This window comes from Rutidosis leptorrhynchoides, chromosome 11 (genome assembly GCF_046630445.1).
Source record: "Rutidosis leptorrhynchoides isolate AG116_Rl617_1_P2 chromosome 11, CSIRO_AGI_Rlap_v1, whole genome shotgun sequence".
NCBI lineage: Eukaryota > Viridiplantae > Streptophyta > Magnoliopsida > Asterales > Asteraceae > Rutidosis > Rutidosis leptorrhynchoides.
In genome coordinates this window covers 275,408,211-275,480,299 of record NC_092343.1, presented here as the reverse complement: position 1 = coordinate 275,480,299, position 72,089 = coordinate 275,408,211, and the positions used below count along the sequence as shown (strand labels likewise).

The following is a 72,089-nucleotide window of genomic DNA, read 5'->3' as shown; positions in this document are numbered from 1 at the left end:
CAAGGTACATATTTAGGACGTATGTAGTCAAAATGGAATTTGTCCCTCTTATTCGTTGAGAGTCAGATGTCTAAGGCCTGATAAAGTTAAATCTAAAAGAGAGTGATCGCTCTGTGTCTCTTGGATTTAACATGACATCTAGGATGAAAGGATATAATGAAAGATTCACCTATTCATATTCGAGATGGGAACTCGAAAGGGATGATGTTATTGAATGGCACTAAGTCATAACATATTGGGGGTGATGGACGGTCGTTAGGTGGTATCCATCACTTGCATTAATTTCTTATGTTTCTCGTGCAAGTGGGAGATTGAAGGTATTTCGTATGTCCGAGCGACATATTAAATTAATGTGGCTAGTATGTTATGATCCAAGTCGGGTCATACCCAATAACAAACTTACCGACACCTTAAAACGTATTTAGTCTTGACGATTGGGTCATTAAATAAATACGCGACACTTGGACTTTAGAAAATCGGTTTTCTAAAATATGATCACTTGAGATAAATTATTTGGATAATTTATATATAATTGTTTATAGGTTTAAATGATTATGTTGTGTTATATTTTATAAAAATATTTATAAAATGTGAAAGTAACAAAATAAATACATGTTTATATATATATATATATATATATATATATATATATATATATATATATATATATATATATATATATATATGTATCAAGTTTATGTATATTATATAACATTATTTATAAAAAGAGTGTGCAGAATTTTTTGGTCTTCAAGACAATATCCCATGCTCATTTGTTACTTCCAACTCACACACAACTTTAGAGGTGCATGCTATTTACTTGAACCAAAGCTTGACCACTTCACTCAAGTGTTTCTTGATATTTTTAACTTGTAAAAAAACTGGACAGCTCCTTTCTGCCTTGCTGCTGCCGTGAGCTTTCTTGAGGGAAAGAGAGTTCATTCCTTTTTTTTTTTGCAAGCTAATTCTAGTGTCATAAAATCCTAACTATTGCATAAGGTGTTGGTGAAGAGTTTTGTAGTGACCCGAACTTTTCCATGTATATATATATTAATTGAGATTGATATTTACATGATTAAATATTTCCAACATGTTAAGCAATCAAACTTGTTAAGACTTGATTAATTGAAATATGTTTCATATAGACAATTGACCACCCAAGTTGACCGGTGATTCACGAACGTTAAAACTTTTAAAAACTATATGATGACATATATATGGATATATATATAGTTAACATGATACTATGATAAGTAAACATATCATTAAGTATATTAACAATGAACTACATATGTAAAAACAAGACTACTAACTTAATGATTTTTAAACGAGACATATATGTAACGATTATCGTTGTAAAGACATTTAATGATATTCATACATGATAATTTCATGATAATATAATAATTTAAAATCGCATTTGATATTATAAACATTGGGTTAACAACATTTAACAAGATCGTTAACCTAAAGGTTTCAAAACAACACTTACATGTAACGACTAACGATGACTTAACGACTCAGTTAAAATGTATATACATGTAGTGTTTTAATATGTATTTATACACTTTTGAAAGAATTCAATACACTTATCAAAATACTTCTACTTAACAAAAATGCTTACAATTACATCCTCGTTCAGTTTCATCAACAATTCTACTCGTATGCACCCGTATTCGTACTCGTACAATACACAGCTTTTAGATGTAGGTACTATTGGTATATACACTCCAATGATTAGCTCTTAGCAGCCCATGTGAGTCACCTAACACATGTGGGAACCATCATTTGGCAACTAGCATGAAATATCTCATAAAATTACAAAAATATGAGTAATCATTCATGACTTATTTACATGAAAACAAAATTACATATCCTTTATATCTAATCCATACACCAACGACCAAAAACACCTACAAACACTTTCATTCTTCAATTTTCTTCATCTAATTGATCTCTCTCAAGTTCTATCTTCAAGTTCTAAGTGTTCTTCATTTATTCTACAAGTTCTAGTTACATAAAATCAAGAATACTTTCAAGTTTGCTAGCTCACTTCCAATCTTGTAAGGTGATCATCCAACCTCAAGAAATCTTTGTTTCTTACAGTAGGTTATCATTCTAATACAAGGTAATAATCATATTCAAACTTTGGTTCAATTTCTATAACTATAACAATCTTATTTCAAGTGATGATCTTACTTGAACTTGTTTTCGTGTCATGATTCTGCTTCAAGAACTTCGAGCCTTCCAAGGATCCGTTGAAGCTAGATCCATTTTTTTATTTTCCAGTAGGTTTATCCAAGGAACTTAAGGTAGTAATGATGTTCATAACATCATTCAATTCATACATATAAAGCTATCTTATTCGAAGGTTTAAACTTGTAATCACTAGAACATAGTTTAGTTAATTCTAAACTTGTTCGCAAACAAAAGTTAATCCTTCTAACTTGACTTTTAAAATCAACTAAACACATGTTCTATATCTATATGATATGCTAACTTAATGATTTAAAACCTGGAAACACGAAAAACACCGTAAAACCGGATTTACGCCGTCGTAGTAACACCGCGGGCTGTTTTGGGTTAGTTAATTAAAAACTATGATAAACTTTGATTTAAAAGTTGTTATTCTGAGAAAATGATTTTTATTATGAACATGAAACTATATCCAAAAATTATGGTTAAACTCAAAGTGGAAGTATGTTTTCTAAAATGGTCATCTAGACGTCGTTCTTTCGACTGAAATGACTACCTTTACAAAAACGACTTGTAACTTATTTTTCCGACTATAAACCTATACTTTTTCTGTTTAGATTCATAAAATAGAGTTCAATATGAAACCATAGCAATTTGATTCACTCAAAACGGATTTAAAATGAAGAAGTTATGGGTAAAACAAGATTGGATAATTTTTCTCATTTTAGCTACGTGAAAATTGGTAACAAATCTATTCCAACCATAACTTAATCAACTTGTATTATATATTATGTAATCTTGAGATACCATAGACACGTATACAATGTTTCAACCTATCATGTCGACACATCTATATATATTTCAGAACAACCATAGACACTCTATATGTGAATGTTGGAGTTAGCTATACAGGGTTGAGGTTGATTCCAAAATATATATAATTTGAGTTGTGATCAATACTGAGATACGTATACACTGGGTCGTGGATTGATTCAAGATAATATTTATCGATTTATTTCTGTACATCTAACTGTGGACAACTAGTTGTAGGTTACTAACGAGGACATCTGACTTAATAAACTTAAAACATCAAAATATATTAAAAGTGTTGTAAATATATTTTGAACATACTTTGATATATATGTATATATTGTTATAGGTTCGTGAATCAACCAGTGGCCAAGTCTTACTTCCCCACGAAGTAAAAATCTGTGAAAGTGAGTTATAGTCCCACTTTTAAAATCTAATATTTTTGGGATGAGAATACATGCAGGTTTTATAAATGATTTACAAAATAGACACAAATACGTGAAACTACATTCTATGGTTGAATTATCGAAATCGAATATGCCCCTTTTTATTAAGTCTGGTAATCTAAGAATTAGGGAACAGACACCCTAATTGACGCGAATCCTAAAGATAGATCTATTGGGCCTAACAAACCCCATCCAAAGTACCGGATGCTTTAGTACTTCGAAATTTATATCATATCCGAAGGGTGTCCCGGAATGATGGGGATATTCTTATATATGCATCTTGTTAATGTCGGTTACCAGGTGTTCACCATATGAATGATTTTTATCTCTATGTATGGGATGTGTATTGAAATATGAAATCTTGTGGTCTATTATTATGATTTGATATATATAGGTTAAACCTATAACTCACCAACATTTTTGTTGACGTTTTAAGCATGTTTATTCTCAGGTGATTATTAAGAGCTTCCGTTGTCGCATACTTAAATAAGGACGAGATTTGCAGTCCATGCTTGTATGATATTGTGTAAAAACTGCATTCAAGAAACTTATTTTGTTGTAACATATTTGTATTGTAAACCATTATGTAATGGTCGTGTGTAAACAGGATATTTTAGATTATCATTATTTGATAATCTACGTAAAGCTTTTTAAACCTTTATTGATGAAATAAAGGTTATGGTTTGTTTTAAAATGAATGCAGTCTTTAAAAAACGTCTCATATAGAGGTCAAAACCTCGCAACGAAATCAATTAATATGGAACGTTTTTAATCAATAAGAACGGGACATTTCAGTTGGTATCCGAGCGTTGGTCTTAGAGAACCAGAATTTTGCATTAGTGTTTCTTATCGAGTTTGTTAGGATGCATTAGTGAGTCTGGACTTCGACCGTGTTTACTTGAAAAATGATTGCTTAACAAATTTTGTTGGAAACTATATATTTTTAACATGTGAATATTATGTGATATATTAATCTCTTAACGCGTTTGATATTATGTGATAGATGTCTACCTCTAGAACAAGTCCCATTGACTCACCTAATAATAATGAAGAGTCAAATGTAAATTGGAATGATTCGTGGACTGATTCACAAGTTCCCGAAGAGGAACCGGAAGAAGAGTCGGAACCGGAAGAAGAATCGGAACCGGAAGAAGAATCGGAACCGGATGAAGAAATAGAACCGGTGGGGGAAATAATAAAACGGTTAAGTAAAAGAAAATCCTCAACCAACCGACCAAGGTTAATTATGGTCAATGGTGTTTCCGCCAAGGAAGCAAAATATTGGGAGGATTACCAATTCTCCGATGAATCAGATTCCGACGAGAATTCCGATGATGTTATAGAAATTACCCCAACTGAATTTAAAAAGGCGAAAGAAAATAATAAGGGAAAGGGCATAAAAATAGAGAAATCTACTTCCAACCCCGATGAACTTTATATGTATCGTCAACCCCCGAAGTCCTTAAGTTGTAACAATGACCCGGGAACCTCTAAACCACCAGGTTTTTCTAAACCAATGTGGGAAACGACGGTTCGTATTAGGGGAACATCATATATCCCTAGAAACTTGGCAAAACGAACCAAAACCGAAGAAGAAGAAACAAGCGAGTCGGAATAAGATAGTTGTATTCGTGTGGTGTAATATATGTAATATAGTGTGCTTATGCTTTATGATATATGTAAAAATTGCTTGTATTAATAAGTATTTTTTTTATGAATCTAACTCTTGTCTATTTTACAGTATAAAAACACAAAATGGATAGACAACCCAATATTTTAAGAGACCTACCCGGAGACAAGATTGATGAAATCTTGTCTAGAGTCGGTCAGAATTCTTCGGCACAACTATTTAAGGCGAGATCAGTTTGTAAGACATTCGAAGAACGTTCCAAGAATGCCTTGGTTTATAAAAGGCTTTCGTTCGAAAGATGGGGGATATCACATTGGGAAATCCATAAGTTACGATGTGTTTACTTTGACGCATATATTGCGGGGAACCCAAATGCTATTTTACACAATGGGTTAAGAAATTATTTTGACTCAATATATCTGAATATTGGACTTCGTGATTTAGAAAAAGCGGCTAACATGCAACATAAAGAAGCATGTTATGCTTACGGATTAGTAATGTTCGCTTCGCACCAAAGTGAGAACAAGAACATCGAGCTACAACTATTAAACAAAACGTTTCCACAAGTGACGGAGTCGGTAATTGGGGTAAGAAATGAGGTTTTTAGATTGTTACGGGACTGTTGGACATTACGTAACCCTCGTCCCTTTGACGACGTTACAACACGCTGTCTTATCAACAGCCATAACGGTTATGTTCCACAAGACCAAGGATGGGAAGTAATCCTAGTAAAACCAGAATGCATGACTTGTTTCTGGACGTATGAATTACGTGTCTTTATTACCTTTGCTGAACGACTTGTGTACTAGCTAGAATTATCTTCACAACCATCTTGTATCAAATTTATTGTGTGCTATATTTCATGATATATGTAAAATAAGCGGTATTGTAAGTTTGTAAAATATTGTGTAAAAGTTTGAACGCGAAATATTATTATAACCAGTTTTTCATATAGAATTGTAGTAGTTGAATTGTATATTAGCTACTAAGTATGAACTTAACGGGTAGGTACTACCCGAATTTAAACTTATAAAACGCTAATATGAAGAAAAAGCTTTTATAAATGAATTCATAATATGCTACGAAATACTATTAACTACTCTTAATATTATGTATGATTAACTTGTTCCATTTGACTATTTTGAAGGAAATGGCACCGACTACTCGACACACCGTGAATATGAATGAAGAAGAATTCCGTACTTTTCTAGCTTTAAACATAGCCGCAGTACAGGCTGCGCTACATACCAACAATAACCTTGGATCTAGCAGTACAGGAAATCGTGTAGGATGCACCTACAAAGAATTCACTGCCTGCAAACCTTTGGAATTTGATGGAACCGAAGGACCGATCGGATTGAAACGGTGGACCGAGAAGGTCGAATCGGTGTTTGCCATAAGTAAGTGTACTGAAGAGGACAAAGTGAAGTACGCTACGCATACCTTCACAGGTTCTGCGTTAACATGGTGGAATACCTATCTAGAGCAAGTGGGACAAGACGATGCGTACGCACTACCGTGGTCAGCATTCAAGCACTTGATGAACGAGAAGTACCGTCCCAGAACCGAGGTCAATAAGCTCAAGACAGAACTTAGAGGGTTACGAACCCAAGGATTTGATATTACCACGTACGAAAGACGATTCACAGAATTGTGCTTATTGTGTCCGGGAGCGTTCGAAGATGAGGAAGAGAAGATCGACGCGTTTGTGAAAGGATTACCGGAAAGAATCCAAGAAGATATAAGTTCACACGAGCCCGCCTCCATACAACAGGCATGTAGAATGGCTCACAAACTAGTGAACCAGATTGAAGAAAGAATTAAAGAACAGACTGCTGAAGAGGCCAATGTGAAGCAAGTCAAAAGAAAGTGGGAGGAAAATGGTGATAAGAATCACCAATACAACAACAACAGCAATTACAACAATAATCGCAACAATTATCCCAACAATCGCAACATCAATCGCAACTACAACAAACGGCCCAACAACAACAAAAACAACAACAACAACAACAACAACAGCAACTACAACAATCATCCCAACAACAATAATAACCGCAACAACAACAACAATCAGAAGCAGCTATGCCAAAGGTGTGAAAAGTATCACTCGGGGTTCTGCACCAAATTTTGCAACAAGTGTAAAAGAAATGGTCATAGCGCGACGAAGTGTGAGGTCTAAGGACCAGGGGTTAATAGAACGAAAGGAACAAATGGTGTCGGAACGAGTAATGGCGGAGCAAGTAGTGTCGGAGCAAGTTATGCCAATGTAGTTTGTTATAAATGTGGAAAACCGGGCCACATTATTAGAAATTTCCCGAACCAGGAGAACACGAATGGACAAGGCCGCGGAAGAGTTTTCAATATTAATGCGGCAGAGGCACAGGAAGACCCGGAGCTTGTTACGGGTACGTTTCTTATTGACAATAAATCTGCTTACGTTTTATTTGATTCGGGTGCGGATAGAAGCTATATGAGTAGAGATTTTTGTGCTAAATTAAGTTGTCCATTGACGCCTTTGGATAGTAAATTTTTACTCGAATTAGCAAATGGTAAATTAATTTCAGCAGATAATATATGTCGGAATCGAGAAATTAAACTGGTTAGCGAAACATTTAAGATTGATTTGATACCAGTAGAGTTAGAAAGTTTTGATGTGATAATCGGTATGGACTGGTTGAAAGAAGTGAAAGCAGAGATTGTTTGTTACAAAAATGCAATTCGCATTATACGAGAAAAAGGAAAACCCTTAATGGTGTACGGAGAAAAAGGCAACACGAAGCTACATCTTATTAGTAATTTGAAGGCACAAAAACTAATAAGAAAAGGTTGCTATGCTGTTCTAGCACACGTCGAGAAAGTACAAACTGAAGAAAAGAGCATCAATGATGTTCCCATTGCAAAAGAATTTCCCGATGTATTTCCGAAAGAATTACCGGGATTACCCCCACATCGATCCGTTGAATTTCAAATAGATCTTGTACCAGGAGCTGCACCAATAGCTCGTGCTCCTTACAGACTCGCACCCAGCGAGATGAAAGAACTGCAAAGCCAATTACAAGAACTTTTAGAGCGTGGTTTCATTCGACCAAGTACATCACCGTGGGGAGCTCCTGTTTTGTTTGTCAAGAAGAAAGATGGTACATTCAGGTTGTGTATCGACTACCGAGAGTTGAACAAACTTACCATCAAGAACCGCTACCCACTACCGAGAATCGACGACTTATTTGATCAACTACAAGGCTCGTCTGTTTATTCAAAGATTGACTTACGTTCCGGGTATCATCAAATGCGGGTGAAAGAAGATGATATTCCAAAGACTGCTTTCAGAACACGTTACGGTCATTACGAGTTTATGGTCATGCCGTTTGGTTTAACTAATGCACCAGCTGTGTTCATGGACCTTATGAACCGAGTGTGTGGACCATACCTTGACAAGTTTGTCATTGTTTTCATTGATGACATACTTATTTACTCAAAGAATGACCAAGAACACGGTGAACATTTGAAAAAGGTGTTAGAAGTATTAAGGAAGGAAGAATTGTACGCTAAATTTTCAAAGTGTGCATTTTGGTTGGAAGAAGTTCAATTCCTCGGTCACATAGTGAACAAAGAAGGTATTAAGGTGGATCCGGCAAAGATAGAAACTGTTAAAAAGTGGGAAACCCCGAAAACTCCGAAACACATACGCCAGTTTTTAGGACTAGCTGGTTACTACAGAAGGTTCATCCAAGACTTTTCCAGAATAGCAAAACCCTTGACTGCATTAACGCATAAAGGGAAGAAATTTGAATGGAATGATGAACAAGAGAAAGCGTTTCAGTTATTAAAGAAAAAGCTAACTACGGCACCTATATTGTCATTGCCTGAAGGGAATGACGATTTTGTGATTTATTGTGACACATCAAAGCAAGGTCTCGGTTGTGTATTAATGCAACGGACGAAGGTGATTGCTTATGCGTCTAGATAATTGAAGATTCACGAACAAAATTATACGACGCATGATTTAGAATTAGGCGCGGTTGTTTTTGCATTAAAGACTTAGAGGCACTACTTATATGGGGTCAAAAGTATTATATATACCGACCACAAAAGTCTTCAACACATATTTAATCAGAAACAACTGAATATGAGGCAGCGTAGGTGGATTGAATTATTGAATGATTACGACTTTGAGATTCGTTACCACCCGGGGAAGGCAAATGTGGTAGCCGATGCCTTGAGCAGGAAGGACAGAGAACCCATTCGAGTAAAATCTATGAATATAATGATTCATAATAACCTTACTACTCAAATAAAGGAGGCGCAACAAGGAGTTTTAAAAGAGGGAAATTTAAAGGATGAAATACCCAAAGGATCGGAGAAGCATCTTAATATTCGGGAAGACGGAACCCGGTATAGGGCTGAAAGGATTTGGGTACCAAAATTTGGAGATATGAGAGAAATGGTACTTAGAGAAGCTCATAAAACCAGATACTCAATACATCCTGGAACGGGGAAGATGTACAAGGATCTCAAGAAACATTTTTGGTGGCCGGGTATGAAAGCCGATGTTGCTAAATACGTAGGAGAATGTTTGACATGTTCTAAGGTCAAAGCTGAGCATCAGAAACCATCAGGTCTACTTCAACAACCCGAAATCCCGGAATGGAAATGGGAAAACATTACCATGGATTTCATCACTAAATTGCCAAAGACTGCAAGTGGTTTTGATACTATTTGGGTAATAGTTGATCGTCTCACCAAATCAGCACACTTCCTGCCAATAAGAGAAGATGACAAGATGGAGAAGTTAGCACGACTGTATTTGAAGGAAGTCGTCTCCAGACATGGAATACCAATCTCTATTATCTGTGATAGGGATGGCAGATTTATTTCAAGATTCTGGCAGACATGACAGCAAGCATTAGGAACTCGTCTAGACATGAGTACTGCCTATCATCCACAAACTGATGGGCAGAGCGAAAGGACGATACAAACGCTTGAAGACATGCTACGAGCATGTGTTATTGATTTCGAAAACAGTTGGGATCGACATCTACCGTTAGCAGAATTTTCCTACAACAACAGCTACCATTCAAGCATTGAGATGGCGCCGTTTGAAGCACTTTATGGTAGAAAGTGCAGGTCTCCGATTTGTTGGAGTGAAGTGGGGGATAGACAGATTACGGGTCCGGGGATTATACAAGAAACTACCGAGAAGATCTTCCAAATTCAACAACGGTTGAAAACCGCCCAAAGTCGACAAAAGAGCTACGCTGACATTAAAAGAAAAGATATAGAATTTGAAATTGGAGAGATGGTCATGCTTAAAGTTACACCTTGGAAAGGCGTTGTTCGATTTGGTAAACGAGGGAAATTAAATCCAAGGTATATTGGACCATTCAAGATTATTGATCGTGTCGGACCAGTAGCTTACCGACTTGAGTTACCTCAACAACTCGCGGCTGTACATAACACTTTCCACATCTCGAATTTGAAGAAATGTTTTGCTAAAGAAGATCTCACTATTCCGTTAGATGAAATCCAAATCAACGAAAAACTTCAATTTATCGAAGAACCCGTCAAAATAATGGATCGTGAGGTTAAAAGACTTAAGCAAAACAAGATACCAATTGTTAAGGTTCGATGGAATGCTCGTAGAGGACCCGAGTTCACCTGGGAGTGTGAAGATCAGATGAAGAAGAAATACCCGCATCTATTTCCAGAAGATTCGTCAACACCTTCAACAGCTTAAAATTTCGGGATGAAATTTATTTAACGGGTAGGTACTGTAGTGACCCGAACTTTTCCATGTATATATATATTAATTGAGATTGATATTTACATGATTAAATGTTTCCAACATGTTAAGCAATCAAACTTGTTAAGACTTGATTAATTGAAATATGTTTCATATAGACAATTGACCACCCAAGTTGACCTGTGATTCACGAACGTTAAAACTTTTAAAAACTATATGATGACATATATATGGATATATATATAGTTAACATGATACTATGATAAGTAAACATATCATTAAGTATATTAACAATGAACTACATATGTAAAAACAAGACTACTAACTTAATGATTTTTAAACGAGACATATATGTAACGATTATCGTTGTAAAGATATTTAATGATATTCATACATGATAATTTCATGATAATATAATAATTTAAAATCTCATTTTATATTATAAACATTGGGTTAACAACATTTAACAAGATCGTTAACCTAAAGGTTTCAAAACAACACTTACATGTAACGACTAACGATGACTTAACGACTCAGTTAAAATGTATATACATGTAGTGTTTTAATATGTATTTATACACTTTTGAAAGACTTCAATACACTTATCAAAATACTTCTACTTAACAAAAATGCTTACAATTACATCCTCGTTCAGTTTCATCAACAATTCTACTCGTATGCACCCGTATTCGTACTCGTACAATACACAGCTTTTAGATGTATGTACTATTGGTATATACACTCCAATGATTAGCTCTTAGCAGCCCATGTGAGTCACCTAACACATGTGGGAACCATCATTTGGCAACTAGCATGAAATATCTCATTAAATTACAAAAATATGAGTAATCATTCATGACTTATTTACATGAAAACAAAATTACATATCCTTTATATCTATTCCATACACCAACGACCAAAAACACCTACAAACACTTTCATTCTTCAATTTTCTTCATCTAATTGATCTCTCTCAAGTTCTATCTTCGATTTCTAAGTGTTCTTCATTTATTCTACAAGTTCTAGTTACATAAAATCAAGAATACTTTCAAGTTTGCTAGCTCACTTCCAATCTTGTAAGGTGATCATCCAACCTCAAGAAATCTTTGTTTCTTACAGTAGGTTATCATTCTAATACAAGGTAATAATCATATTCAAACTTTGGTTCAATTTCTATAACTATAACAATCTTATTTCAAGTGATGATCTTACTTGAACTTGTTTTCGTGTCATAATTCTGCTTCAAGAACTTCGAGCCATCCAAGGATCCGTTGAAGCTAGATCCATTTTTTTATTTTCCAGTAGGTTTATCCAAGGAACTTAAGGTAGTAATGATGTTCATAACATCATTCAATTCATACATATAAAGCTATCTTATTCGAAGGTTTAAACTTGTAATCACTAGAACATAGTTTAGTTAATTCTAAACTTGTTCGCAAACAAAAGTTAATCCTTCTAACTTGACTTTTAAAATCAACTAAACACATGTTCTATATCTATATGATATGCTAACTTAATGATTTAAAACCTGTAAACACGAAAAATACCGTAAAACCGGATTTACGCCGTCGTAGTAACACCGCGGGCTGTTTTGGGTTAGTTAATTAAAAACTATGATAAACTTTGATTTAAAAGTTGTTATTCTGAGAAAATGATTTTTATTATGAACATGAAACTATATCCAAAAATTATGGTTAAACTCAAAGTGGAAGTATGTTTTCTAAAATGGTCATCTAGACGTCGTTCTTTCGACTGAAATGACTACCTTTACAAAAACGACTTGTAACTTATTTTTCTGACTATAAACCTATACTTTTTCTGTTTAGATTCATAAAATAGAGTTCAATATGAAACCATAGCAATTTGATTCACTCAAAACGGATTTAAAATGAAGAAGTTATGGGTAAAACAAGATTGGATAATTTTTCTCATTTTAGCTACGTGAAAATTGGTAACAAATCTATTCCAACCATAACTTAATCAACTTGTATTATATATTATGTAATCTTGAGATACCATAGACACGTATACAATGTTTCGACCTATCATGTCGACACATCTATATATATTTCAGAACAACCATAGACACTCTATATGTGAATGTTGGAGTTAGCTATACAGGGTTGAGGTTGATTCCAAAATATATATAATTTGAGTTGTGATCAATACTGAGATACGTATACACTGGGTTGTGGATTGATTCAAGATAATATTTATCGATTTATTTCTGTACATCTAACTGTGGACAACTAGTTGTAGGTTACTAACGAGGACAGCTGACTTTGATATATATCAAAATATATTAAAAGTGTTGTAAATATATTAAAAGGATTAACTTTTGTTTGCGAACAAGTTTAGAATTAACTAAACTATGTTCTAGTGATTACAAGTTTAAACCTTCGAATAAGATAGCTTTATATGTATGAATCGAATGATGTTATGAACATCATTACTACCTTAAGTTCCTTGGATAACCCAATGTTTATAATATCAAAAGAGATTTTAAATTATTATATTATCATGATATTATGATGTACGAATATCTCTTAATATGATATATATACATTAAATGTCGTTACAACGATAATCGTTACATATATGTCTCGTTTCAAAATCATTAAGTTAGTAGTCTTGTTTTTACATATGTAGTTCATTGTTAATATACTTAATGATATGTTTACTTATCATAATATCATGTTAACTATATATATAACCATATATATGTCATCATATAGTTTTTACAAGTTTTAACGTTCGTGAATCACCGGTCAACTTGGGTGGTCAATTGTCTACATGAAACCTATTTCAATTAATTAAGTCTTAACAAGTTTGATTGCTTAACATGTTGGAAACATTTAATCATGTAAATATCAATCTCAATTAATATATATAAACATGGAAAAGTTCGGGTCACTACAGTACCTACCCGTTAAATAAATTTCGTCCCGAAATTTTAAGCTGTTGAAGGTGTTGACGAATCTTCTGGAAATAGATGCGGGTATTTCTTCTTCATCTGATCTTCACGCTCCCAGGTGAACTCAGGTCCTCTACGAGCATTCCATCGAACCTTAACAATTGGTATCTTGTTTTGCTTAAGTCTTTTAACCTCACGATCCATTATTTCGACGGGTTCTTCGATGAATTGAAGTTTTTCGTTGATTTGGATTTCATCTAACGGAATAGTGACATCTTCTTTAGCAAAACATTTCTTCAAATTCGAGACGTGGAAAGTGTTATGTACAGCCGCGAGTTGTTGAGGTAACTCAAGTCGGTAAGCTACTGGTCCGACACGATCAATAATCTTGAATGGTCCAATATACCTTGGATTTAATTTCCCTCGTTTACCAAATCGAACAATGCCTTTCCAAGGTGCAACTTTAAGCATGACCATCTCTCCAATTTCAAATTCTATATCTTTTTTTTAATGTCAGCGTAGCTCTTTTGTCGACTTTGGGCGGTTTTCAACCGTTGTTGAATTTGGATGATCTTCTCGGTAGTTTCTTGTATAATCTCCGGACCCGTAATCTGTCTATCCCCCACTTCACTCCAACAAATCGGAGACCTGCACTTTCTTCCATAAAGTGCTTCAAACGGCGCCATCTCAATGCTTGAATGGTAGCTGTTGTTGTAGGAAAATTCTGCTAACGGTAGATGTCGATCCCAACTGTTTCTGAAATCAATAACACATGCTCGTAGCATGTCTTCAAGCGTTTGTATCGTCCTTTCGCTCTGCCCATCAGTTTGTGGATGATAGGCAGTACTCATGTCTAGACGAGTTCCTAATGCTTGCTGTAATGTCTGCCAGAATCTTGAAATAAATCTGCCATCCCTATCAGAGATAATAGAGATTGGTATTCCATGTCTGGAGACGACTTCCTTCAAATACAGTCGTGCTAACTTCTCCATCTTGTCATCTTCTCTTATTGGCAGGAAGTGTGCTGATTTGGTGAGACGATCAACTATTACCCAAATAGTATCAAAACCACTTGCAGTCCTTGGCAATTTAGTGATGAAATCCATGGTAATGTTTTCCCATTTCCATTCCGGGATTTCGGGTTGTTGAAGTAGACCTGATGGTTTCTGATGCTCAACTTTGACCTTAGAACACGTCAAACATTCTCCTACGTATTTAGCAACATCGGCTTTCATACCCGGCCACCAAAAATATTTCCTGAGATCCTTGTACATCTTCCCCGTTCCAGGATGTATTGAGTATCTAGTTTTATGAGCTTCTCTAAGTACCATTTCTCTCATATCTCCAAATTTTGGTACCCAAATCCTTTCAGCCCTATACCGGGTTCCGTCTTCCCGAATATTAAGATGCTTCTCCGATCCTTTGGGTATTTCATCCTTTAAATTTCCCTCTTTTAAAAATCCTTGTTGCGCCTCCTTTATTTGAGTAGTAAGGTTATTATGAATCATTATATTCATAGATTTTACTCGAATGGGTTCTCTGTCCTTCCTGGTCAAGGCATCGGCTACCACATTTGCCTTCCCCGAGTGGTAACGAATCTCAAAGTCGTAATCATTCAACAATTCAATCCACCTACGCTGCCTCATATTCAGTTGTTTCTGATTAAATATGTGTTGAAGACTTTTGTGGTCGGTATATATAATACTTTTGACCCCATATAAGTAGTGCCTCCAAGTCTTTAATGCAAAAACAACCGCGCCTAATTCCAAATCATGCGTCGTATAATTTTGTTCGTGAATCTTCAATTGTCTAGACGCATAAGCAATCACCTTCGTTCGTTGCATTAATACACAACCGAGACCTTGCTTTGATGCGTCATAATAAATCACAAAATCATCATTCCCTTCAGGCAATGACAATATAGGTGCCGTAGTTAGCTTTTTCTTCAATAACTGAAACGCTTTCTCTTGTTCATCATTCCATTCAAATTTCTTCCCTTTATGCGTTAATGCAGTCAAGGGTTTTGCTATTCTGGAAAAGTCTTGGATGAACCTTCTGTAGTAACCAGCTAGTCCTAAAAACTGGCGTATGTGTTTCGGAGTTTTCGGGGTTTCCCACTTTTCAACAGTTTCTATCTTTGCCGGATCCACCTTAATACCTTCTTTGTTCACTATGTGACCGAGGAATTGAACTTCTTCCAACCAAAATGCATACTTTGAAAACTTAGCGTACAATTCTTCCTTCCTCAATACTTCTAACACCTTTCTCAAATGTTCACCGTGTTCTTGGTCATTCTTTGAGTAAATAAGTATGTCATCAATGAAAACAATGACGAACTTGTCAAGGTATGGTCCACACACTCGGTTCATAAGGTCCATGAACACAGCTGGTGCATTAGTTAAACCAAACGGCATGACCATAAACTCGTAATGACCGTAACGTGTTCTGAAAGCAGTCTTTGGAATATCATCTTCTTTCACCCGCATTTGATGATACCCGGAACGTAAGTCAATCTTTGAATAAACAGATGAGCCTTGTAGTTGATCAAATAAGTCGTCGATTCTCGGTAGTGGGTAGCGGTTCTTGATGGTAAGTTTGTTCAACTCTCGGTAGTCGATACACAACCTGAATGTACCATCTTTCTTCTTGACAAACAAAACAGGAGCTCCCCACGGTGATGTGCTTGGTCGAATGAAACCACGCTCTAAAAGTTCTTGTAATTGGCTTTGCAGTTCTTTCATCTCGCTGGGTGCGAGTCTGTAAGGAGCACGAGCTATTGGTGCAGCTCCTGGTACAAGATCTATTTGAAATTCAACGGATCGATGTGGGGGTAATCCCGGTAATTCTTTCGGAAATACATCGGGAAATTCTTTTGCAATGGGAACATCATTGATGCTCTTTTCTTCAGTTTGTACTTTCTCGACGTGTGCTAGAACAGCATAGCAACCTTTTCTTATTAGTTTTTGTGCCTTCAAATTACTAATAAGATGTAGCTTCGTGTTGCCCTTTTCTCCGTACACCATTAAGGGTTTTCCTTTTTCTCGTATAATGCGAATTGCATTTTTGTAACAGACAATCTCTGCTTTCACTTCTTTCAACCAGTCCATACCGATTATCACATCAAAACTCCCTAACTCTACTGGTATCAAATCAATCTTAAATGTTTCGCTAACCAGTTTAATTTCTCGATTCCGACATATATTATCTGCTGAAATTAATTTACCATTTGCTAATTCGAGTAAAAAGTTACTATCCAAAGGCGTCAATGGGCAACTTAATTTAGCACAAAAATCTCTACTCATATAGCTTCTATCCGCACCCGAATCAAATAAAACGTAAGCAGATTTATTGTCAATAAGAAACGTACCCGTAACAAGCTCCGGGTCTTCCTGTGCCTCTGCCGCATTAATATTGAAAACTCTTCCGCGGCCTTGTCCATTCGTGTTCTCCTGGTTCGGGCAATTTCTAATAATGTGGCCCGGTTTTCCACATTTATAACAAACTACATTGGCATAGCTTGCTCCGACACTACTTGCTCCGCCATTACTCATTCCAACACCATTTGTTCCTTTCGTTCTATTAACCCCTGGTCCGTAGACCTCACACTTCGCCGCGCTATGACCATTTCTTTTACACTTGTTGCAAAATTTGGTGCAGAACCCCGAGTGATACTTTTCACACCTTTGGCATAGCTGCTTCTGATTGTTGTTGTTGTTGTTGCGGTTATTATTGTTGTTGGAATGATTGTTGTAGTTGCTGTTGTTGTTGTTGTTGTTGTTGTTGTTGGGCCGTTTGTTGTAGTTGCGATTGATGTTGCGATTGTTGGGATAATTGTTGCGATTGCTGTTGTTGTTGTATTGGTGATTCTTATCACCATTTTCCTCCCACTTTCTTTTGACTTGCTTCACATTGGCCTCTTCAGCAGTCTGTTCTTTAATTCTTTCTTCAATCTGGTTCACTAGTTTGTGAGCCATTCTACATGCCTGTTGTATGGAGGCGGGCTCGTGTGAACTTATATCTTCTTGGATTCTTTCCGGTAATCCTTTCACAAACGCGTCGATCTTCTCTTCCTCATCTTCGAATGCTCCCGGACACAATAGGCACAATTCTGTGAATCGTCTTTCGTACGTGGTAATATCAAATCCTTGGGTTCGTAACCCTCTAAGTTCTGTCTTGAGCTTATTGACCTCGGTTCTGGGACGGTACTTCTCGTTCATCAAGTGCTTGAATGCTGACCACGGTAGTGCGTACGCATCATCTTGTCCCACTTGCTCTAGATAGGTATTCCACCATGTTAACGCAGAACCTGTGAAGGTATGCGTAGCGTACTTCACTTTGTCCTCTTCAGTACACTTACTTATGGCAAACACCGATTCGACCTTCTCGGTCCACCGTTTCAATCCGATCGGTCCTTCGGTTCCATCAAATTCCAAAGGTTTGCAGGCAGTGAATTCTTTGTAGGTGCATCCTACACGATTTCCTATACTGCTAGATCCAAGGTTATTGTTGGTATGTAGCGCAGCCTGTACTGCGGCTATGTTTGAAGCAAGAAAGGCACGAAATTCCTCTTGGCTCATATTCAAGGTGTGTCGAGTAGTCGGTGCCATTTCCTTCAAAATAGTCAAATGAACAAGTTAATCATACAGAATATTAAGAGTAGTCAATAGTATTTCGTAGCATAATATGAACTCATTTATAAAAGCTTTTTCTTCATATTAGCGTTTTATAAGTTTAAATTCGGGTAGTACCTACCCGTTAAGTTCATACTTAGTAGCTAATATACAATTCAACTACTACAATTCTATATGAAAAACTGATTATAATAATATTTCGCGTTCAAACTTTTACACAATATTTTACAAACTTACAATACCGCTTATTTTACATATAGCATGAAATATAGCACACAATAAATTTGATACAAGATGGTTGTGAAGATAATTCTAGCTAGTACACAAGTCGTTCAGCAAAGGCAATAAAGACACGTAATTCATACGTCCAGAAACAAGTCATGCATTCTGGTTTTACTAGGATTACTTCCCATCCTTGGTCTTGTGGAACATAACCGTTATGGCCGTTGATAAGACAGCGTGTTGTAACGTCGTCAAAGGGACGAGGGTTACGTAATGTCCAATAGTCCCGTAACAATCTAAAAACCTCATTTCTTACCCCAATTACCGACTCCGTCACTTTTGGAAACGTTTTGTTTAATAGTTGTAGCCCGATGTTCTTGTTCTCACTTTGGTGAGAACCGAACATTACTAATCCGTAAGCATAACATGCTTCTTTATGTTGCATGTTAGCCGCTTTTTCTAAATCACGAAGTCCAATATTCGGATATATTGAGTCAAAATAATTTCTTAACCCGTTGCGTAAAATAGCATTTGGGTTCCCCGCAATATATGCGTCAAAGTAAACACATCGTAACTTATGGGTTTCCCAATGTGATATCCCCCATATTTCAAACGAAAGTCTCTTATAAACCAAGACATTCTTGGAACGTTCTTCGAATGTCTTACAAACTGATCTCGCCTTAAATAGTTGTGCCGAGGAATTCTTGCCGACTCTAGACAAGATTTCATCAATCATGTCTCCGGGTAGGCCTCTTAAAATATTGGGTTGTCTATCCATTTTGTGTTTTTAAACTGTAAAATAGACAAGAGTTAGATTCATAAAAAAAAATACTTATTAATACAAGCAATTTTTACATATATCATAAAGCATAAGAACACTATATTACATATATTACACCACACGAATACAACTATCTTATTCCGACTCGCTCGTTTCTTCTTCTTCGGTTTTGGTTCGTTTTGCCAAGTTTCTAGGGATATATGATGTTCCCCTAATACGAGCCGTCGTTGTCCACATTGGTTTAGAAAAACCTGGTGGTTTAGAGGTTCCCGGGTCATTGTTACAACTTAAGGACTTCGGGGGTTGACGATACATATAAAGTTCATCGGGGTTAGAATTAGATTTCTCTATTTTTATGCCCTTTCCCTTATTATTTTCTTTTGCCTTTTTAAATTCAGTTGGGGTAATTTCTATAACATCATTGGAATTCTCGTCGGAATCCGATTCATCGGAGAATTGGTAATCCTCCCAATATTTTGCTTCCTTGGCGGAAACACCATTGACCATAATTAACCTTGGTCGGTTGGTTGAGGATTCTCTTTTACTTAACCGTTTTATTATTTCCCCCACCGGTTCCGATTCTTCTTCCGGTTCCGATTCTTCTTCCGGTTCCGATTCTTCTTCCGGTACCGACTCTTCTTCCGGTTCCTCTTCGGGAACTTGTGAATCAGTCCACGAATCATTCCAATTTACATTTGACTCTTCATTATTATTAGGTGAGTCAATGGGACTTGTTCTAGAGGTAGACATCTATCACATAATATCAAACACATTAAGAGATTAATATATCACATAATATTCATATGTTAAAAATATATAGTTTCCAACAAAAATGTTAAGCAATCATTTTTAAAGAAAACACGGTCGAAGTCCAGAATCACTAATGCATCCTAACAAACTCGATAAGACACACTAATGCAAATTTTCTGGTTCTCTAAGACCAACGCTCGGATACCAACTGAAATGTCCCGTTCTTATTGATTAAAAACGTTCCATATTAATTGATTTCGTTGCGAGGTTTTGACCTCTATATGAGACGTTTTTCAAAGACTGCATTCATTTTTAAAACAAACCATAACCTTTATTTCATAGATAAAGGTTTTAAAAAGCTTTACGTAGATTATCAAATAATGATAATCTAAAATATCCTGTTTACACACGACCATTACATAATGGTTTACAATACAAATATGTTACAACAAAATAAGTTTCTTGAATGCAGTTTTTACACAATATCATACAAGCATGGACTCCAAATCTCGTCCTTATTTAAGTATGCGACAGCGGAAGCTCTTAATAATCACCTGAGAATAAACATGCTTAAAACGTCAACAAAAATGTTGGTGAGTTATAGGTTTAACCTATATATATCAAATCATAATAATAGACCACAAGATTTCATATTTCAATACACATCCCATACATAGAGATAAAAATCATTCATATGGTGAACACCTGGTAACCGACATTAACAAGATGCATATATAAGAATATCCCCATCATTCCGGGACACCCTTCGGATATGATATAAATTTCGAAGTACTAAAGCATCCGGTTCTTTGGATGGGGTTTGTTAGGCCCAATAGATCTATCTTTAGGATTCGCGTCAATTAGGGTGTCTGTTCCCTAATTCTTAGATTACCAGACTTAACAAAAAGGGGCATATTCGATTTCGATAATTCAACCATAGAATGTAGTTTCACATACTTGTGTCTATTTTGTAAATCATTTATAAAACCTGCATGTATTCTCATCCCAAAAATATTAGATTTTAAAAGTGGGACTATAACTCACTTTCACAGATTTTTACTTCGTCGGGAAGTAAGACTTGGCCACTGGTTGATTCACGAACCTATAACAATATATACATATATATCAAAGTATGTTCAAAATATATTTACAACACTTTTAATATATTTTGATGTTTTAAGTTTATTAAGTCAGCTGTCCTCGTTAGTAACCTACAACTAGTTGTCCACAGTTAGATGTACAGAAATAAATCGATAAATATTATCTTGAATCAATCCACGACCCAGTGTATACGTATCTCAGTATTGATCACAACTCAAACTATATATATTTTGGAATCAACCTCAACCCTGTATAGCTAACTCCAACATTCACATATAGAGTGTCTATGGTTGTTCCGAAATATATATAGATGTGTCGACATGATAGGTCAAAACATTGTATACGTGTCTATGGTATCTCAAGATTACATAATATACAATACAAGTTGATTAAGTTATGGTTGGAATAGATTTGTTACCAATTTTCACGTAGCTAAAATGAGAAAAATTATCCAATCTTGTTTTACCCATAACTTCTTCATTTTAAATCCGTTTTGAGTGAATCAAATTGCTATGGTTTCATATTGAACTCTATTTTATGAATCTAAACAGAAAAAGTATATGTTTATAGTCGGAAAAATAAGTTACAAGTCGTTTTTGTAAAGGTAGTCATTTCAGTCGAAAGAACGACGTCTAGATGACCATTTTAGAAAACATACTTCCACTTTGAGTTTAACCATAATTTTTGGATATAGTTTCATGTTCATAATAAAAATCATTTTCTCAGAATAACAACTTTTAAATCAAAGTTTATCATAGTTTTTAATTAACTAACCCAAAACAGCCCGCGGTGTTACTACGACGGCGTAAATCCGGTTTTACGGTGTTTTTCGTGTTTCCAGGTTTTAAATCATTAAGTTAGCATATCATATAGATATAGAACATGTGTTTAGTTGATTTTAAAAGTCAAGTTAGAAGGATTAACTTTTGTTTGCGAACAAGTTTAGAATTAACTAAACTATGTTCTAGTGATTACAAGTTTAAACCTTCGAATAAGATAGCTTTATATGTATGAATCGAATGATGTTATGAACATCATTACTACCTTAAGTTCCTTGGATAAACCTACTGGAAAAGAGAAAAATGGATCTAGCTTCAATGGATCCTTTGATGGCTCGAAGTTCTTGAAGCAAAATCATGACACGAAAACAAGTTCAAGTAAGATCATCACTTGAAATAAGATTGTTATAGTTATATAAATTGAACCAAAGTTTGAATATGATTATTACCTTGTATTAGAATTATAACCTACTGTAAGAAACAAAGATTTCTTGAGGTTGAATGATCACCTTACAAGATTGGAAGTGAGCTAGCAAACTTGAAAGTATTCTTGATTTTATGAAACTAGAACTTTTGGAATTTATGAAGAACACTTAGAACTTGAAGATAGAACTTGAGAGAGATCAATTAGATGAAGAAAATTGAAGAATGAAAGTGTTTGTAGGTGTTTTTGGTCGTTGGTGTATGGATTAGATATAAAGGATATGTAATTTTGTTTTCATGTAAATAAGTCATGAATGATTACTCATATTTTTGTAATTTTATGATATATTTCATGCTAGTTGCCAAATGATGGTTCCCACATGTGTTAGGTGACTCACATGGGCTGCTAAGAGCTGATCATTGGAGTGTATATACCAATAGTACATACATCTAAAAGCTGTGTATTGTACGAGTACGAATACGGGTGCATACGAGTAGAATTGTTGATGAAACTGAACGAGGATGTAATTGTAAGCATTTTTGTTAAGTAGAAGTATTTTGATAAGTGTCTTGAAGTCTTTCAAAAGTGTATGAATACATATTAAAACACTACATGTATATACATTTTAACTGAGTCGTTAAGTCATCGTTAGTCGTTACATGTAAATGTTGTTTTGAAACCTTTAGGTTAACGATCTTGTTAAATGTTGTTAACCCAATGTTTATAATATCAAAAGAGATTTTAAATTATTATATTATCATGATATTATGATTTACGAATATCTCTTAATATGATATATATACATTAAATGTCGTTACAACGATAATCGTTACATATATGTCTCGTTTCAAAATCATTAAGTTAGTAGTCTTGTTTTTACATATGTAGTTCATTGTTAATATACTTAATGATATGTTTACTTATCATAATATCATGTTAACTATATATATAACCATATATATGTCATCATATAGGTTTTACAAGTTTTAACGTTCGTGAATCACCGGTCATCTTGGGTGGTCAATTGTCTACATGAAACCTATTTCAATTAATTAAGTCTTAACAAGTTTGATTGCTTAACATGTTGGAAACATTTAATCATGTAAATATCAATCTCAATTAATATATATAAACATGGAAAAGTTCGGGTCACTACAATTCTGTCATAGGAACGTCATTCCACATTTAGGAACGTCGTCCCTCCCTTCGTAATCCTAGAACGTCGTTCCGAATGCCAAAACGTCGTTCCTCAAACGTCCTCAAACTTGTTCCGTTCAATTTTACACAATCCTCCTATACACAACGTCGTTCTTGAATTTGGAACTTCATTCCAGCATATGGAACGTCGTTCTTAACTTATTTTGATGTTAATTCTGAAAATGCATAAGTATAAGTAGACTTTTCCTTACAGTTTTTGAGGACACTCTCTGGTGACACTTTCTGGTATATAAAATTTAGGGTCTTACAGAATATTTGTATTTAAGATATATATCATATCCTAAAATAGAGGATTCTTGTTAGCTAAGTCATAGGTAGAAACCGTGTATGTAATCGCGTAATAATTACCATCGTGATCAATGAATAAATCAGGAATCATTCTCTATCACTAATCTTTGCATGGAATCGAACCCTTAACCTCTATATTGAAAAGCCAAAAATCTTACCACTAACTATAGAGAATAGAATGGATACACCGCTAAACTAAGAACCGTACGGATGGATGCCGGTTTAACAACCGGACTAAAAGTCTCACCACAAGCAATGCCAACCTGTTGGCTTCGACTGTTAGTAACGAGTCGAGCCTTATACATTCTCAAATTACCGTCTGCATTATATTTGTGCTTGAATAGCCACATGGAGCGAACTATGTTCTTGTCCGATGGGTGAGGCACAAGTTTCTAGTACTGTTGTTAATTAAAGCATTATATTAATCAGACATAGCTTGCTTCTAGTTAGAGTCGTGAATAAATTCAGAGTAAGTGCGGGGAATGGGAGATATGGCGGTTGTATGAAGGTTGAGACGTTGGACAGGCTTGGTGGTACCAAGGCTGGTGCGGGTGATTATAGGGTGAGTGGAGAGAGAAGTAGAGGTAGATGTAGCCTCAGTAGGAGGAGGCCGTGGCTCCGAAATAGGATGAGGTGGAGGTGTGGGGACAGTCATAGGATGGTGGTTGAGCGGGTGTCATGGAACCAAAAGGGAAACAGGTCTCATCGAAGGTAACATGTCGAGAGAGGATGATTTTGTTAGTTGTAAGATCCAGACAGCGGTAACCCCGATGATTGGAGGGGTAATCAAGAAAAATACATGGAGTGGAGCGAGGTGCAAGTTTGTGTGTGGTGGGAAGGTGAGGGTAGCAGAGGCAGCCGAAGACTCGGAGAGTGACGTAGTTAGGTTTTTGTTTGTATAGACGGGAGTGCGGTATGTCATGATTGATGGCGGAAGAGGGAAGAATGTTAAGTAGATAGGCTGCCATGTGGAGAGCTTCCGCCCAGTAAGTTGGCGGGAGATGAGCTTGAAAGATTAGGGTGCGAATTAGATTGTTAATGGTGCGGAGCATACGTTCGGACTTTCCGTTTTGTTGAGAGGTGTGAGGGCAAGAGAATCGGAATTGAATACATTTAGTTTGAAGAAGTTGATGGATGCAGTGTTATCGAATTCACCTCCATTATCACATTGAAAAGCTTTGATTGCTTGGTTAAATTGACTGCGAACAAATGTACGAAATTTGATGAATGTTTACGTAACAGAAAAACCGATACATAATGCGAAAAATGATCAAGAAATATAATATAATATTTTAAACCACTAAGACTAGAAACAGGATATGTCCATAAATCCGAATGGATAATATCAAAAGGAGCATTAACATTAGAACTAGAAACAGAAAAAGGGAGTCACACGTGTTTGCCAAGCTGACAGGCATGGCAAAGAACGGGGGACGACGATTTATTACAAATAATATCTTTATTAGAAAAAAGTCTACGAAAAATATCATGTTCGGGATGTCCGAGACGTTGATGCCATGTAACTGCACTGGTGAGAAGAGCATGCTGAGAGGTGGGTGATGTAAGTGGGTAGAGATCTCCGGTGCTATCACATCGGAGAAGCAGACGACGCGTCAGATAATCTTTCACAGAAAAACCAAAGGGATCAAACTCAACAGAAACTAGATTATCACGAGTAAATTGACGAACATATATGAGGTTTTTAACGATGTTAGGGGTTACAAATACATTATTTAAATGTAACGGTCGGTAGACATTTGGTAACAAACTATGACCGGTGTTAGTGACGAGAATGGTGTTCCCGTTACCAATGGTTACTGATGAATATTTGCAATTATCAAAAACAGTACTAAGATTATTAATACGGGAGGTCAGATGTGAAAACGCACCCGTATCCATGTGCCACCTGGCACTATCGTAATCGAGCTGGGCTGTGTAAAAGCATTGGGCCTGTTGTTGAACCGGATGTTGAGATTGCTGTTGGGCCTGAGTAATTCCTAACTGTGCTATAATTTTTTGATTGTTTTGAATGATGTTCTAGAATTGGATGAAGCATCTTTCATGATTAAAATATAAAATAAAATATCAACAGAAAGATAAACGTTTTATTTATGACAGATGAGATGATCGGAATTGATGACCAAGATATTGAGTATTTAATATAATTTTTTCTTAAGAGGAATATTTAAATGAATCCAACTTTTAAGTTAAGATCCAAGAGACCAATCAGAGTGTGACATGTGACGCGACAATCAAATGTGATTGAAAAAAAATTAAAAAAAAAGAATTTTTTTAAATTTTTTTTTGAAATTTTTTTCCGAAAATTTTTTTTTCGAAATTTTTTTTTTCAATCACATGTGATTGGATTTGACATGCGGTAAATCACAAGTGATTCTGCATGTCAATCACATGTGATTGTAAAACCCAATCACATGTGATTCTGCATGTCAAATCTATCTAATTACATATGATTGAAAACAAAAAAATTTTTGAGGAAAAAAATTTTTGAGAAAAAAAATTTTGAAGAAAAAAATATTTTATAAACTTTTTTTTCAATCACATGTGATTGGATTTAACATGCTAAATTTAAAAAAAAAAAAATTAAGAAAAAATTTTCCAAAAAAAAAAATTTCGAAAAAAAAATATTTTTTTGGATTTTTTTTCCAATCACATGTGATTATCGCGCCACATGTTGCGCTCTGATTTGTCATTTGGATTTTAATCAAATTATTGAATTCAAGGAATTACAACTTTTTTTCTTAAAAATGAAAATTGACAAATCTCACAAAAGCAAAATTCGTTCTTTGAAAAAGAAATATAGATGTATGTTGCAGTAGGAGATCAAGAAAGATAACTATTATATCTCTTTTTTTTTTTTCTTTTTTTTTTGTGAGTGGATAAAGACTACACAAAATTAACAAATGAAAAGAAGAGGGTATAGGAATAGGTGTCGGCTATGGCAAAATAAAGGATATTGACGGTGGCTGAAAAGGTAACAACCACCAATCAAATCGATTACTTATTAATTTGTAGCAACCAATTACACAAGCGACCAAATAGAAAAAGAGAACGAAAGGAGGTGTCCGTAAAAAAATATGAAAATTTCTAATGACAACCTAAGGGCTGTCTTTAAGCTATTCAGACATGTATCAAACAATTGTACACTCAATATAACTATCCACTTTCTGTAGAGAGAGAGACCACCTCCATGTACTACTTATTTATGCATATAATTATTTCTTAATGACAACCCTTAGGGTTGTCGTTAGAAAAATTCAAAAAATATATATATAAATAATTCTTGGTCAGTAGCCGAATGATTGATGGAATTGAGAAATTTGTGGAGTAAAGAATGAAATAGGTCCAGAGATTATTTCAATATTCTGATATCATGTTGAGAATAGAATGAATTGATATTATTTTATTAATGTCATTACATAATATAATAGAGACCTTATATAGACTAAAACCCTAACAATGGTAAAACGGCTAAACCCAATAAAAATAATAAGTAGTACATGGACTAATAATAACATAGTCTAACACTAACAACCTCATAGTTATAGAACTATAGTTAAAAAATATTTTTTTTTTTTAACGAAAGGAGTTGTACGTATAAAATAAGAATCCGGGCCGGTTGAAGGGTGTACGGGAGGGTCTGAACCACTTTGGAGCATAAAACCGTACCTTTTCTGTCCACGTTCTTTTGTTGCTCGTGGGAATTATTATTATTATTATTTCCTTCTCTATGAATGAATGAATGAATATGTTTGCCACGTACGCATACGTTGGTTTCGTTCTTTGTGGGTTTCAGTTTTCAGCCCACCAAAACAATTAATTAACTTAAATTAAATAATTTATAATAATAAGTCCACCACCACCAAAAAACACAACACTTATCACTATCAATCAATCTTCAACTTGCAATCTTTAATCCCTTCTTTCTTGTAGTTATCTGTAAGTCTTGTTCTTTCTCATACTTTTTTCTTTCTTTTTCCCTTGTTTTTTGATTACAAAGAACTTAATATTGTTTAATTTAGTACCGTACCTGAATCAATAAATTATATAAGCTGTGCTTGATTCTTGAACTGTGAATATCATAATTTGTTCTTGATTATTAAACTTATAAAATCTTGTAGAAATACTTATGTACTTTTATCCTTTTACCATAACAAAAACTTAGTTTGTGATTGAATTGGATTTTATTTTATCTTGTGTTTGATCATTATTTTTGATCATATACATCTAACTAACTATCATCATAGTGTTCAAAAGATAGCTCAAATATCAGAGAATGGTTTTTGCAGTTCTGTCCTATTTGTTGATAATTTTTATTTTATTTTTAAGTTTTCAACTTTAAATTAGGATTTTTTTTAAGCTTGTTCTGTTTTACTAGTAGTTTTTTATAAGTTTAATGGTTGAATAAAAAAAGATGCAAAGGGTCCGTGTTTCATCACAACAAGTACCAATACAGAAACTAGGCGATTCACAGTTGACAGTATCTCCGAAATTTAAGTTAACTGCAAATCAATCATGTTTACTTGATCCGTTTATGGAATCGGATTCAAGTCTTAATGGGGATCCACTTATACCTGGGCTGCCTGATGATATAGCTTTAAGTTGTCTTCTAAGGCTACCTGTCTCTAGTCACTTAAGTAGCAAATCGGTTTGCAGACGTTGGTATCAGTTATTTAGGAGCAAAGAACGGTTTTTTACACAACGAAAACAAATGGGGTTTAAAGATCCATGGTTATATGTATTCGCGTTTCATAAATGTACAGGAAAGGTTCAATGGCATGTTCTTGATCTTACTAATTTTTTATGGCATACGATTCCACAAATGCCTTGTATCGATAAGGTCTGTCCACATGGATTTAGATGTGTTTCGTTACCATTTGAAGGGTCACTTTTTGTTTGTGGGGGTGTTGTTTTTGACGCCGATTGCCCGTTAAATTTAGTAATGAAATTCAATGTTCAAAAGAATTCGTGGACCGTTATGAAGAAAATGATCACTCCAAGGTCGTTTTTCGCGAGTGGGGTTATAAATGGGAAGATTTATGTAGCGGGTGGGAATAGTACGGATCTTTTGGAGCTAAATTCGGTTGAGGTTATGGACCCACAAAAGGGGATATGGCACCCAGTTGCTAATATGCGCACAAACATGGCGTCTTATGATTCAGCGGTTGTTAATGGGAAGCTTTTTGTGACAGAAGGGTGGTTTTGGCCGTTTTATGTTGTACCGAGGGGTCAAGTTTATGATCCGAAAACGGATAATTGGGAAAATTTGTCTGATGGGCTTAGAGAAGGATGGACGGGTACTAGTGTAGTTATTTACGATCAGTTATTTGTGGTAACTGAACACGAGAGGACTAAACTTAAGGTTTATGATATGAAGAACGATTCATGGAAAACAGTTGACGGGCCAGCGTTACCTGAACAAATATGTAAGCCATTTTCAGTAAATTGCTGTAATAATAGAATTTGTGTTGTGGGGAAAAATCTTAACGTTGCTGTGGGTTGTATTTTGAGAGTAAAGGAATGTGATAATCGTTCGTCGAGGTTTTCGGTTCGATGGAAAGTTGTTGAAGCGCCTGCGAAGTTTTGTAACTTGACGCCTTCGAGTGCACAGGTTCTGTTTGGGTAGTCAAGTTGTTTGGTTTGATGTTTGTTTGCTTCTTTGTTATTGTTTCTGTTTCTGTGATTAAATTGTGTATGTTCTGTTTTTTTATTTAATGTATATATACATTGGTTTACTTATATATTACAGCTTTTGTTAAACTAGAGCCAGAGTTTGTAGTTTCACCACTTGTGATTATTAGTATTGGGTTTGTTTAGTCTTAAATGGGTCTAATAGATAAAGTAATGAAGATCTGTGTGTTTCTTTCACATAGATAAATGGGTACTATAGGCTTATCTATAGTTTGAGTAGTTCATCTTAAAAAAGTTGTAAGGTTGTCCTGTACGGGCTATTCGGGAAGGGCGAGTAATCTGACCTCATACTTTCGTGTACGCAGCCCATCAGGAATACTCCCTGAATGTTTTCAACCCTTCTTGACCAACCCAAGATTCGAACCTGAGACCTCTTCCAAGAATGTCAGAGGCCCCAACCACTGGGCTACCTTGGGATAGTTTAAACTTTTAAAGGGATGCAACACGTGGATTTCTCAAGGGTCACCCATCCTAATACTACTCTCGCCCAAGCACGCTTAACTGCAGAGTTCTGATGGGATCCGGTGGAATACTAAAATATTTGGTTACATTAAAAAAAAAATTTAAATAGATAAGAATTTTTTATTCATGGATCAACTAGATTAAGGCTCTCCATACATTCTTCAGTCAGCCATTTTACTTGTTTGCTTTTAACTTAATATTTAACTTAACCGACCCATGAACTTTATCAGTCATTTCAAAAAGCTTATTTGTTCAACAACACGGAGTTGACATAGTGGTAGTGACTTGTCTTCTCATATGAGAGGTCAAGATTCGACTATGATAAAGAACAACTCAACACCAGCTTCCAGCCTAATAATGAAGCCCAACCCATTGACTTGTAGCCCAACAAACCAACTGTTTGGAAAGCCCACAAAGAAAGGACCACATATACGTGCAGAGGCGGAACATTATAGGGACAAAAGGGGTATTCGCATCCACTCGATTTCGAAAAAAAAATTACACCAAAAAAAAAAAAAAAATACGGAAATATAAGGGATTTTTTAGTGTTTACCCACCTTCGATTAGTTTCGCCCCCTCTCGAGTCGGGGTCAAGTTCCGCCACTGTATACGTGAATACTACGAATTGAGCATTTAGAATAAATAGGAGTATGGTGTATTGTCAATGGCATTCAAATATTATTTTGTATGTATTTTGTTATTTCAGCTATAGTATAGCTTGGGCATGGAAGTTTGCACCTGGTGTATCTTCATTGAATATTGCAGGAAGTTTCCATTCAATGGATATTCTCTGATTATGTATTTTCTTTTGATCATTTAATAAAAGGTTCCATATCTATTTCACTATTAATTCATCTTGTTCTTGATTCTACTACAAAGCTACATCATATAAACTATTACATATCAAATATCTATTATTGGTTCCATTGCCCAACAACCCAAGTCTTCACCATGGTGAATCTAGAACCATTGATTACCACACAATTGGAAGCACGTCTTGATTCTCAATATGTAAAACTTAAGATCCTAACATCGCAAATGAAAGATCTCAGTTTCACAATTTCATCTATGAAAGAAACACTTACCGGGTTACCAAAATTGATCGAGCAAATGGTTGCTGTAACAACCCGAGTTTTTTCGTTAAAACTTTCATTAAATTCTAGACGACCCTTAGTTAAATCATACGATCTCCTACGCCGAATTTTTTTTAAATACATTTAGGAATATTTAAACTGTGACTACTTGAACTCTACGTATTGAATTATGTGAACTCATACTCAGTCTCTAGAGCATTACTAGAATTAATATGAATGATATATTTATTGAATAACATGTTACGGATGATGATATACAAAGAAAACGGGGCGGTTAAGTTAACAGCAGAAGATGTCTTTCAAGACTGCGATTCACACGACTATTACATGAATGATTATTTTAATAGTTATTTGCTTTAGAAAAATAATATTTAGTAGTTTTCATTTAAACGCTTCGGTAGAAGTACACTGAAATACGAACGGTTAGTGAAAACCGGAAAAACGTCTTTTAAACAACGAAACGAATAATAACTTGCTTATAATAATTATTTTATATAATTATTATGTTTTTAAATATAATTAATTTATTAGTTGTTTTAATTAATTAAACTTTGTGGATTTGTTTAAGCTTCCGGTTAATGTTCCGGAAATTCGATTTCGGTTAACGAAAACTAGAATAATAAATTCACGATACAAAGAAACTTAAGAAGAATAACTCACTACTCACAAAGAATGTAAACCAAGAATAATAAATTCCTACAAAGAAAGTAAAACAAGAAATGAGAGGAGAATCAAACGCTCCAATTTTTTCTTGATGTTAGAAGAGTTGATGCTTTGGGTTAAAGAATCTATCTATATTTATCATATAAATTTGTAAATTGATAATGTAAATTATGCTTACTTGACATAATCTTATATAATGTCTTGACAATTGTCTCAAAATAAAGTTATGTGATGATTGTTATAAAATATCTAGATTGTGTTATAAAATATCTAGATTGGATGTTAATTTTATTATTATTATATTTCTTGCATAGTAATATTTTATACTATAAATAGACATGTATGGTAACCATTTAAGGTGTACCATTTCTCTTGAAATATCAATATCAATATTTCTTCTCTCCTTCTTCTCTCTTTTTCTCTCTTTGTTCTTATAACCATTAAAGGTAGTTATAAGCCTACTGAATTATAACACGTTATCAGCACGAAGAGCTTAGTGTAATCAAAGGATATCTCAAACGATCACAAGTCAGTGATCAAGGTATGAAATTATTAATAATTTTCAGACTCGAATATATCAAACTTCTACTAACATTTTGAACTACTAATTTTTATTAAGTTCTTAGTGCATTTGTATTGTTCTTATTATATGGTTGGCTCTGCCACCTAAATTATATATGGTCAACACTGTCGCCTAACTATCATTTATGTTTACTAACTCTTATTAACTTCACTAACATTTATATTTATGTTATTTAAGTTATATATGGTCGGTTATACCGCCTGAATTATATTTTCTGTAATCTAACTCTTATTAACTTCACTAACATTTATATTTATGTTAATAAGACCTCATGATTGTACGCAACACGTCATTTGACAACACGGTACTTTATGTACGCAACACGTCATTTGACAACATGGTACCGTGGGTCGAAATTAATTCCGATCAATACGAATCCGATGAGGTCTTTATATGTTATCTAACATTTATGATTACTTATGCAATTAATCATTATTTATTTCATGCATACTAATGTTTATTCTTAAATTTATAATCTTAAAAGTTAAAATAAGAAAAAGTAGTTTGTATTTTTATTAAAAGTAAATCTTAAAAGTTAAAATAAAAAAAAAGGAATGGTAAAATGGAGTAGTTTTTTTTGTCAAAAATGAAGTATTGAAAATGAAGTGGTATCCTTCTATAATTAAAAAAAAAAAAATTGTACCTAATTGCTATTATCTGCCCTCGTATTTTTTTTTCCTTCTTTTCCTTACTTTATCTCAAAAACCGAAATTCCTTTTGATAAGTCTTGGGCCGAGACAACTACTCATCAGATGGAATTTAATCATACACGTTTAAGAGGGTGTTTGGGGTAGCGTTTTGAGAAAGATTTTTTGATTATTACGTTTTATAAACGTAAAAAAATTGATTTTTAGTGTTTGGCAATTAATCTTTGAAAAGTGATTATGTACGTTTAGGAAGCATCAAAACGCGGTTATGAAACAGTAGCACTCAGCATACTGCACCAAAACGCAATAAAATTCTAGAGTCAAAATTACTTAAATATCCTAAAAAGAATTAGTCATGTTTTTTTTAATGGGTACAACAAGGGTATTATTAGGCACTAAGAAAGAGAGCAAACATGATGGCTAATGAATTCAAACTTGATTACCCTTCGGTGGTAGTATATATAATTTGATTTATTACGGTATTGTCATGTCTTTAAAATATATTATTTGATATAAGATATCCAATAATTTGACATTACGATGTCTATCTTAGTCATTTTAGTCATTAATTATTGGATTTCAAATATCTAAAAAAATGAATATTTAATTATTGCGATATCAAACATTATAATCAAATCCAAACACTATTTATTTACAACACGTTTTGCTGCAGCTGATTATTTGATTCCAATTATTTAAAACGCATAATCATTTTTTCAAATCGCAAATCCAAACACCCCTAAATAAATCTAGTGTTAAAGGCAAGTGGGGGTATCAAAGAATTGAAGTGGAAACATGTACGTGTAAAACAAGTCAAGCGAAAGAGGTCCCTACTACCTTATTAAACTAATTGGGTGCCAAATTGTTTAATGGCAAGATTCATTTTTGGTTGGTTGGGTCACGGATTTTAGACAAGCTTTATGGGCAGATTTTTTTTATTGCAAGAGGGTAAAAACTTTTTTCCAAACTTGTCAAATATTTTGTTAAAAACGTGACCGTTGAAAAAAGGAGATTGAATAATAAAACTTAAAAAACATTTTTTTTTTTTGAGTGTGCATCAAAATGGCTCATTTAATAATGGAGAGTTAAAAAGATAGTCAAAATTATTTCAACGAACAAGGGTTCAATTGGATGTTTCTTAAAAAAATAAATAAATAAATAAAAAATCCGCGGGTACGGGTGATGGATCCAATAAATCCGCATCCACGACCCGCGGGTGTCATCCCTAATTGTGACGAGTACAAATCAACTAAAAGTCTAAAAGATAAATGCTCTTATAGGGACCAAATGTTCACAATAATTGCCTAAGCTAGATATGAAACAAATAGTTCATTAAAAAAAAAAAGGTCGTTGTGCGTTTTCGAGATGATAGCCGAAATACACTTACAAAAGTAGGTCAGCCGTCAATTCTTTATGGTCATATCAACGTAGATCAACAAAATCATTTATGGTTTTGATAAAAGATTAATTGAAAATTAAATTTTTTTTTTTTTGGATTCTCGGTAACAAAATCAAAGGTTGTTTTTGGTTGCCACAACAAACAAGACAGAGGTTGTTGACCTTTGTTGTTAAACATGGCACAAGTGAACAATAACAATAGATTATTGTTTTTGAAAAGAATAATGATGCGTTAATTTAATTGTATAAAATAAAATTAAAGAAAATGGTTTTCATTGATGACTATGAACAAACGCAAACAAAGTGTTTGTAGTATTTGGTGATTAAAAAAAAAAGTGCATCTAAAGCTTCTACTGAAAATAATATGCATCTAAAGCTTCTACTGAAAATTAATGTGCAAGGTACAACATATAACTATATGGTCAAATTCATTTGAGCCTTCGGAGTCACAAGTATATGATGTATATATATTACTCAATTAACAAAATAGTAAATCGAAATTAATTCATATGAATAGTAAAACGAAATTAATTAATTTACTATTCACATAAAAAAGCGCATATGATGAAAAGCGCATCGCATATGATAAGCGCATATGATAAAAAGCGAATATGATGAAAAGCACAGCGCATATGATGAAAAGCGCATATGATTAAAAGCGCATATGGTGAAAAACACAGCGCATATGATTAAAGGCGTATATGGTGAAAAGGATATATGATAAAAAAGGCACATATGGTGATTAATGAAAAGTATATTGTGAAAAAGAATCACAAATGTTTCTTGAAAGAATTCAAGGTAAGATATATGAACCAATTCATCCATCATGTGAACCATTTTGATATTTCATGGTTCTAATAGACGCATCTAGCGGATGGTCTCATATTTGTATGTTATCGAGCCGTAATATGGCATCTGCAAAGTTTCTTGCACAAATTATTAAATTGAGAACACATTATTCTGATTACACCATTAAAAGGATGAGACTTGATAATGCTGGTGAGTTAACATCTCAAGCATTTAATGATCATTATATATCTACAGGGATTGTTGTTGAACATCCAGTTGCTCATGTGCATACACAAAATTGGTTTAGCTGAATCAATAGATAAACGCTTGCAGCTAATAACTAGACAATTGATAATGAGTACAAATCTCTCAATATTTATATGTGGACATGTAAATTTACATGCTGCGACATTAATTCGCATTATACCATGTGGAAGTCATAAATATTTTCACTTAATACTTGATTTTGGCCAAGAGCCAAATATTTTTCACCTTAGAACATTGGTTGTGCAGTGTATGTTCCAATTGTATCACCACAAAACAATAAAATGGTTCTTCAAAGAAAGATGGTAATATATTTTGAATATAAAACATCTTCAATCATAAGATATATTGAACCCATGATGGGTGATGTTTTTACTGCACGTTTTGCTGATTGTCATTTTAATAAAACATTGTTCCCTAGATTAGGGGGAGAAATAAAAATAAAAAATAAAATGATGCTTCATGATGTGAACATCAATTAAGGTATATTGAACTCGCACAAAAGAATGTGAAACGAAAGTTCAAAAATAATGCATATGCAAGAACTTGCAAATTAATTACTTTATGCATTTACAGATAAAAAAAAGTGACCAAATCATATATACCAGCTATAAATGCTCCAGCTCGAACTGGAATTCCAAAAGCTGGCAATAATGTCACTGTTGAGTCTTTGCCACGCATCAAACGTGGAAGATCAATTGGTTCCGAAGATAAAAATCCTCGAAAAAGAAAATCAGCTGATAATGAGGTAAAAGAAAGTGTTCAAGAAGAACCACAAATCAATATTCCTTCTGCAGAGGATATTGATAAATGTAAATACTAAAATTGCGATAAAATTATGCAATATTATGGAACCAAAATGAAATTAAAATCTCTATGAGATATTTTCATATAATGTTACAATGACATCATGAATAAAGATGATGATCTGAAACTAAAATCTGTCATTGAATATACAAAGTGGACATGATTGAGCTCAATGGAAAGGAGCAAGACGAGCTAAATTAGAATCGCTCGATAAAAGAAAAGTTTTCGGATCAATCGTTATCACTTTTAAAGATGTGAAACATATGGGATATAAATGAATTTTTATCCGAAAAGAAATGTGCAAATGAAGTTACAAGGCAAAACTAGACTTGTAACTCAATATTTCCCACAAAGACCAGAAATGAATTATGAAGAAAACTTATCCTTATGTAGTGAATACAATTACTTATTAGATACTTAATCAACTTGGTAGTTACTTAAATGCATCTCATGGATGTTGTTACTACTTATCTATGTGAATCACTTGATAGTGATATATATATGAATATATCTGAAGGGTTTAAGGTATCATAAGTATCTAATGCAAAACTCAAATAAATGTATTCCATTGAATCACAAAGATTTTTATATGGATTGATATAATAGTATAACCGATTAAATGACTACTTGAAAAAAGGGGTATACATATAAACTTATTTTGCACGTATGTTTTATAAAAACAATGTTCGGATATGTGATCGTAGTTGTTTATGTCAATGTTATTAACATCATATGAACGAATAAAGAGATCTATGAAATCATTCAACTTCTAAAGAATTATTTTGAAATGAAAGATCATGAAAATCTTAACAGATCGGAAGTTCCATATTTTAGTGCAATTGAGGTTCTTATGTATCTTATAGATTGTACAAGACCTGACATTTCTCTTGCAGTTAATTTGTTGGCAAGATTCAGCTCAAATGACAATGGAGCGGGATCAACCACATATTTTGATACCCTTGAGAAACTGCTGATTTAAAATTATTTTATTATAACGTTTCAAAACAAGATTTGGTTGATTATATATATGCAGGTCATTCATCAAATCCTCATAAAGATAAATCTCAAACTCGATATGTATTCCTAAATGGAGATACCACAAAATCATGGCGTTCTTAAAACAAACACTTGTTGCAACATCTTAAAACAAACACTTGTTGCAACATCATCATCAAATCATGACGAAGTGATTGCATTATATGAAACTACTCGAAAATGTGTTTGGTTGAGATCAATGACATAAATCATTATTGATTCTTGTGGACTAGAACTCTATAAAAGACTAACAACTATCTTCACCAACAACTATATATGAAGATAATGCAGCTTGCATAATACAAATGAAAGAAGAGTATCAAAAGTGACTGAACAAAATATAAATACTGACGAGGCGCCAAAGCCATAGACGGTCTTAACGGTCATAAGTTTGATGGAAAAGAATAGTATGTTGGTAAGGCTCAGAAAAGACTACAAAGGAATAGGAATTGAAACAAGGGTTTGAGCAAACCATGAAGGAGACTGTAGACAAATCACAAGGGCTAAACTTGTACATAAAAGATTTAGATGATACAGTTTCAGATGAAAACCTCAGATTCTTCTCATATACTCAAGATCTCGTAAAAGACAACCAGATTAAAATGAGATACGTTCAATCAACAACTCTGCTGATCTTTATACCAAAGCACTGCCAACTGCTATTTTCAGAACACACGTTCATAATATTGGCATGAGACATGTTCAGAAGATGTAACAACTCAGGCGTTGCCTATTTGAGGGGGAGTCAACTCTATGCTGCACTCTTTTTCCCTTAGTTAAAGTTTTATCCCAATGGGTTTTCTTTAGCAAGGTTTTTAACGAGGCAGTAATAGTTATTCTCTAATAAAATTGTCATCCAAGGGGGAGTGTTATAAAATATCTAGATTGTGTTATAAAATATCTAGATTGGATGTTAATTTTATTATTATTATATTTCTTGCATAGTAATATTTTATACTATAAATAGACATGTATGGTAACCATTTAAGGTGTACCATTTCTCTTGAAATATCAATATCAATATTTCTTCTCTCCTTCTTCTCTCTTTTTCTCTCTTTGTTCTTATAACCATTAAAGGTAGTTATAAGCCTACTGAATTATAACAATGATGACATAAATATTTGCATATTATATTAATTTATGTCATAAATATTGTATGTATAGTATAATAACTTATAAAAAAAATTTGGTGCATCTAAACAGCCGTATTAGGCTTTTTGTTTTATTATTCCATTATACAATGCAATTTATTTTGTTATCCAATTTGTTCGATCGTATATTCGTGTTCGGCTATGATTGATTTTGTTTCTCTATCATATTTTTCATATAGTGATGAATATTTTGATTCTCATGCTCCTATAGTACAATGGTACTCAATGGTTTGGTTCTCTCAATGCATTCCCCGTCACGCTTTGTTGTTTGGCTTCTTATGGGTGAAAGGTTAAAGGCTCAAGATAGGCTAAAGGCTTGGGAGGTTCATCATGGTTCTTCGTTATTATGTCCTCTATGTAATATGGTGCAAGATTCTCATGATCACCTCTTCTTCTCATGTACGTTTTCGGCTCAGGTATGGTCCTTAATTTTAAATCATATTGAGTTTCCTGTGATCACGCATGGATAGAAGGATTTTGTGCTTTTGGTGAGCCCGTTTGCTAGTAGGAATGTGGCTAGAATTTTCGTTATAAAGCTACTCTTTGCGGCCTTTGTGTACTATGTTTGGCAAGAAAGGAATCGTCATTTGTTCAAAAAAGGCGGTTTTTCTCCGGTGCAGCTTTATGAAACCGTTTATTCTACGGTTTGATTGAAGCTGATGAGTTTTAGATGGAAGTTTACTCCGAGTGCCCTGGAGCTAAAATCGGATTGAAAAATATCTTGAGTAAAAAAGATAGTGAATATATCTCACTACCCATACGTTTTAAGCTAATGTAAATATTCCAAAAATTCTAACGTACTACAAAACATCCTATTTAAATGTTTTTGTTACTATACTAAATACCTTTTTATTTATAGATTATTTATCCGTAACTTCGTTCAAGAGTGTAATTATTATATTTGTAGGTAATTAATGTCTTTTACCAGATAATTAATTTTCTTAATGATTTGGCTTTTAAAATTCCCATTTTAAGTCATCATTATCTATTTATGATTTAATATGCAATAAACAATGTATTTGTTGGCAAGATAAAGCACGAGAGAATCAACCTAAAGAATTTACATTATTACTTCATTGGAATTGAAATTGAAATTGAAATACACATTTTTAGATAATTTTTTTTTCAGAGTATTAAATGTGTTTTTTTTTTCAATTTTTTATTTTATGAAACTATATCTAAGGTGTAACGACCCGACTTTTTCGACTTATATATTTGTGCTCTATACTTTCACGAATCTGCGTATATGTGCGTAATGAGCTAGTTTATGCTCTGGGATCTTTATTCACGATTAATTACTTTTGTTAGTATCTTACAACGTGATGTTAATCGCGTAATCACTTAACTTGATCCTCAAATGCATTTATGACCGTTAGTGTCACTTGACGTTTAAAACGAGCTATGTACTTTGTACACGTTAAACTTTTGTCATAATTGGAATATTATGACTACGTAATACTAATTGTTATTTTCTAATGACAATTACTTGGCTTATTGGTTGCTTAATTACGCTTAGTAATTTACTAATGCACACTAGTTAGTCTTATTGGAATTTTTTTTTTTACCTTAATGGACTTAAGTCCACCCTACTCTAGTTAATGGACCATTAAATTAGCCCAACTTTAATGGATTTATGATCCATAAAGATGTATGACAAAAACCCATTAAGATGAGCCAACATACTAGCATTTTTGTTAATCATTACTACACATGTTGCATGGGATCCCAACAACAAGCACCACCTTTAGACCACCGCCATACAAAAAGTAAAAAGTTGTCCCCCATTGTCGCCCATGATACCTACGGCCACCTAGCACCTCCACCACTATAAATATCATGCCACATTCTTCATTTCACACTTCATTTCATTCTCATTTTACACACACTTGCTCTCTAATTTTTTTCTCTAGTCTTTCTCACACTAAAATTGTAAGTTCTTAAATTTTCTTCTTCTTCATTCTTTCTTCTTAATCACGACATCATCATCATCATCATCATTATGAGATCAAGCTTTTTAGCTTTTTGATCTTGTTATATCTTGTAGATTCAAACTTTGATTTGAATCCTTCAAGAACATGAAAGATTCAAGTTTTTTAGCTTTGAATCTTCATTACTTTGTTGGATCTAAGTTTTGAAGCTTAAAATCACTTTATTTTGTTAAAAGATCAAAACTTGTGTTTATGATCTTCATGTAACTTGTAGATCTAGCTTTTTGCTTTAAGGATTTTCAAGAATATTAAAGATCCAAGCTTTCTAGCTTAGGGTTTCATTATTTTGTTGAAGATCTAAGCTTTTTAGTTTATGATCTCATTACTTTTACTAGATCTTAGCTTTCTAGCTTATGGTCTCATTAATCTTGTAAAGATCCAAGCTTTCTAGCTTAGGATTTCTTAACATTTGCGATCTAAGTTATTACTGTAGATCTCACTTACTTGGAACCTTTTTATAATTTTTATGGTGATAAAATCAAGTCTTCATCATCTCATATGATGAAGATGCATAAACTTGTATCAAAAGGACAAAGATTGAAGCTTTATTGTATTTATATAATAAAGAGACAACCTTGATGTTCAAAACTTGTAGAAAGTTAGCTTTTACTTTTAGTTGTGTGTTGATGGTTAAAACTTGGTCATAATGATGCTAAAACATCAAAGAGTTGTACACTTGAGGCTTATACGCATCAAGGATGAGAACCGTGATAAGCATCAAGCACCAAGAAACCCACCGGAGCACTTGTTTCTCTTTTTTAGGGTCTGATCAGACTCCTGGGGCTTTTTTAAAGTTGATTTCCAGATAGTTCAGTCTGATTAGATGACTTTTCGTTTAAGACTCGCCTAAATCCGATATACGGTTTAGGATTTATAGCCTTCCGAAAATCACTACGCCCTTGTAACGACGTGCTGAAATTTCTGACCTACTCGCGCTTGAACCGTCACCACGGTCAAACGACATCGAGTTAGGATCTGAAAATTTGACAGCTGTAAGAGGACTCACATACAGAGTCTTGGCCACTGACCGCGCGTCTTTTCAGTTTGTATAGAGGTCGTAATAGCTGATCGAAGTCAGCCTTTTGTTTCGATCTATATTCTTGTTGAAAACTTACTTTATCTTTTACGAATGATGATGACGATGATGATGCTTTGGACTTTACTTACGTACTTTTAAACCTTTTGGGACAATTTACTGACTTAGTAACCTTTGACTTAGGTTGAGGACCTTTCGGACGGACTTACTACTTGCATATTTTTCATATCGACTTTTACCGCACATTCACTGTGAGTTATAGCTCCCTTTTTACTTTAACTATTTTTGGGACTGAGAATACATGCGCTTTTTATGTTTTTACATACTAGACACGAGTACTTAAACTTTATATTTGTGTGGGTGATACAACGGCACAAAGATTCCCCTTAGCACGGTAACGTTTAATCATTGGTTTTTGAACCGGTGAACGCGAATGTTAGATATGGATCCATAGGGTTTGACATCCCTACTAGGGCTAGTCGCACTAGCATTTAACGGATGTTTAATACTTCGAGAACATACGCACTCGCCAAGTGTACTTTTAGGGGGTGGTATATTTTTACGTTAAGTTAGTTACCGAGTGCCCACGGATAAGCATATACTTTTCATACTGTTTTGAATACGAAATCTCGTGGTCTACATTACATTGCTGATTACAAACAAACTATAGCTCATCAAAATTCGTGTTGACATTTTAAAGCATGTATTTCTCAGGTGCTTAGACGTTGTTTCTTCCACTGTTAGACTTGATGTTACAGACTCGCTGTGTTAGACTTCCGCTGCATTATTTAGAGATTTCTCAATCATGGAACTTTTACTTTGCATTAACAACTTATGTTAAATTTGAACAATGGTTTTGTAATGACCTTTGCGTCACGTACTTATGTTAATGCTCTCTATTCATAGAAGCACGTTATCTTTTGTAAAACATTTGACCTTGTTAAAAACGTTATCTTTTCATGAATGCAAAACTTGTTTTAAAACAGCATATAGTGTTGTAACCATGTAATGGACCTGTTGTTGATGATCCATACACATGGATTTTGTACGGGGCGTCACATAAGGATATATTAATTTGAATTCTTGATATAAGTTGAGATTCAAAGGATAAATCTCAGCCATTGAATCATGTGATGGGAGAGACAATCACATGTGATTACCAGCCTTGGATCACATGTGATTAACAATCTAGATTAAAACACAAAAATAAAGGAAGAGTAAGCTATAAGCTAGTAATCGCATGTGATTATTTTAAATCTAAGGGCTGCTAATCACATGTGATTGTCCCGCCTATCACATGATCCAACTTAAATTAAAGATGCAAATACATATTTACCACTATATCTAATCGTCATATAATTTTAAAAAATAACAAATTCAATTTTGTAAAAATATACCTGACATTATCGTTTTTTTACTTTAAGATTTGAATAACCCTATAGAATTTGAAAAGGCAAAAGCTTACTTTTTCTGTGTGAAGGTTTCTTTGGTGGCAGGTTATTCGCTTACTAATTTCATGTGGAAAAACTAAAACTAACATCTGATTCTTTTTATTGTAGAAAATAGTGAATCAAAATTACTCCAAAGAATGCAGAGAACATGGCATGAGAGTTCTAAAAACTAAAAGAAGCAAAGATTCACAATTGAATGCAAATAAATAAAGAAAATAATTTACAACCCTCATCATCATCTACTGGAAATCATGTATCATCTTCAATATCTCATCTTACCTCTTCAAACACAGGTTTGAATACATTATTTATGCTTTTGATTTTGATAATATAAATGGTAATATATGTGTATCTGAAAGGTCATTTTTACAACTGAACATGATTAGTAAATTAACATGTTCAAGTGCCATTAACTTATCGCTGTTACTAATATGCTCATTTTAACCATGGTATGTATGCTTATTTCTATTAAACATAATGAAAATAACACTATAGATGTAAAGACCCGTCCTAATCCATAAGAACGAATACAATAACATATGATTACATTGCGAGGTATTTGACCTCTATATGATACATTTTACCAACATTACATTCGTTTTAAAAGACAAACTTTCATTTCATCGAAAGTTGACAGGCATGCATACCACTTCATAATATCCAACTATAAATGATCAAATCCGTCATTTACTTAATCATAATCTTTACTGAACTCAACGACTTGAATACAACGTCTTTTGAAATATGCCATGAATGATTCTAAGTAATATCTTTAAAATGAGCAAATGCACAGCGGAAGATTTCTTTCAATCCTGAGAATAAACATGCTTTAAAGTGTCAACCAAAAGGTTGGTGAGTTCATTAGTTTATCATAATCGATCATTTTCATCATTTTAATAAACCACAAGATTTCATATATTGACACGCGTAACTCGCGAATTAAAATTCATTCATATGGTGAACACCTGGTAACCGACCTTAACAGGATACATATAGAATATCCCCATCATTCCGGGACTCTCATCGGACATGATAAATCGAAGTACTAAAGCATCCGAAACTCGGATGAGGCTTGTTGGGCCAAATAGATCTATCTTTAGGATTCGCGTCAATTGGTGGCAATTGTCATAAACACCAATTTTTAGGCTACCAAGCTAAAAAGGGGCATATTCGGTTCGATAATCCAACTATAGAATGTAGTTTCGATCACATGTGTCTATTTCGTAAAGCATTTATAAAAGCAGCGCATGTATTCTCAGTCCCAAAAATATATATTGCAAAAGCATTTAAAAAGGGAGCAAATGAAACTCACAATACTGTATTTCGTAGTAAAAATACATATGACGTCATTGAACAAGTGTAAGGTTGGCCTCAGATTCACGAACCTATATTAAGTATATATATTTATATGTTGGTCAATATCTATCTAACAATTTAGGTCAAGTCATAGTGTACCACAAATCTAATGCTCGAGACTAATAAGAAAAAGTCAACAAAAGTTATCTTGACCAAAATGATTTCCACAATTTAAACATGATTATTACTTAGTTTAAATATAGTCGTTTTATATTTCTTTTTAAATATTTTTAACAGACTTAGTAAATAACATAATTCATTTATTAATAAAAATTTTATATTAAAATTTATATAATAAAAATATACTTTTAAATATCTTAAGTAATAAAATTTATAAAGTTCATTTAATATCATAAAAATAATATGATAGGTATTATTAATGTAATTATATTACACGTAGTAAAATATGTTTGTATCACATATTTATTTGATAAAATAATATCGATAATAATAATAATAGTAAGTAAAAGTTGTATTATTTTGTAATAATAATTATTATTATTCTATTAATAATAATAATAATATTCATATTTACTAAAAATGATATTATGATAAAATGATAATTTTTATTGAAATAATAATAGTAATGATATTTTATATTAACAATGATATTCCTGTAAATAATAATTTTTGTAAAAATTGTAGTTTTAATATTAATACTTTTAATAATTAATAATAATAGTGATAAAATTAATGAAAACGATATTTTTATCTAAATCAATACCTTTCAATATTTTAATTTCATCATGATAATTATACTCATTATTTCCTAATCAATTTGTTAATAGCTTTTAGTCGTCTTTTATATCGCGTTCATAATAATAATAGTAATCATAATAATTAGGGGTTACTAATACTATTTTTAATTATAATAATACTAATGATAATAAATATTATGATAATGTTAATGATAATACTAATAACTATTTTACTGATAATAATAATAATAATAATAATAATAATAATAATAATAATAATAATAATAATAATAATAATAATAATAATAATAATAATAATTATAACCTTAACGATAATAACGATAGTAATAATAATAAAAATAACAATAATATCTTTTATTAATAATGACAATGAAAATAATAATAATAATAATAATAATAATAATAATAATAATAATAATAATAATAATAATAATAATTAGATAATAATTATAACGACGATCATAACGACGATAATAATAATAATCATTTTTAATAATAATACAAAAATTCAATTGACTATAACTTCTAATCCGTTCATCGAAACCATTCGATATCTAAATGAAAAGTTCTTAATTTTTCGCTAGCTTTCCAACGACATGCATATCTTATACCTTATCTCAACCGCATATGTAACTAATTCAGGATTCAACATAACCTATCTAATGACAATATCAAAAATACAAGCATGCATAATCATATATACTTGAGCACTAGTCAGGGATGCACTATTAATATAAAAAAGTTAAGTTATGAGTGCTCACGTATCAATATTGAGATTCAATATTGCAGGAAAGGTACGTAGACGCAACGGAGACGATAAACACTAGGTTGACCTTACGAGCATACCCCTGATCCATACCCATAACCTCCATAGCTATAACCCATAATTTCCTTAGCCCTATCCTACTCGAAAAACCCATCTTGAAATTACCCGAACAGCACTCCATCGTAGTATTTTATGTATAAGTAATAATACTACTACTAACAACAATGATTAATAATAATAATATTAATCTCATTAATAATAATAATATTAATAATTATTATTTTTATTTTTATTTATATATATAGAGAGATCAGAGATAGATAGAAGAGGGAGTGATAAACTGGAACGAAATCGGACGAACTTATAGACATTTTCCTCACCTAACCCCCATGCAATTGCATGGGGTTTGTGAGCTACAACCATGCGATTGCATGGTCACTCCCAATAGTTCCAATTTGTTTACAACATGGGCGGCTATCGATTTTTAATATTATATATTTTATATATTTAATTTATATAATTAATTATATATTATATTATATTTATAATCATAGTTGAATTATACTTTTTGTTTCGATGACTCGTACGTTGACACACGACCTATGTGCCGGTTTCGGTTTTCCGAACGCATTTTCGTATGCTTAGAAAAACTAGCACTTTACGTTTAGTGACTCATACCTTTGACAAAATATAGACTTAGAGTATTAGTAACTATATCACTCAAGATGTATCTTAATCATTTAGATGTTTTGGTCATTTGCTTCTATAAATCAACTTCTCATTACTCATCAAAGTATATTTAATTCAAAATGTTTTTATATCTAAGTTAATATTATATTTTATAAAGTATATATATATATATATATATATATATATATATATATATATATATATATATATCATTATTTAAAATATAAATTTGTACATATTATATATATTCATCTAATAATATAATTTTTAGTTTTTCAAAACTAATTTATATTTCAAAGTCCGTTTTTATATAATTTAAACTCGTTTTAATACTAGAAATTATTATATTAAATAATGTTTTTAAATAATATGAAAACTAATTAATTAATTTGCCAAGGAACATGAGTCAATTATTGTAAGGTACGCTTTTGAAAAATAAACGAAAATCTTTACTAACTTTTGACTAACACTTGTAAATGACATTTTGTAACTTTGCCAAATATTTCGAATACCGTTAAAAAGAAAAGTTTCGTAATCAAAGTGGACCTCTCAACAAAGACTCGTAATCATATCACAAGGTGTCAGATAACTCCATCATTATCTTCTAATTCCATCGATAAATATATTGAACAAATATGTTCATGTAAAGTATTATACATTCAAATACTTTGTTAACATTTCAAGTTATAATATATATACACGTATACATATATGATCATATCCGTTCATATAATGGTTCTAAATCATTGGAATTTGGTCGAGGTTGAAATGAATGTATGAACATAGTTTAAAATTCTTGAGATTTAACTTAACAAACTTTGCTTATCCTGTCAGAAACATATAAAGATAAAGTTTAAATTTGTTCGGAAATTTCCGGGTCGTCACAGTACCTACCCGTTAAAGAAATTTCGTCCCCAAAATTTGATAAAGGTCGTCATGGCTAACAATGAGAATGTTATTATGACGATTATAGAGTTTTATCATGTTTAAGAAGTATGGATAAAATAATTCAATTAATCGAAGCGTATGAGTGAAGTTATCGTAAATGAATGAAATAAGATAATAGTGATTCGTCATATCTTTTGACGCCATCACGATTGATCTCCGGATTTAAAGAAAATCTTTGTAATCAATATAAGATTTGATTCTTCGGTGAATAAAGAAGTTAAGATCTCTTTAATTAAATGCGATAATCTGTCTCGATTGCTCTGTCGGATATTTTACTATAAATCTACCTCCTTCGTTTCCTTTTAACTCACACCTTCCATTCTTTCTCCCTCAATTCATACTTTAAAGTTTTTGTCAATATGCTCCATCCAGTTCTGATTCTTGTTATACTCCTAACCTTCATATCTGTCATTCTTCTTTTTCATTTGCCGCCGGAAGAATCTATTTACTTCTACTATACTCTTGGTTTTATAATATTTTTAGTTCTCCCGTGTCTTTATGTTGTTATATGCATTGATATTTATGGGTTGTAATTTCCAGGTTGTTGTTGGGCTTTATATCTTCCCTTATATTTCAAAGTCCCTGCTTCTGTCTTCTATAATCATTGTCATCCACAGTTAATGCTTCCTTCTATTTACTGCGATTTATATTCCCATTTCTATTTCGGAGTTTCCTTCTTCTGTTTCCTCTTCTTGCGATTAAGCACCGTATGTAATGGTCCAGAATTTGTATATATGCATTTTGGAATGAACATAGTTAAGGTTCTAAGAAGTAAATCATACTGGCACGATCTTGATTTGTCAAATTACCAGGATATCCAGAAAAGACCGAATCATCAAGAAAATACTTTCTTGATATTTTTTTAGAGGTTAAATAGAATACAAGAGTCGTGTAACATGACACATGATGACGTTATGATCTGTGAATCATCACGTTTCATTTAGAAACTCGGCATGACTTAATGTAATATAATCATGTTGATCAAGTGTCATTATATTATACTAATTCATGCTTCAGTTCCCAACATTACTTCAAAATATTCATACTTTACACTCGGAGATTTCAGTTGTTTAGAAACTAAAATAGTTTCCTTTATGATGATACAGATAACGCGAGGAGATAATTGATTTCAGATAAGAATAGCTATGAAAATTTCTTCAGAAATATGGAGGATATTTATAATGAAAGATATGATGACATCTTAGAATTTCTAATATCAGAGGATGATGAAGAATATTGTCCGCAAGGGTTTAGAGTCAGGAGCAAAGTATTCGTTAATGACTTCAGCAGATATTAAATTATTTAGATTCTTTGAAGGCAGGTTTAGTCTTTGTGATTTGTCCACAACCTCCTTCATACTTTGCTCAATTCATTTTTCAGTACCAAATCTTTTCTTTTTCTGAGCTTTGCCAACACACTATTCTTTACCATCAAACTTTTTACTGTTAAGTTCGTTTACAGTATTTGCTGCTTCATCAGCATTTTCCAAAATTCGGAGATCTATTTCACAGTTTAAGGTGTTTTTCAGAAACTTCACATTCGAAGTATGTAAGTCTTGGAGGTAGACGTTATATGTATAATTGTTGATGTAGACATGCTGCGAGACTTCAAAATACTGATTGCTGATTCTCAATAAATGGGTATGGCAATTCTTGTTACAAGATGCGGATGAGTATATGATAGGGTTCCAATGAATATAACGATTTTTCTGAAAACCAAAGATCAGCGAAGTTGTTGGTAAGTTTATTGCTAATGTGGTGGAACATAAAGGGTGCCCCGGTAACGATGGCGAAAAGGCATCGTATATATCAAGGTTATAATAAGGCTGTTGTAACATCCCGCATTTTTTCGTTAAATTTATTTTTAACACCGTCTTTTTTTAGATAATATCTTTCGTTATCTAAATCCGTATCTTTCATTAACTAACGTTCTTGATATTTCTGTTATTCGATTATAATATCTTCCGTTTATTCTCACGTATTTAAAATTTATTCGTTTGATTAATTCACGCACCCTCTTTTCAACTCGAGGGACTAAATTCGCCATTGGGCTAAAGTGACAACTAGTTGAACTAGTCACCACTCTTCCTCACCATTCATTCATTCACCTCCTTATCCTTCATACTTCCACTTTTACTCTCAAACACCCAAATCATTCAATCATCATCTAAATTCGATCTAGGAAGCTTGCAACAAAACAAATTACATATTCGTGATCCTCTCTTCATCCTCTACATTTTGGTACCAATTTCATCTCGTTTGGGTAACATTTCTAAAACTCTAGATTTCATGTTCTTAGTGTTTTTGACTTGAAATGGTGTTAATTAGTGTCTATGGCTCAAGTCTAACATGAATATGTGTTTAGTTTTCTCGATTTTTTGTTTTGAGTAACTAGCATGAACACTTGAAATGGGGGTTCTTAATCTTTGATTTTGAATGATTAAATGTTGTTTAAATATTAAAGTTCATGTATTAAATGTGTTACTAGCATCATTAGCTTCAATTTGATGTGTAGGTTGACTTGGAAAACTACACTAACATGATTATTGATTTTGTGATTCTTTGTTAGGGTTTGATAGCTTTTAAAATGAACTTTTGATGCATTGAATGCTTGTTAATGTTGTTAGTAAGTGTTTAGTTGCAATGTATATTCAATTACCTTCGAAACGGCATATCGTATGTGTAAATTGGATTTCCCGAATCATAAAATGCGTTTTACGAACTTGAAACTTCAATGATGAACTTTTAATGATTATTCGACAAGGATTTGAACATTTAAATGATGTAATTATTTGATGATATTCGATTATTTGTATTCCTCATCAAAATACCTTTCTAACGATATAAGATACATGTTTTAAGTGTTTTCGGTTCACAATTTGTGTTTGTTTGAGTTTTGGTTCGAGACTTGTGAAATTTCAGCTTCAGCAACCTGTAGTTCATTGGGACGCCGTCCCATATCTTGGATGCCATCCTGGCTTTCACATCTGGATGCTGTCCAGCCATTTTGGACGCCATCCAGATGAACTACCAAGGGCTGTTTCGTTTGGTCGTTTACCGTTTAATTCTAACTATGCTATGCACCTCCGATTAACATGTAACTTGTTCTAACATGCTTATATATGATTAAAAACCTCAGAAAATAGTTCGAAACACGACCTAAACGTGTTGACTTTTTCGTTGACTTTGACTTGACTAAAGTTAACTTTTGTTTAAACTTAACCAAATACTTATGCAATCATCCTAACATGCTTTTACATTTGAATCATGCATGAAACTTGACAACGTGATTCACTTACTATATGTAATCGAGTCGTAACGAGCCATAGGACTAATTGGACAACTTTGACCCATCGTGTTTACCGTTATTGATACAACCTACTTTTTTAGGTCAATACTAGCAATTGTCCTTGCACACGTTTACTTGTGGAGTACTCGTGCACTCAAGGTGAGATCATAGTCCCACCTTTACCCTTTTAAACTTACATTTGGGATGAGAAAACATAAACGTTTCATTTTACAAAGTGAACACAAGTACAAAAACAAACATTCTACATACGAGTTAGAACAAAATCCTCAATTCGATTATCATTAGTTACACTTGCCGGGTGTAAGCGAGAACTTATGTTGTATGGCCATACGGGTTTGATAAACCCTCATTCGGACGGTTCGCTACCGTTATTGGATGAAATATATTTTCGAGAAACAGTGTATGTTCTAACACTATTGTGATGGGGTTCTATGGATGGAAAGTTAAGCCTTGATAATTGGGTGCTCTTGATAACAAATTTTAGAATGGTTTACTATTATTTCAATGTTATAAATCTTGTGGTTCATTTGTACTTACTTACTTACTTACTTACTTCAACCTATGATTTCACCAACGTTTTCGTTGACAGATTTCTATGTTTTTCTCAGGTCTTTGAACGATATGTGATACATGCTTCCGCTCATTATTTTGATACATGCATTGGATGTCGAGTATATATGCATACATTGAGCGTCTTTTGACTTTATTTTAAACTGTGTCGCATAGGTTTCATTTGTACTTATAACTTTGTAACTTAACTAATGGTTGAAATATTCTTGTAAACTTTGAAACAATCTTTACATTTGAAATGAATGCGACATATTTTGGTCAAACGTTATTTTAAAGACTTATGACCACGTAACGGGACCTAAGTAGACGGCGCCGTCAATGACGATTTTTTGGGTCGCTACAGATGGTATCAGAGCGTTAGTTGTAGGGATTTAGAGTTCATTGGTGTCAACCCCGAGTCATAGGGTGCATTAGTGAGTCTAGACTACAACCGGCATATAGACTTGAAGTAGGACTTACTTAACTACTTGTGCATTTATACTCGAACTCTTTCATTCATATCTAACTCTTATTCCATCTTGATCTCATGTTGTTTAATTTGATTGACACGCCACCTTGACTTTGTGAAATAATGTCAAATGCACATATGAATTAGGGTAATATAATTGCCGGGATTATATTACGGTGACTCATATGAACATTCCGACATTATGACATAAAGAATTTAGGGCGAGTCAAGGAAATTTTTTCTCTTTATCCTTATTCCACATCACAATTAGTATTATTGAGAATACTAATCAACGATATTCTTACATTTTCAAGGAACAATGGCACATCGAGGTCAACACAATACACTCCCTGAACTCTCGAACAAGCTCTTCAATGAATGATAGCCACCGCCGTGGATGCGGCCATGGCCGGTAACTCCTCCAACAACAACAACAATCATGGAGCCGGTAATTCAAACGAGGGGTGCTCCTACAAGAACTTCATGGGGTGCAACCCTCCTACTTTCGATGGAACCGGGGGACCGGTTGCTCTCATCTGATGGTTCGAACAAACGGAAGCCGTTTTTTAGCATAAGCGATTGTCGGGACCAAGATAAGGTCAAGTTTTCCACCCTCACTTTCACCGGTGTTGCTCTCTCATGGTGGAACACGTATGTACAATCGGTGGGTACCGATGAAGCCCACACACTCTCTTGGACCGAATTAAGAGAAAGGATGATCACCGAATACTTCCCGTGCGACGAGACTCGAAGGCTCGAACAGGGGCTAAGAAATTTAAAAATGGTCCGGAGTGACCTCGAAGCTTATAATCAACGGTTTACCGAACTAGGCTCTATGTGTCCAAACCTCATGACTCCCGAGTCCCTAAGAGTTGAACTTTACATGGATGGCCTCTCTAAGAGCATTTAACACGGGGTAATGTCATCAAAACCCGCTAACCTACAAGAGGCTTTAACGATGGCCCGCGAATCTATGGAAACGGTGAATTAAATTGAAGCGCCGTCGCCAACGGCCGAGAATCAATCAGGTGGCAACAAAAGAAAATGGGAAGCCTCTCAATCAAGCAACCACAACAACAACAACTTTGCCAAGGAGCCTTTCACACCCGGCGGTAAGAAAGGGTATGCCAGAAACCTACCTTTTTGTAACAAGTGCCACAAACATCATTATGGTGAATGTGGCAAGCCATTTTGCATCGAGTGTCAAAGAAGTGGCCATGTGGCCCATGTTTGTAAAAGTGCCACCCCCGCCGCTAAAAAGGTGCCCAGTGCACGCAGAAGGGGTGCTTGTTTCGAATGTGGCCAACTGGGTCATTTTAAGAATGCATGTCCAAAGAAGAAAGCAAACCCCAATGTACATGAATGAGCTTTCAACCTTAACACTTAGGATGCCCGAGATGACAATGAACTAGTCACGGGTACGTTTCTTCTCAATAACTCTCATGTTTCTTGTTTATTTGATTCGGGTGCTGATAAATGTTTTATAACCAAGACTTTGACTCATGCTTTTTACCCTCCACCACTCCCCCCTAGATACTACTTATGCCATTTAAGTGATCAACGGGAAACTATTGCGTGCCGACAAATTTTATCGAAGGGTGTATGTTAAACTTTTTGGGTGAAGAGTTTAAAATTGACTTGATACCTATAGAACTAGGGAGCTCAAAACCTATTCGTTAGGAAGAAAATGTTTCCCCACAAATATGTATTGATTATCGTGAACTAAATAATTTCCGGTTAAGAACCGATATCCTTTCCCCTGTATCAATGACCTCTTGATCCATTACAAGGATCTTATGTGTATTCCAAATCGACCTCGACTCCGGTTATCATCAATTGAGGGTTAATGGAGAAGATGTCTTCAAAACCGCTTTCCAAACTCGTTGTAATAGATATGAATTTCTTTAGTGTCGTTCAGTAGCTAAGGCTCTGTCCGTATTCATGGATCTTATGAATTGCGTATGTAAACTTATCTAGACAAATCCATCATCTTATTTAAAGGTGAAGACTTAACCTATTCAATTCAAGCGAAGAAGAAAATGAACAACGTCTCCGTCCTACGCTCGAACTCTTGAGAAAAGAGCAACTCTATGCCGAATTCTCCAAGTGAGAATTTTGGTTAAACGAAGTCCAAATTCTAAACTATGTTGTTAGTGGTCAAGGTATTAAAGTAGATATTGCAAAAATCAAAGTCACGCGTAATCGGAAAACACTCACGACTCCAACTTGTATTCGTAAAGTCTTAGATCACGCCGATTATTACCAAAGATTCGTTCCAAACTTTCCCCGTATTACTCGACCTTTAACCTCGTTAACTCACTAAGGGAAAATTTAAACCTCTTCGTGTCCGAACCTTGAACGTGATTATTCATACACACCTTACTAGCCAAATTCATGTAGCACAAAATGGAACTCAAATACGAAAATATTTCTACGTGGACGCCTGAAAGGCATACTCTCTCGACTCGAAATCAAGGAAACTGAAATTCGTTATTTTGCGCGAAGAATTTGAAAACTTAATTATGGATCCGATCAATTTTCTCATCACCAAGTACCACGATACATAACTCTGTTATTCACTGGTACCGTCTGATATTACTGGAACCTAAGATAGCACACAACCCAAGGATACCCCTTTCTTCTTTGACTTATCATCCTTATACTGCTGATATATGGCAAACTACTGTAGCGACCCGACCAAAACATATTTGACGGCGCCATCTACTTAGGTCCCGTTACGTGGTCATAAGTCTTTAAAACAACGTTTGACCAAAAGATATGTCGCATTCATTTCAAATGTAAAGATTGTTCAAAGTTTACAAGAATAGTTCCACCACAAGTTACGATACAAAGTTTTAAGTACAAATGAAACTTATGCGACACAATTTGAAAGTAGCCAAAAGACGCTCCATGTATGCATATATACTCGACATCCAATGCAAGTATCAAAATAATGAGCGGAAGCATGTAACACATATCGTTCAAAGACCTGAGAAAAACATAGAAATCTGTCAACGAAAACGTTGGTGAAATCATAGGTTTAAGTAAGTAAGTACAAGTGAACCACAAGATTTGCATCAATGAAATAATAGTAATACATTCCAAAAGTTTGTTTCACGAGCACCCAATTATCAATGCTTAACATTTCCTTCCATTGAACCCCATCACTTAGTGCTAGAACATACACTGTTTCTCGAAAATATATTTCATTCGTAAACGGTAGCGAACCGTTTGAATGAGGGTTTGTCAAACCCATATGGATCCATACAACATAAATTCTCGCTTACACCCGGCAAGTGTAACTAATGATAATCGAATTGAGGATTTTTGTTCTAAACTCGTATGTAGAATGTTTGTTTTCCTGTACTTGTGTTCACTTAGTAAAAAAAATGTTTATGTTTTCTCATCCCAAATGTAAGTTCAAAAAGAGTAAAAGTGGGACTATGATCTCACCTTGAGTGCACGAGTAGTAAAGTACTTCAACAAGTAAACGTGTGCAAAGAACAATGCTAGTCTTGACCTAAACAATAGGTTGTATCAATAACGGTAAGCACGATAGGTCAAAGATGTTCAATTAGTCCTATGGCTCGTTACGACTCGATTATATTAACATGTGAATCAACTAGTCAAGTTTCATGCAAGTTACAAGTAAATAATCATGTTAGAAAGGTTGCATAAGTATTTGGTTAAGTTTGACAAAAAGTCAAACTTGGTCGGGTCAAAGTCAACGGAAAAGTCAACGGGGTCGGGTTGGGTATCCGACAATTTTTCTAAGTTATATAATCATATATGAGCATGTTGGCCAAGTTTCATGTTAATCGGAGGTCCGTAGCATAGCAAACATTTTAAGTCAAAAGATCAAAGCAAACAGCCCATTTTAGTGTATCAGGACGGTGTCCCAAAAATCAGGACGGTGTCCTGATATGAAGAGTGGGACGGCGTCTAGGAGGTTGGGACGGCGTCCCAAAAGGCTTACAGGTCCTGTTTGCAGAAAACACAAGGCACGAGCCAAACTTCAATCAATCCTAGTTTATGATCCGCAAACAATCAAGACATGTATTTTATATCACCGGAAAGCTCTTTCGACAAGGAACGCAACTAAGCACTTTTCATCAAGCAAAAACATCATATACTATAACCGAAATCCTGCCAAGTGATCAATAGAGGTTTATTTTCAAGTTTCAAGTTTATCAATTGCAATTTAAGTTTCGGGAATCCAATTTATACATATGATATGCCGTTTTGAAGGTAATGAAACATGTAATACAACTAAACACTTATCAATAACATTAACAAGCATTCAACGCATCAAAAATTCGTTTTAAGAGTTGTCAACCCTAACCAAAAGTTCACAAAATCAATAATCGCGTTTATGAAGTTTCTTTAATCAATCTATACATCAAAATGAAGCTAATGATACTAGTAACACTTTTAAAACATGCACATTAACAATCTAATAACATTTGATCATCCAAAATCAAGGATTTAGCAAGTAATTTTCATAATGAACTAGTTACACCAAAAACAACAAATCGAGCATACAAATTACATACACGACATCACAATGAGCCATAGACACTAATTAACATACTTTTAAGTCAAAAACACAAATTTAAAGAAAACTAGTGTTTTAGAAATGTTACCCAAACGAGATGAAGTTGGTACCAAAATGAAGAGGATGAAGAGAGGATCACGAATATGTAATTTATTTTGTTGTAAGCCTCCTAGATCGAATTTAGATGATGATTGAATGAATTTAGAAATTGGGTGTGTTCTTGCTAGAGAGAAAGAGAGAGAGAGAGAGATGGTTGAATGGTGGTGATTGGGGTGGACTAGGTGACCTAGTCAACTAGTTTGCCCCGTGTCAATTTTAGTCCCTCGAGTTTGTAGTCGGGTGCGGAAAATACCTAAACGGAATATTTTAAAACGCGTATTAACGGGAGATGTTATAAACATATAACGGAGTTTAAATTAGTATAACGGAAAAGAAAACGGAAAAAGGCGGGATGTTACATTACCTACTCCTTAAAAGAAATTTCGTCCCGAAATTTAAGTAGGCGTAGTAGTCGTTGTTTCTTCCTCGAGATCTTGCGTTTCCGAATTCACGAATAGATGAGGATACTTCCTTTGCATTTGATCTTGTCTTTCCCAAGTAAACTCGGGTCCCCTTTTGGCGTTCCAACGGACTTTAACAATCGGGATTCGGCTTTGTTTCAATGTCTTGACGGAGGTGTCTACAATTTCAACCGGTTCCTCCACGAAATGAAGTTTGTCATCAATGGTAAGCTCCTCGAGAGGAATGACGATATCGGGTTCGGCAAGACACTTTTTCAAGTTGGATACATGGAAAGTAGGATGAACGGAGCTCAATTGAGGCGGAAGATCTAAACGATAAGCAACGGTTCCAATACGCTCCAAGATTTCGAAAGGACCAATATACCGCGGATTTAGCTTCCCGCGTTTCCCAAAACGGATTACACCCTTCCAAGGTGCGACTTTTAACATTACTCGGTCACCGACTTGAAATTCAAGATCGTTGCGTCGTTTGTCGGTATAGCTCTTTTGACGACTTCGGGCCGTCCTAAGCCTATCTCGGATTTGAATGATTTTCTCGGTGGTTTCGTGAATGAGTTCGGGTCCGGTGATTTGCACGTCGCCTACCTCGGCCCAACAAAGAGGTGAACGACATTTGCGGCCATATAGCGCTTCAAAAGGTGCGGCTTTAATACTCGCGTGATAACTATTGTTATAAGAGAACTCGGCAAGAGGTAAGTGCTTGTCCCAAGCTTTTCCGAAATCAACCACGCAAGCTCGTAACATATGTTCTAAGGTTTGAATTGTACGTTCGCTTTGTCCATCGGTTTGAGGATGATATGCGGTGCTCATGTCTAAACGCGTTCCCAACGCTTCTTGCAATGTACGCCAAAATCTAGAAACGAAACGGCCATCTCGGTCGGAGATAATCGATAAAGGTACACCGTGTCGGGCTACGATCTCCTTAATGTAAAGTTGTGCAAGTTTCTCCATTTTGTCTGTTTCTTTCATGGCAAGGAAGTGTGCGGATTTGGTGAGACGGTCAACAATAACCCAAATGGTATCATAACCGCCCGTCGTTTTTGGTAGCTTGGTGATAAAATCCATCGTTATCCTTTCCCACTTCCATTGCGGGATCTCGGGTTGTTGAAGTAATCCGGACGGTCTTTGGTGTTCGGCTTTGACTTTGGAACATGTCAAACACTTGGAAACATAAGTAGCTACGTCCCTTTTGATGTTCGGCCACCAATATAGTTGTTTAAGGTCGTGGTACATCTTATTGGCACCGGGGTGAATCGAGTATCGTGACTTATGGGCTTCATCTAAAATAAGGCTTCGTAGGTCCCCATAACTAGGCACCCAAATCCTTCCGGCGTAATATCGGAGTCCGGTCTCCCTAATTTCGAATCGAGAGACGTGAATGTTTAAGAGCTCGTGTGAAAGGTTTTCATCCTTGAGAGCCTCATCTTGGGCTACCCGAATTTGGCTATTAAGGTTGGTGTGAATGGTGATGTTTAAAGCTCGGACACGAAGAGGCACCGCTCTTTCTTTTCGACTTAAGGCATCGGCTACTACGTTTGCCTTCCCGGGATGGTAACGAAGCTCGCAATCGTAATCGTTCAAAGTTTCAATCCACCGTCGTTGTCTCATGTTTAGTTGCTTTTGATCAAAAATGTGTTGGAGACTTTTGTGGTCGGTAAAGATAGTACTCTTGGTTCCATAAAGATAGTGTCTCCACATTTTAAGTGCAAAGACGATGGCTCCGAGTTCGAGATCATGCGTCGTGTAGTTTCGTTCATGAATTTTGAGTTGTCGAGAAGCATAAGCAATGACTTTCGTTCGTTGCATCAATACACACCCAAAACCATGTTTCGAGGCATCGCAATATACAACAAAGTCATCATTGCCTTCGGGAAGTGACAAGATAGGAGCGGTGGTTAGCTTCGTTTTCAAGATTTGAAACGCGGATTCTTGCTCGGTCGCCCAAATGAATTTCTTTCCTTTGTGAGTTAATGCGGTTAGAGGACGTGCAACCAAAGAGAAATTTTCGATGAATCTACGATAGTACCCGGCGAGACCCAAGAATTGACGAATGTGAGTAGGAGTAGTAGGAGTCTCCCATTTACTAATGGCTTCGATCTTCGTGGGATCGACTTTAATACCTTGATCACTTACAACATGACCAAGAAATTGAACTTCCTTCAACCAAAATTCACACTTGGAGAACTTGGCATAAAGTCGTTCTTGTCTCAAGAGTTCAAGCACAAGTCGGAGATGTTGTTCGTGCTCTTCTTCATTTTTAGAATAGATCAATATATCATCGATGAACACAATAACGAATTTATCGAGATACGGTTTGCACACGCGGTTCATAAGATCCATGAACACCGCCGGTGCGTTAGTGAGACCAAATGGCATGACAAGGAATTCATAACTACCGTAACGAGTCCGGAAAGCGATTTTGGAGACATCTTCCCCCTTAACCCTTAATTGATGATAACCCGAGCGGAGATCGATTTTCGAATATACACAAGACCCTTGTAGTTGATCAAAGAGGTCATCGATGCGAGGAAGAGGATATCGGTTCTTAACCGTCAATTTATTTAGGTCACGATAATCAATGCACATTCGTAGGGATCCGTCTTTCTTTTTAACAAACAAAATCGGAGCGCCCCAAGGTGAATGGCTAGGTTGGATAAAACCACGATCAAGTAGTTCTTGGATTTGACTTTGCAATTCTTGCATTTCGGATGGGGCGAGTCTATATGGTGCACGTGCTACGGGTGCGGCTCCCGGAATAAGATCGATTTGGAATTCAACCGGTCGATGAGGTGGAAGACCCGGCAATTCATCGGGAAATACATCGGAATAGTCACTAACAATTGGCACATCATCGATATGCTTATCATCGGACTCGACTTTCTTAACGTGGGCAAGGATCGCAAAACAACCCTTACGGAGCAGTTTTCTAACTTTAAGGCACGAAACGAGGTTGAGTCTGGTGCAACTCTTATCGCCATAAACAATCAAAGGTTCACCATTCTCGATAGGAATTCGGATTGCGTTAAGATCACAAAGGATGTGAGATTTCGTTTTGACTAACCAATTCATACCGATTATTACATCAAAGCTTCCTAGTTCCATGGGTATCAAGTCAATTTCAAATTCCTTACCCAAAATGTTTAACGTACACCCCCGGTAATATGTGTCGGCACTTAATAGTTTCCCGTTAGCCACTTCAATGGTATAAGTGGTATCTAATGGAAGAGGTGGAGTGCAAAAAGAATGAGTCAAAGTCTTGGATACAAAGCATTTATCGGCACCCGAATCGAATAAGCAAGAGACATAAGAATTGTTGAGAAGAAACGTACCCATGACTAGTTCAGTGTCATCCCGGGCTTCCTCGGTGTTGATGTTGAAAGCTCGGCCGCGCGTATTGGTGTTATCTTTCCTTTTCGGGCATGCATTTCTATAATGACCCGTTTGGCCACATTCGTAACAAGTGCCCGTCTTTGGTGCATTGGGCCACTTTCGAGCGACGGGAGTGGCACTTTTACAATCGTTGGCCTTATGACCAATTCCTTGGCACCGATGGCAAATTAGCTTACTACATTCGCCAAAGTGATGTTTGTTGCATTTGTTGCAAAAAGGTAGATTCCCGGCATAACCCTTCTTGCCGTCGGAAGTGAAAGATTTCTTGGCAAAGTTGTTGTTGCTTGATTGGGGAGCTTCCCATTTTCTTTTGTTGCCGCCCGATTTATCCTCGGCCTTAGGTGCCGGAACTACGATTTCGTCAACCGTTTCTATCAATTTGCGGGCCATGTTCAAGGCCTCTTGATGATTAGTGGGTTTGGATGACATTACTCCGTGTTTGATACTCTTTGGAAGACCATCCATGTAAAGTTCAACCCTTAAAGCTTCGGGGTTCACAAGATTTGGGCACATCAAGGCTAGTTCGGAAAATCGTTGATTATAAGCCTTGAGATCATTTCCGATCGCCTTTAAAGTTCTTAGCTCTTGTTCGAGCCTTCGGGTTTCTTCACGAGGGAAATATTCGACAATCATCTTTTCCCTCAAGTCGGCCTAAGAGAGGGCGTGAGCTTCATCGGTACCCACCGATTGTACATAAGTATTCCACCATGTAAGAGCGACACCGGCGAAGGTGTGAGTGGAGTATTTGACCTTGTCTTGGTCCCGACAACTGCTTATGCTAAAGACGGCTTCCGTTTGCTCAAACCATCGGGTGAGCACGACCGGTCCCCCGGTTCCATCAAAAGTGTGAGGTTTGCACCCCATGAAAGCTTTATAGGAGCATCCCTCGTTTGAGTTTCCGGCTCCATTGTTGTTGTTGTTGTTGTTGTGGTTGTTATTATTATTGTTGTTGGATGAGTGACCGGCCATGGCCGCATCTACGGCGGTGGCTATCATCCGTTCGAGAGCTTGTTCGGGAGTTTCATTGCGGCGTACACGACGAGGAGCCATTGTTCCTTCAAGACACAAGAATATCATTGATTAGCATTCTCAATAATACTAACCGTGATATAGAATAAAGATAAAGAGAAGTTTTTCCTCGACTCGCCTTAAATTCTTTATGTCATAATGTCAGAGCGTTCATATGAGTCACCGTAATATAATCCCGGAAATTATATTACCCTGATTCATATGTGCATTCGACATCATTTCATATAGTCAAGGTGGCGTGTCAATCAAATTAAACAACGTGAGATTAAGATGAACTAAGAGTAGATATGAGTAGAAGCGTTCGAGTATAAATGCACAAGTAGTCAAGTAATTCCTACTTCAAGTCTATATGCCGGTTGTAGTCTAGACTCACCAATGTACCCTATGACTCGGGGTTGACACTAATGAACTCTAAATCCCTACAACCAACGCTCTGATACCATCTGTAGCGACCCGACCAAAACATATTTGACGGCGCCGTCTACTTAGGTCCCGTTACGTGGTCATAAGTCTTTAAAACAACGTTTGACCAAAAGATATGTCGCATTCATTTCAAATGTAATGATTGTTCAAAGTTTACAAGAATAGTTCCACCACAAGTTACGATACAAAGTTTTAAGTACAAATGAAACTTATGCGACACAATTTGAAAGTAGCCAAAAGACGCTCCATGTATGCATATATACTCGACATCCAATGCAAGTATCAAAATAATGAGCGGAAGCATGTAACACATATCGTTCAAAGACCTGAGAAAAACATAGAAATCTGTCAACGAAAACGTTGGTGAAATCATAGGTTTAAGTAAGTAAGTACAAGTGAACCACAAGATTTGCATCAATGAAATAATAGTAATACATTCCAAAAGTTTGTTTCACGAGCACCCAATTATCAATGCTTAACATTTCCTTCCATTGAACCCCATCACTTAGTGCTAGAACATACACTGTTTCTCGAAAATATATTTCATTCGTAAACGGTAGCGAACCGTTTGAATGAGGGTTTGTCAAACCCATATGGATCCATACAACATAAGTTCTCGCTTACACCCGGCAAGTGTAACTAATGATAATCGAATTGAGGATTTTTGTTCTAAACTCGTATGTAGAATGTTTGTTTTCCTGTACTTGTGTTCACTTAGTAAAAAAAATGTTTATGTTTTCTCATCCCAAATGTAAGTTCAAAAAGAGTAAAAGTGGGACTATGATCTCACCTTGAGTGCACGAGTAGTAAAGTACTTCAACAAGTAAACGTGTGCAAAGAACAATGCTAGTCTTGACCTAAACAATAGGTTGTATCAATAACGGTAAGCACGATAGGTCAAAGATGTTCAATTAGTCCTATGGCTCGTTACGACTCGATTATATTAACATGTGAATCAACTAGTCAAGTTTCATGCAAGTTACAAGTAAATAATCATGTTAGAAAGGTTGCATAAGTATTTGGTTAAGTTTGACAAAAAGTCAAACTTGGTCGGGTCAAAGTCAACGGAAAAGTCAACGGGGTCGGGTTGGGTATCTGACAATTTTTCTAAGTTATATAATCATATATGAGCATGTTGGCCAAGTTTCATGTTAATCGGAGGTCCGTAGCATAGCAAACATTTTAAGTCAAAAGATCAAAGCAAACAGCCCATTTTAGTGTATCAGGACGGTGTCCCAAAAATCAGGACGGTGTCCTGATATGAAGAGTGGGACGGCGTCTAGGAGGTTGGGACGGCGTCCCAAAAGGCTTACAGGTCCTGTTTGCAGAAAACACAAGGCACGAGCCAAACTTCAATCAATCCTAGTTTATGATCCGCAAACAATCAAGACATGTATTTTATATCACCGGAAAGCTCTTTCGACAAGGAACGCAACTAAGCACTTTTCATCAAGCAAAAACATCATATACTATAACCGAAATCCTGCCAAGTGATCAATAGAGGTTTATTTTCAAGTTTCAAGTTTATCAATTGCAATTTAAGTTTCGGGAATCCAATTTATACATATGATATGCCGTTTTGAAGGTAATGAAACATGTAATACAACTAAACACTTATCAATAACATTAACAAGCATTCAACGCATCAAAAGTTCGTTTTAAGAGTTGTCAACCCTAACCAAAAGTTCACAAAATCAATAATCGCGTTTATGAAGTTTCTTTAATCAATCTATACATCAAAATGAAGCTAATGATACTAGTAACACTTTTAAAACATGCACATTAACAATCTAATAACATTTGATCATCCAAAATCAAGGATTTAGCAAGTAATTTTCATAATGAACTAGTTACACCAAAAACAACAAATCGAGCATACAAATTACATACACGACATCACAATGAGCCATAGACACTAATTAACATACTTTTAAGTCAAAAACACAAATTTAAAGAAAACTAGTGTTTTAGAAATGTTACCCAAATGAGATGAAGTTGGTACCAAAATGAAGAGGATGAAGAGAGGATCACGAATATGTAATTTATTTTGTTGTAAGCCTCCTAGATCGAATTTAGATGATGATTGAATGAATTTGGAAATTGGGTGTGTTCTTGCTAGAGAGAAAGAGAGAGAGAGAGATGGTTGAATGGTGGTGATTGGGGTGGACTAGGTGACCTAGTCAACTAGTTTGCCCCGTGTCAATTTTAGTCCCTCGAGTTTGTAGTCGGGTGCGGAAAATACCTAAACGGAATATTTTAAAACGCGTATTAACGGGAGATGTTATAAACATATAACGGAGTTTAAATTAGTATAATGGAAAAGAAAACGGAAAAAGGCGGGATGTTACAACTACTACTCAACTCCGAACTATACAACTACAGATACTATCTCGTTCCCCCCAAGTCTCAACATTTGGCCACAAGATGCGCAATATGGCTATATCAAGATGTAAACTCATCCTGTTCTAAATTCTCATTTCACTCCTATCTTCTTCTTTTTTTCTCGCTCGTACTTTCGTATAAGGAAACCTTTTATCTAAATTCTCAATGGAGAGAGAGACTCTTCACGTATTACTAGTATTTGCCACACGGGTGAGTAGCCCTGACGAACGTTTTCCGTAGTCGATAAGAAACTTGTTCCAACAACGTTTTCGAGTCCTAACTAACTTGTTCAAATATATCTTAAAGAATTCTATTCCAACACGGTGTACCATTGTCGACTATCTCGGATCACAATGCTCGTTTCACTTCTAGACTTACAAAAAGCCTCGATGTAGTGACCCGAACTTTTCCATGTTTATATATATTAATTGAGATTGATATTTACATGATTAAATGTTTCCAACATGTTAAGCAATCAAACTTATTAAGACTTGATTAATTGAAATATGTTTCATATAGACAATTGACCACCCAAGTTGACCGGCGATTCACGAACGTTAAAACTTGTAAAAACGACATGACGATATATATATGGATATACATATGGTTAATATGAGATTATGATAAGTAAGTATCTCCATAAGTATATTAACAATGAGTTATATACATATAAACAAGACTACTAACTTAAGGATTTCGAAACGAGACATATATGTAACGATTATCGTTGTAACGACATTTAAATGTATATATATCATATTAAGATATATTAATATATCATAATATCATGATAATATAATAATTTAACATCTCATTAGATATAATAAACAATGGGTTAACAACATTAATTGAGATCGTTAACTTAAAGGTTTCAAAACAACACTTACATGTAACGACTAACGATGACTTAACGACTCAGTTAAAATGTATATACAGGTAGTGTATTTAGATGTATTAAAATACTTTTGGAAGACTTCAAGACATATATCAAAACACTCATACTTAACGAAAATGGTTACAGTTACTTTCCCATTCTTTTCTTTCATCAAGAATTCTAGTCGTATTCTTACCCGTATTATACACAGCTTCAAAACGTACTTACTATGGGTATATACCAATAGGAACTAGCATGGGATTCCACTCTTGATTATGTCATGTATGACTAATCAATTTTAACTTCTACCATGAGCTAGTCAACTAACTAGAACTCCTTTTAACCCCACTCACCACTCACCAATTACCACTCATCATTCACTCCATTTCACTTCCAATTCTCTTTCTAATTCTCTCTCAACACACACACACACACACACTATTATGAACGTATTTTTCCAGTAGTTAATCATCATCTTCATCAAAAATCACTTCAAGAATCAAGCTATAATCATCATAGGAAGAACACTTCAAGAACACTTCAAAAATCCCTTCAAGTTTAGTAATTTACTTCCAAGCTTTCTAATCCATTCCAAGTAATCATCTAAGATCAAGAAACCTTTGTTATATACAGTAGGTTATCTTTATTATTCAAGGTAATATTCATATTCAAACTTTGATTCAATTTCTATAACTATAAACTATCTTAATTCGAGTAAAAATCTTACTTGAACTTGTTTTTGTGTCATGATCCTACTTCAAGAACTTTCAAGCCATCCAAGATCCTTTGAAGCTAGATCATTTCTTGTCACTTCCAGTAGGTTTACCTACTAAACTTGAGGTAGTAATGATGTTCATAACATCATTCGATTCATATATATAAAACTATCTTATTCGAAGGTTTAAACTCGTAATCACTAGAACATAGTTTAGTTAATTCTAAACTTGTTCGCAAACAAAAGTTAATCCTTCTAATTTGACTTTTAAAATTAACTAAACACATGTTCTATATCTATATGATATGCTAACTTAATGATTTAAAACCTGGAAACACGAAAAACACCGTAAAACCGGATTTACGCCGTCGTAGTAACACCGCGGGCTGTTTTGGGTTAGTTAATTAAAAACTATGATAAACTTTGATTTAAAAGTTGTTATTCTGAGAAAATGATTTTTATTATGAACATGAAACTATATCCAAAAATTATGGCTAAACTCAAAGTGGAAGTATGTTTTCTAAAATGGTCATCTAGACGTCGTTCTTTCGACTGAAATGACTACCTTTACAAAAATGACTTGTAACTTATTTTTCTGACTATAAACCTATACTTTTTCTGTTTAGATTCATAAAATAGAGTTCAATATGAAACCATAGCAATTTGATTCACTCAAAACGGATTTAAAATGAAGAAGTTATGGGTAAAACAAGATTGGATAATTTTTCTCATTTTAGCTACGTGAAAATTGGTAACAAATCTATTCCAACCATAACTTAATCAACTTGTATTGTATGTTATGTAATCTTGAGATACCATAGACACGTATACAATGTTTCGACCTATCATGTCGACACATCTATATATATTTCAGAACAACCATAGACACTCTATATGTAAATGTTGGAGTTAGCTATACAGGGTTGAGGTTGATTTCAAAATATATATAGTTTGAGTTCTGATCAATACTGAGATACGTATACATTGGGTCGTGGATTGATTCAAGATAATATTTATCGATTTATTTCTGTACATCTAACTGTGAACAACTACTTGTAGGTTACTAACGAGGACAACTGACTTAATAACCTTAAAACATCAAAATATATTAAAAGTGTTGTAAATATATTTTGAACATACTTTAATATATATGTATATATTGTTATAGGTTCGTGAATCAACAGTGGCCAAGTCTTACTTCTCGACGAAGTAAAAAATCTGTGAAAGTGAGTTATAGTCCCAGTTTTAAAATCTAATATTTTTGGGATGAGAATACATGCAGGTTTTATAAATGATTTACAAAATAGATACAAGTACGTGAAACTACATTCTATGGTTGAATTATCGAAATCGAATATGCCCCTTTTTATTAAGTCTGGTAATCTAAGAATTAGGGAACAGACACCCTAATTGACGCGAATCCTAAAGATAGATCTATTGGGCCTAACAAACCCCATCCAAAGTACCGGATGCTTTAGTACTTCGAAATTTATATCATATCCGAAGGGTGTCCCGGAATGATGGGGATATTATTATATATGCATCTTGTTAATGTCGGTTACCAGGTGTTCACCATATGAATGATTTTTATCTCTATGTATGGGATGTGTATTGAAATATGAAATCTTGTGGTCTATTGTTACGATTTGATATATAGGTTAAACCTATAACTCACCAACATTTTTGTTGACGTTTAAAGCATGTTTATTCTCAGGTGAATATTAAGAGCTTCCGCTGTTGCATACTAAAATAAGGACAAGATTTGGAGTCCATGTTTGTATGATATTGTGTAAAAACTGCATTCAAGAAACTGATTTCGATGTAACATATTTGTATTGTAAACCATTATGTAATGGTCGTGTGTAAACAGGATATTTTAGATTATCATTATTTGATAATCTACGTAAAGCTTTTTAAACCTTTATTTATGAAATAAAGGTTATGGTTTGTTTTAAAAATGAATACAGTCTTTGAAAAACATCTCATATATAGGTCAAAACCTCGCAACGAAATCAATTAATATGGAACGTTTTTAATCAATAAGAACGGGATATTTCAGTTGGTATCCGAGCGTTGGTCTTAGAGAACCAGAATTTTGCATTAGTGTGTCTTATCGAGTTTGTTAGGATGCATTAGTAAGTCTGGACTTCGGCCGTGTTTACTTGAAAAATGATTGCTTAACAAATTTTGTTGGAAACTATATATTTTTAACATGTGAATATTATGTGATATATTAATCTCTTAACGCGTTTGATATTATGTGATAGATGTCTACCTCTAGAACAAGTCCCATTGACTCACATAATAATAATGAAGAGTCAAATGTAAATTGGAATGATTCGTGGACTGATTCACAAGTTCCCGAAGAGGAACCGGAAGAAGAGTCAGAACCAGAAGAAGAATCGGAACCGGAAGAAGAATCGGAACCGGATGAAGAAATAGAACCGGTGGGGGAAATAATAAAACGGTTAAGTAAAAGAAAATCCTCAACCAACCGACCAAGGTTAATTATGGTCAATGGTGTTTCCGCTAAGGAAGCAAAATATTGGGAGGATTACCAATTCTCCGATGAATCGGATTCTGACGAGTATTCCGATGATGTTATAGAAATTACCCCAACTGAATTTAAAAAGGCAAAAGAAAATAATAAGGGAAAGGGCATAAAAATAGAGAAATCTAATTCCAACCCCGATGGACTTTATATGTATCGTCAACCCCCGAAGTCCTTAAGTTGTAACAATGACCCGGGAACCTCTAAACCACCAGGTTTTTCTAAACCAATGTGGAAAACGACGGCTCGTATTAGGGGAACATCATATATCCCTAGAAACTTGGCAAAACGAACCAAAACCGAAGAAGAAGAAACAAGCGAGTCGGAATAAGATAGTTGTATTCGTGTGGTGTAATATATGTAATATAGTGTGCTTATGCTTTATGATATATGTAAAAATTGCTTGTATTAATAAGCATATTTTTTTATGAATCTAACTCTTGTCTATTTTACAGTATAAAAACACAAAATGGATAGACAACCCAATATTTTAAGAGACCTACCCGGAGACATGATTGATGAAATCTTGTCTAGAGTCGGTCAGAATTCTTCGGCACAACTATTTAAGGCGAGATCAGTTTGTAAGACATTCGAAGAATGTTCCAAGAATGCCTTGGTTTATAAAAGGCTTTCGTTCGAAAGATGGGGGATATCACATTGGGAAATCCATAAGTTATGATGTGTTTACTTTGACGCATATATTGCGGGGAACCCAAATGCTATTTTACGCAATGGGTTAAGAAATTATTTTGACTCAATATATCCGAATATTGGACTTCGTGACTTAGAAAAAGCGGCTAACATGCAACATAAAGAAGCATGTTATGCTTACGGATTAGTAATGTTCGCTTCTCACCAAAGTGAGAACAAGAACATCGGCCTATAACTATTAAACAAAACGTTCCCACAAGTGACGGAGTCGGTAATTGGGGTAAGAAATGAGGTTTTTAGATTGTTACGGGACTGTTGGACATTACGTAACCCTCGTCCCTTTGACGACGTTACAACACGCTGTCTTATCAACGGCCATAACGGTTATGTTCCACAAGACCAAGGATGGGAGTAATCCTAGTAAAACCAGAATGCATGACTTGTTTCTGGACATATGAATTACGTGTCTTTATTGCCTTTGCTGAACGACTTGTGTACTAGCTAGAATTATCTTCACAACCATCTTGTATCAAATTTATTGTGTGCTATATTTCATGCTATATGTAAAATAAGCGGTATTGTAAGTTTGTAAAATATTGTGTAAAAGTTTGAACGCGAAATATTATTATAATCAGTTTTTCATATAGAATTGTAGTAGTTGAATTGTATATTAGCTACTAAGTATGAACTTAACGGGTAGGTACTACCCGAATTTAAACTTATAAAACGCTAATATGAAGAAAAAACTTTTATAAATGAGTTCATATTATGCTACGAAATACTATTAACTACTCTTAATATTCTGTATGATTAACTTGTTCCATTTGACTATTTTGAAGGAAATGGCACCGACTACTCGACACACCGTGAATATGAATGAAGAGGAATTCCGTACTTTTCTAGCTTCAAACATAGCCGCAGTACAGGCTGCGCTACATACCAACAATAACCTTGGATCTAGCAGTACAGGAAATCGTGTAGGATGCACCTACAAAGAATTCACTGCCTGCAAACCTTTGGAATTTGATGGAACCGAAGAACCGATCGGATTGAAACGGTGGACCGAGAAGGTCGAATCGGTGTTTGCCATAAGTAAGTGTACTGAAGAGGACAAAGTAAAGTACGCTACGCATACCTTCACAGGTTCTGCGTTAACATGGTGGAATACCTATCTAGAGCAAGTGGGACAAGACGATGCGTACGCACTACCGTGGTCAGCATTCAAGCACTTGATGAACGAGAAGTACCATCCCAGAACCGAGGTCAATAAGCTCAAGACATAACTTAGAGGGTTACGAACCCAAGGATTTGATATTACCACGTACGAAAGACGATTCATAGAATTATGCCTATTGTGTCCGGGAGCATTCGAAGATGAGGAAGAGAAGATTGACGCGTTTGTGAAAGGATTACCGGAAAGAATCCAAGAAGATATAAGTTCACACGAGCCCGCCTCCATACAACAGGCATGTAGAATGGCTCACAAACTAGTGAACCAGATTGAAGAAAGAATTAAAGAACAGACTGCTGAAGAGGCCAATGTGAAGCAAGTCAAAAGAAAGTAGGAGGAAAACGGTGATAAGAATCACCAATACAACAACAACAGCAATTACAACAATAATCGCAAAAATTATCCCAACAATCGCAACATTAATAGCAACTACAACAAACGGCCCAACAACAACAACAACAACAACAACAACAACAACAACAACAACAACAACAACAACAACAACAACAACAACAACAACAACAACAACAACAACAACAACAACAACAACAACTACAACAATCATCCCAACAACAATAATAACCTCAACAACAACAACAATTAGAAGCAGCTATGCCAAAGGTGTGAAAAGTATCACTCGGGGTTCTGCACCAAATTTTGCAACAAGTGTAAAAGAAATGGTCATAGCGCGGCGAAGTGTGAGGTCTACGGACCAGGGGTTAATAGAACGAAAGGAACAAATGGTGTCGGAATGAGTAATGGCGGAGCAAGTAGTGTCAGAGCAAGTTATGCCAATGTAGTTTGTTATAAATGTGGAAAACCGGGCCACATTATTAGAAATTGCCCGAACCAGGAGAACACGAATGGACAAGGCCGCGAAAGAGTTTTCAATACTAATGCGGCAGAGGCACAGGAAGACCCGGAGCTTGTTACAAGTACGTTTCTTATTGACAATAAATCTGCTTACGTTTTATTTGATTTGGGTGCGGATAGAAGCTATATGAGTATAGATTTTTGTGCTAAATTAAGTTGTCCATTAACGCCTTTGGATAGTAAATTTTTACTCGAATTAGCAAATGGTAAATTAATTTCAGCAGATAATATATGTCGGAATCGAGAAATTAAACTGGTTAGCGAAACATTTAAGATTGACTTGATACCAGTAGAGTTAGGGAGTTTTGATGTGATAATTGGTATGGACTAGTTGAAAGAAGTGAAAGCAGAGATCGTTTGTTACAAAAATGCAATTCGCATTATACGAGAAAAAGGAAAATCCTTAATGGTGTACGGAGAAAAGGGCAACACGAAGCTACATCTTATTAGCAATTTGAAGGCACAAAAACTAATAAGAAAAGGTTGCTATGCTGTTCTAGCACACGTCGAGAAAGTACAAAATGAAGAAAAGAGCATCAATGATGTTCCCGTCGCAAAAGAATTTCCCGATGTATTTCCGAAAGAATTACCGGGATTACCCCCACATCGATCCGTTAAATTTCAAATAGATCTTGTACCAGGAGCTGCACCAATAGCTCGTGCTTCTTACAGACTCGCACCCAGCGAGATGAAAGAACTGCAAAGCCAATTACAAGAACTTTTAGAGCATGGTTTCATTCGACCAAGCACATCTCCGTGGGGAGCTCCTGTTTTGTTTGTCAAGAAGAAAGATGGTACATTCAGGTTGTGTATCGACTACCGAGAGTTGAAAAAACTTACCATCAAGAACCGCTACCCACTACCGAGAATCGACGACTTATTTGATTAACTACAAGGCTCGTCTATTTATTCAAAGATTGACTTACGTTCCGGGTATCATCAAATGCGGGTGAAAGAAGATGATATTCCAAAGACTGCTTTCAGAACACGTTACGGTCATTACGAGTTTATGGTCATGCCATTTGGTTTAACTAATGCACCAGCTGTGTTCATGGACCTTATGAACCGAGTGTGTGGA

At 34.7% G+C, this 72,089-nt stretch overlaps 2 protein-coding genes and 1 pseudogene across 2 annotated transcripts; 2 read left to right on the top strand and 1 right to left on the bottom strand.

Annotated features, from left to right (window-relative positions):
- The first annotated feature begins 27,694 nt into the window (after window positions 1-27,694).
- LOC139876634 (F-box/kelch-repeat protein At1g30090) lies at window positions 27,695-29,714 on the top strand. Its single transcript, XM_071863974.1, has one exon. The coding sequence runs from the start codon at window positions 28,366-28,368 to the stop codon at window positions 29,575-29,577; it is 1,212 nt and encodes a 403-aa protein (XP_071720075.1). The 5' UTR covers window positions 27,695-28,365; the 3' UTR covers window positions 29,578-29,714.
- A 362-nt stretch (window positions 29,715-30,076) lies between these two features.
- On the bottom strand, window positions 30,077-30,195 carry LOC139878083 (5S ribosomal RNA; annotated as a pseudogene).
- An 8,555-nt stretch (window positions 30,196-38,750) lies between these two features.
- LOC139875534 (uncharacterized) lies at window positions 38,751-39,185 on the top strand. Its single transcript, XM_071862869.1, has 2 exons — window positions 38,751-38,951; window positions 39,006-39,185. The coding sequence occupies exons 1-2, from the start codon at window positions 38,751-38,753 to the stop codon at window positions 39,183-39,185; spliced, it is 381 nt and encodes a 126-aa protein (XP_071718970.1).
- Window positions 39,186-72,089: the final 32,904 nt, after the last annotated feature.

What these genes read in the sequence shown, in the direction of transcription:
- LOC139876634 (XM_071863974.1), top strand. Translation starts at nt 28,366, where the DNA reads ATGCAAAGGGTCCGTGTTTCATCACAACAAGTACCAATACAGAAACTA.
- LOC139875534 (XM_071862869.1), top strand. Translation starts at nt 38,751, where the DNA reads ATGGTACTCAATGGTTTGGTTCTCTCAATGCATTCCCCGTCACGCTTT. An exon ending in CATGTACGTTTTCGGCTCAG is followed by an intron (nt 38,952 to 39,005) that starts GTATGGTCCTTA and finishes ACGCATGGATAG; the next exon opens with AAGGATTTTGTGCTTTTGGT.